The 71,272-nt window shown below is 44.6% G+C and overlaps 2 protein-coding genes across 2 annotated transcripts; both read left to right on the top strand.

Moving 5' to 3' along the window:
• Window positions 1-40,445: 40,445 nt before the first annotated feature.
• Window positions 40,446-55,141, top strand: EDA2R (ectodysplasin A2 receptor). Its single transcript, XM_026678576.2, has 8 exons — window positions 40,446-40,540; window positions 43,842-43,926; window positions 45,893-46,009; window positions 46,675-46,853; window positions 48,497-48,582; window positions 49,990-50,148; window positions 51,545-51,685; window positions 53,608-55,141. Exons 2-8 carry the CDS (start codon window positions 43,879-43,881, stop codon window positions 54,153-54,155), a joined length of 1,278 nt encoding a protein of 425 aa, XP_026534361.2. The 5' UTR covers window positions 40,446-40,540; window positions 43,842-43,878; the 3' UTR covers window positions 54,156-55,141.
• Window positions 55,142-59,391: 4,250 nt separating this feature from the next.
• Window positions 59,392-68,741, top strand: YIPF6 (Yip1 domain family member 6). The gene is made up of 7 exons (XM_026678552.2): window positions 59,392-59,473; window positions 61,909-62,037; window positions 62,674-62,752; window positions 62,924-62,966; window positions 63,641-63,766; window positions 64,397-64,554; window positions 66,872-68,741. The coding sequence occupies exons 1-7, from the start codon at window positions 59,408-59,410 to the stop codon at window positions 66,985-66,987; spliced, it is 717 nt and encodes a 238-aa protein (XP_026534337.1). The 5' UTR covers window positions 59,392-59,407; the 3' UTR covers window positions 66,988-68,741.
• Window positions 68,742-71,272: the final 2,531 nt, after the last annotated feature.

Genomic DNA, 71,272 nt, shown 5'->3' with positions numbered 1-71,272 from the left:
TTTAAGACTTGTGGACTTCAACTCCCAGAATTCCTCAGCCAGCTGGCTGAGGAATTCTGGGAGTTGAAGTCCACAAGTCTTAAAGTTGCCAAGGTTGGACACCCCTGGTTTAAATATTGGAGAAGGGGGACTATTGACCAGAATGGGTGCGCAAACCCATATACGTCACAGGTCCTGCGGTGGCAGGAAGAAGCCTCCATTCCCCGTCAGCGCTGGAGAAGGCCTCTGTAGGCTCGTTGGGTGAGGAAAGCGGCATCTGTCCAGCTGTCTCCTTTTTGTCCCCCCCGCCAGATCCAAGAATTCTTCTTCCTGCAGGTAGAGATGCTCAGAGAAGGCCAGGAGGCACTTTCTGCAGGCATGCAAAGCAACAAAGCCAAAGGAGGAGTGGAGACCCCCAGTTGAGGCCCACCTGGGCTCTGCTGGGTTCAGGAATGGGCCAATGACCGGCTTCATGAGCCGTGCAGGATGAGGCTGTTCCTCAGCATGCCATGCAGTGAGTTGAAGTGGACATCCCGTTTTCTCCTTGCGTCCTTGCCTTGTAACACTGGTCAGCAGCAGTGGTGGGGTTCAAAGCTTTTTACGACCGGTTCTGTGGGCGTGGCTTGGTGGGCATGGCAGGGGAAGGAGACTGTAAAATTTCCTTTGCCCACCCCACGCCAGGGGGAAGGTTACCACCGGTTCTCCGAATTACTCAAAATTTCTGCTACTGGTTCTGCAGAACTAGTCAAAACCTGATGAATAACCACCTCTGGTCAACAGCCCCTGTTGGTCTCCTTCTACGGGGCTTCTTGCCAGCCATAAAAGTACAGAATGTTATTTTACAGCACACAGTTTGGAAAGGCCAGGAGACTTTCTTAAAGAGACAGGCCAAACCACAAGCCTGCCTGTTGGAATGTCTTTATTAGCACCGTCCTCACGTGCTTCTGACTCTGCATTGTCTCGTGTGGTTTGCTAAATCCTGAACTTGGAGGGTGGGCAGAGCTTGGTTTATTGTAATTTTTGGATCTAAAATCTGCCCAGAATGGGGGATATTTGAGAAGGGAGAAAGGAAGGGAGAAGATGTCATTTCCCTAAAGGACTACAAAAATCCAGCTTTTGTAGTGTTGCTGGACATAAATGGTGGAGATAGGGCCAGCACCAAGGGCCAATCCAGCAGCCAAATGCCCCAAACAGGCAGCCCAACCCTTATAAGGCAAGGGAAGGCAAGAGACCAGCCAGTGAGCCGGAAGTGGCCAGCTCAAAAGTGAAACTGAACAAGTGCCCGGAAGGAGACAGGCAGGGACTGGTGAGGTTTTGCTGATATGAACAGAACAGAACAAAATAACAGAGTTGAAAGGGACCTTGCAGATCATCTAGTCCAACACCTCCACCCAAGCAGGAGACCCCACACCATTTCTGACAGGTGGCAGTCCAGTCTCTTCTTGAAAGCCTCCAGGGATGAAGCTCCCACAACCTCCGAAGACAACTTCTGTTCTATTGATTGATTGTTCTCACTGTCAGAAAATTCTTCCTTATTTCCAGGTTGAATCTCTCCTGGATCAGTTTCCATCCATTCTTCCTTGTCTGGCCTTCAGGTGCTTTGGAAAATAGCTTGACCCCTTCCTCCTCTCTGGGGCAGCCCCTCAAATATTGGAAGGCTGCTCTCATGTCTCCCCTGGTCCTTCTCTTCACTAGACCTGCCGTGCCCAGTTCCTGCAACTGTACAGGAGCAGCTGGGGAAGGTCTTTTGGGCCTTTGGGCAGTAAGAACCAAAGCTGCAGAAGGTCCCCAGCCAGGTCACTGTCACCAGTACCACAAGTACCACAGCCTCAAGTATCACAGCTTCTCCCAGGCACAGGGCATCGGCCCCCTTGAGAGCAAGGGCAGTTTGGGCAGTGGTGAGCTTGGCTTCATCTTAATTTAAGCAATCAAAAGTAAATTTATTATGGCAGTGGCTCTCCCCAGATTTAAGAAGCTCTGTTTCCTCAGGGCCATGTCAAGCACCAGAGAAACCAGACAGTTCCAGGATTTATTGCAAGCTTAAGCTCTCTACGAGAATCTGACCTGGCCAAAACAAAGTGGAGGTAAATAAGAGTGAAGGGAATTCAAGGAGGGCTGGATTTAGATCTCTTGTGGGCGCAAAGGGACTCAAGACTGATGTTGCACTTGACCCCTTCCTTGTGGGTCATCTCCCACAAGCCACACTCAAGTGTCAGGGTTTGTGTCTGGAGGGCTGGCCCCCCCAATTTTGGTGCTTCTGGCTGAGGCAGTCCAAAAGTCATGGCCAGCTGTGGACATTGGGGCACCCGAGGCAAATTCCTTTTCTGGGCTCCTCTTCTGATTTTGTTAGGAATTCAGAAAGCGGCCCACTTGTTTCTTCATTCTATTTAGCCCTCAAGCAGGTGAGCTGTCTCACTGTTCTGACCCAAACCTTATTCCAAGGAAACAAACACGAAACAGGGGTAACAGCAAAACCTTTTACTGATTCTTTACGAATTCCGTTCCTTCATGGTTAAAAGGCTGTTCCAAACTAATTGTCTCTGATAAGAACGAGCCTGGCCAAGGTTGTGCAAGGCTGCCAAGAACACTAGATAAAGTTGCCAAGAAAGATTTCAAACACCAAGAGTCTCCAAACACCAACCAAGATATTCCGAACATCCATAAGACTTTTGTGCAAAAACTTCTTTGCTTCCTGCAAAGATCTCTGGTTTCTCAGCTGGCTTTTATCTCTTAAGGGAGGGGCCATTACCTTGCAGCCTTACTCCCAAGTCGCCCGTGCTGCTTCAGCTGCTCTTTCCTTTGAGCAGCCCTGAATGCACGCGCACTGGGCACAGGCTCCTCGGGGGGCCTCTTCCTCACTGCTGCCAGCCTCCACCATCTCCAAAGGCATCATTCCACTCCCTGATGGTCCTGGCCCCATCCCTGCATCACACGCAGGCCCCTCATCTGAGTCCTCACTCTCCGAGACTTCAGCCGTCTGCACCTGCTGCTGGCAAACCACAACACTCACAGAGGGTGTTCTTACTGCTTTTTGCTTTTTTTGTTGCATTATTCCGAAGTCTTCAGTTCTGGCATACCCAAGTCATGGTGCCCCCAGGCTATGCCAACTCAGTTGTAGCCTGAAGCCGGCCTTGATGAAAGCTTCTCTGTAGCCCAGGGGCCGAGGAGGCCAGGGCTGTGATGGTGCGAGGGCTGCAGTGGGGAGGGGGAGGGTGCTCCCCAAAGGGTGCTCCCCCACAGACCCCTAGTATAAACCCAGAAGGAACTGTGTTCGGGCAGGCCCAAAGGTCCTGTTTGCAGCACCCTGACTCTTCTTCCTGCACAAGAATTTCTACACAGCTGTTTGCCATGTGCAAGCTCCATGGGACTGATCAGATGCATCTGAATGTTTGTTAGCACTTTGGCCTCAGTTCCAAGCTCAGAGATTCCCCCGCCCCAAGGGGCACCCCTTTTCTGAAATTCAGCTTGTTTGGAAGCTGAGAACACCAGATCTGGCACACCTCCTGCCTCAGGTCAGGTGCAGAAGGGAGAATAAAGTGCAAATGTGCTTCTTTGCCAGATGCTCCCATTTTTGTAGCTCTACGTTTTCAGATAGTTTAGGTTGCTTTCCAAAAGGCCCGAGGCTCCTTTTTATTCCTATTCTGCACATATATGTATAAATGAATTCATCCAGCTGCAAGATTGAACCAACAGCTCAGAAAGTTACTTGGGCTGTAAGATGCCCACCATAAACCTTGCCTCTTCAAAGCAGCAGCAGCAGCAGCAGCCAAGGGGGTGAGGACAGGCCAGGAGTTACCAGCAGGAGGGATCATCCTGCAAGAGGCACAAAGCAGCTGGGCCCTGATGCTTCAGGGTCTCTGGCCCACCACCACTTTAACTTTTGTGACCCCCCCTCCTCCTCCTCCAAATGTACAGATTCTGAATAGGTGAAACTTGGCTCAATAGCAGTAACTGTGAGAAGATCTTGAAGCAAATGCAATCCTTGCCTGTGTTTACAGGATAAAATCAAGATCGTGCGAAGTATTAGTACCACTTTCAAAGCTTTGGTAAGATGCCACTTGGAATACTGCATCCAGTTTTGATCACCACACTATAAAAAAGATGTTGAGACACTAGAAAGAGGGTAGAGAAGAGCAACCAGGATGATGAGCGGACTGGAGGCTAAAACATATGAACGTTGCAGGAACTGGGCCTGGCTAGTCTAGTAAAGAGAAGGACCAGGGCAGACAGGAGAACAGCCTTCCAATATTTGAGGGGCTGCCACGGGGAGGAGGAAGGGGTCAAGCTATTTTCCAAAGCACCTGTAGGCCAGACAAGGAGTAATGGAGGGAAACTGATCAAGGACAGAAGCAACCTGGAAATAAGGAGGGATTTTCTGACAGGGAGAACAATCAACCTGTGGAACAGAAGTTGCCTTCAGAAATTGTGGGAGCTTTATCACTGGAGGCTTTCAAGAAGAGGCTGGACTGCCATTTGTCTACAATGGTACAAGGCCTCCTGCTTAAGCAGGGGGTTGGACTAGATGACCTTCAAGGTCCCTTTTAACTCTGTTATTCTCTTATCCTGTTCTCCTCCCGCCCCCCTCTCCTTTTTAGTGGACCTTTTCTGTAAAACTTGCAAAACAGTGAACTTCATAAATCTCCGTGTCATGCTGAAGATATTTCCTGCTTGGAGGCTTTCACAGCATCTGCTGGTTTGAAGTTGAGTTTTTGTTTGTCCTGCGGGCCTCATTTCTTTCCAGCCTGAGCAGTTTATCCCTGCCCTGTGGCCTCCGGAGGCTTTATCTCTCAAAAAAGGTACTGGTGAAAGAATAATAATTATGATTGGTACAAATCTAGCTTTCCCATTTCTCAGGCAAGAGATTGCACCGATGAGGGAGAAAGGCAGGGCTGAGCGAGCTGAGTTTGGCTTCATCGGGATCTTCTGGGGCTCCACAGCCTCGTTTGGTAGGTGAAGAAGAAACCCAGAATTTGTAGCAAATCTTTGAAAATGCATGCCTGGGGAAAGTCAGGCAGGATCCATCACGATCCCCCAGGCCTTCTAGAAACAGAAATCTAAGAAGCCAAGGAAAAGGGGTAATTTCAGACAGACTAGCTTTTATTCATACCTTTCAAACCTGGAATTCTATAGGAAGGTCCAGAACTTCCCATTATAATTTCCCTACATTTTCCCAAGGCATCTTCTTCCTTTTTCTCTCCATGAGAAAGTAATAAGAGAGGAAATGTGGTTCTGGGGGTAAATATAGATAGCCCCCTTGTCTGAGACCACTCTCGGCATTAGCTAAGCTAGGAAACTTTTAGCCAAGTCCAGCACTAAATCTGTGGAAACACATTTTACAGCTGCCAATTTTGGGGTGGCATCTCTGTAAACTCTGACTTAGCTCTACCCCATCTTTTCCACAGGCAAGTGGAATCCAGGCTTCTCACAGAGGTTCAAAGGACTGCTGCAGCCCAAAATTTATTAGTATTGTGGTTCACCAGCAGCAGGTGCAGACAGCTGAGGTCTCGGAGAGCGAGGACTCGGACGAGGGGCCTGCGTGTGATGCAGGGATGGGGCCAGGACCATCAGGGAGTGGAGTGCTGTCTTCGGAGATGGTGGAGGCTGGCAGCAGCGATGAAGAGGCCCCCGAGGATCCCTTGCCCAGCACGTGTGCATTCAGGGCTGCTCGAAGGAGAGAGCAGCTGCAGCAGCACAGGCAACTCAGGAGTAAGGCTGCAAGGTGATGGTCCCTCCCTTAAGGGATAAAAGCCAGCCTGAGAAACTGGTATTCCTTGCAGGAAGCAAAGAAGTTCTTGCACTTCAAGCCTTGTGGAAGTTCGGACTACCTTGGTGTGTGTTTGAAGACTTTTTGTTTGGAATATTTCTTGGCAACTTAACCTAGTGCTTTTGGCAGCCTTGCACAACCATGACAGGGCTTGCTCTTATCTGGGACAATTAGATTTAATAGCGCTTTGCTGTGAATGAACAGAATTTACAGAGATGCATTAAAAAGGTTTTGCTTTTATCTATGTTTTGCGTTTGTTTGATTTGAACAAGGCTTGGGTCAAAACAATTAGTCCCATCTAGACAGAAGGACAGGCTGCTTCATCATGGGCTGTGTTGAGTTTGGGTCAACCTCTTCTAGGTTGGCTGCACTCCGTTCTTAATGTAAGAGGTTGGATACCCATCTAGGGATAAGGGGTAGATTATGGCAGCATCAACACATTTCACTCCAGGTGATGGAAACCTGAAGTCCCTGATTTCTTCCAAATGAAATTTGATAGCTTCTTCTTCCCTCATTCTACTTGATACCCAAGTTCAGGTAAATTGCTTCTCTCAGTCCTCCATCCACTGGTATTCCCCAGACGCCTGCATGCGCGTGGAGGCATGTTGCCTATCATCCAGGGTGCTTCTGGGAAGCAGGTACAAGTTGCATAAGACAAATATTGCAGTAGCCTGAATGTCAGGCACAAAGAAGCAGGACCACACCACGTGTTGGTCAAAGTTTACTTCTTTATTGTTGCAGTGCCTATTTGCAAGAGTATTCTCAGTCTGCCTTAATTCCCTTGGGAACAATAAGATACCTGGCTCATATTACCACATGTGGTGGACGTGCGTGGATGCCAAAAAATATTGGACTAAAATCCACACATGGATGGAAAAAATGACAAAAAAGCATATAGACTTGAAACCAGAGATATTTTTATTGGGGATTTTACCTGAAATATATAGTGAAGAATTGAAATATTTGATTGTAAATGTATTAACAGTGGCTAGGATCGTATTTGCTAAAAACTGGAAAAATAAGAAAATACCAACACAGGAGGAAGTTATTAAGAAAATAATGGAATGTGCTGAAATGAGTAGATTGACATTTGAAATCAGAGAACAAGAAGATAAACAATTTTATAAAATTTGGGATCTATTCTATCAGTGGTTAGACAATAAAACATGGTAATGAAATATGTAGATTTTTAGAACATAATGAATATATAAAGATGTATTTTTTTATTATATCTACAAAATGATTATAGGATAGATTTGAGATGGAAATATGAACTGACATAAAATAAATTAAGTAAAATATGGATTATTTTGTAAAACATGAATGAATAATAGTATAGTCAAATGATTGATTAACAATGATATTGATGTAATTTAGGAACATTTGATTGACAATATGAGAACATATACAATGTAATTCTAATTGAAGACTACAAAGTAGAAGCACAAAACAATTTGTAAATCAACCGACACATTGTATTTTCCCACGTCATTGTAGTTGTTCTTTTAAAGTTGTAGCAACGTTTCAGCAGAATCTCATCTGCCATCATCAGGCTTCTGTATTGTGTCCGTCTGTGAGTCAGACTTTTACAGTGGTTTCAGATTTGAATTTGGGGCAGCCTATTGCTGTGCCAGAATGGTTTTTTCTTCATCCTGATTGGTTGGGAGTCTTGGTCTGTGTTTATTGGTCTCGGAGTTTGCTGTGTTCTGCTTGATTGGTGTCTCTAATATCTTCTGTCTGTTTTTGGCTCTTTTTGTATCTTGATTGGCTGGCAGCAAAAACAGACAGAAGATATTAGAGACACCAATCACAGAACACAGCAAACTCCGAGACCAATAACACAGACCAAGACTCCAACCAATCAGGATGAAGAAAAACCATTCTGGCACAGCAATAGGCTGCCCAATTCAAATCTGAAACCACTGTAAAGTCTGACTCGACGACACAATAGAGCGTTTCTGCAAAAAGATTTTAATTAACTTTAAAAGAACTACAATGACGGGAAAATACCAACAAGCAACACATATATATATATATATATATATATATATATATATATATATATATATATATATATATATATATATATATATATATATATATATATATATATATATATATATATATATAAGATGGTTTGATGTTTTATGTTGTGTTTGTTGTTTATGTTTGTCTTAAAAAAACAATAAAACTTTTTTTTTTTAAAAAAGAGAAGGCTTGGGTCATGCCTGCTACTGTTTTCTGCCATACAAAGACTCCAAACTCCACCCCTTCCTCACACCTCCACCCACTCTACCTGGAGACTCCACCACACCGACTTCCATTAAGGGTATGATGTATGACAGACATAGGCATGCCGATCACCTGTTAAAACAAATCACAGTGCTAATCTTATTGCAGCCTCTAATATAACGTCAAAATTAGAGTTGCTTTCTTATCAATATTAAGAAAAGGTCATAAATGCATTGGCAAATCAGGATAGGGAAACCCATGAAACCGGTCAGAAGAAAAACCAGCTCTAGCAAACGTCCAGGGCTATCAATATTCAATTAATGTTATGGGTCATTTTAGCCTAGCCAGAGTCAGTTTGAAGCAATCTCAGCGCAGAGTGAACCACAATAGTGGGGTGAAGCTGGAGGGTTCTAGCCTCTGTTGGTCGCCCAGAGCTTTGCCTGGCATTTAGTTCCCTGAAGATTGAGGGGGAATCTAATTGAGGCACCCAAAATGGATGGCAGGCATTTCGAGGGCCACCAGCCCAAATCCACAATCCCATCAACACCTGTTGGGACAATTGGAAGCTGCCCGTGGCTCCCACTTTCATCTTTGCTCCTTTCCCTTCAAGCTACTCTGGATTTCTCCAGTCTCAGAGTGCTACAAGGGCCCAGGAAAAGGCAGGCATCTCCAGATGTGGCAAGAATTCAGCTCAGGAAGTCTGGGTGAGACGGGCCAATCACATTAAACCGTGGCCCTGCAGTTTCACTGAATGATACAGATAATACAGATCATCAGAGTTGGAAGGGACTCTGTAGGTCATCTAGTCCACCACCACCCCGCCCAAGCGGGAGACCCTACACCATTTCTGACAAATGGCAGTCCAATCTCTTCTTGAAAGTCTCAAGTGATGGCACTCCCACAACTTCTGTTCCATTGGTGGATTGTTCTCGCTGTCAGAAAGTTTCTCCTTGTTTCCAGGTTAAATCTCTCCTTGTTCAGTTTCCATCCATTATTCTTTGTCTGGCCTTCGGGTGCCTTGGAAAATAGCTTGACCCCTTCCTTCTCTCTGTGGCATCCCTCAAATATTGGAAGACAGCTATCCTGTCTCCCCTGGTCCTTCTCTAGCCAAGCCCAGTTCCTGTAACCATTCTTCATATGTTTTAGTCTCCAGTCCCCTAATCATCCTGGTTGCTCTTCTCTGCACTTCTTCTAGAGTCTCAACATCTTTTTTATAATGTGGTGACCAAAACTGGATGCAGTACTCTAGGTATGGTCTTACTAAGGCTTTATAGAATGGTATTAGTGCTTCCCTTGATCTTGATTGTATCCCTCTGTTAATACAACTTAGGATTGCATTAGCTTTTTTGGCTGCTGCTGCACACTGCTGGTTCCTATTTAGCTGGTTGTCCACTAAGACTCCAAGATCCCTGTCACAGTTCCTGCTATTGAGTCTGGTTTCACCCAGTCTATATGTGTACTTTTGGTTTTTCTTGCTTAAGTGTAGGACTTTACTTTTCTCTATATTGAATTTCGTTTTATTAGATATGGTCCAGTGTTCTAGTCTGTCAAGATCCATCTGGATCTTGAGTCTGTCTTCTTGGGTGTTAGCTATTCCTGCCAGCTTAGTATCATCTGCAAATTTGATACGTTCCCCTTCTATTCCCTCATCATTGGAAAAGCTCCTGGAGGCCTAACCCCTTGAAGACCCAGCTCTCTGCTCAGCACCCAGAGGCCTGGTTCACGGTCATAGGGCTGACAACACAGAAGCCCAGGCAGTCTCCCAACGGTCACTTGGATCCTGAGTGAAGAAAGGGAGCTGAGCTAGCCAGGAAGATTAACCCAGGCTTCCATCACTTGACCAAGCACCTTTTCTCCCAGGGTGGCCAGGAGTCCAGGATGATATGACCTTGAGGTTTATTCCCATGTCAGGAATCCAGTTTCATCCTTCTCAACTACAGGACTTCCTGGGGTAAATTTGTGCCGGTTCCTCTCTTCCCGTATCTGAGTTGTGCCCATGGAAAAACTCCAGTGGAGGAAAAGCTCTGTGCCTCAGCAATCCTCAGACCGTCCTCCCCTCCTCCCACTTCTAGGAGGGGGAGCTGCTGCCCTCCCCACCTTCCTTTTCCAGTGTGCAGATGTGAAGAATTAGAAGCCATAAAATCAAGGGCAGAAAGTTAGCCAAGCTTGTCTGCTGGAGGATTGATGCAAACCTCCTGCTAGACACAGGCCGCGTACTCTGTTTCTGAAAAATGCAAATATTACAAAATACCTCTAAGCCTCCAGTGACCTCATTCCAAAGGAAACCAAAACCACCCACACCCCTGAAACTCCACGGGGAGAGATGTAAAACTATGTTCCTACTTCAAAGATAATCTTCCAAACTGTCTTGTCATTGCTGATGATACTTGATGGGTAAAACTTCAGATGCACCACTCTCTGAGTTCATCGAAGCAGGGTTGTGGCAGTTGTTTCTTCATCCTCCCCTTCCATACCCAATATGTACACGAGTCCAGTCCATGTCCAACTGCTGATCTGTTCTGGGTGCATTGAAAAAAATTACCTATTGAGCTGATGCTGGAAAAAGCCCATTGGAGCCATTTCAGAGAGTTCACTCCAACATCCCCAAAAGATGAATGTCCAGTCCCAGTTTAAAAACCTCCAGTGAGTTTTCCACTGACCGACAACTCTGACTGTCCAAAAGTTCTTCCTCATGTCTAACTTGTATTTACAACCTGGAATTCTAGCCTTCCTGAGAAGAAGTCCAAGCCCTCTACAATGTTGACATCCCAATGGATATCTGAAGACGCATCCTTTCTTGACCTTCTGTTCTTCAAGCTGAATATCCCTTCTGGTTTCTTCTGGTTCCCACTCTTTTCGCCATTTTGGTAGCCCTTCTCTGGACTTGCTATAGATTTGCCAAAGGCACAAGACAGGGAGATTAGCAGCTGATGCCAACCGGTAGGGATTGCATTAATGCTTGCCAGAACACTAATAGGGCCATGACTGGCCATAACCTTTTTTATCTGAGGCGAAAGTCAAACAGACAAATACGATTTTGCTTGGAATTCTTTCTGTCTTACTATCAGGCCCTCAACTACGGAAAGGGTGTTTGCATCCCTCGGCCACCCTTCTGCTCCCCTATGTCTTCCCTCGCCCTCAGATCGTCTCTTGCCTGATTTGGGCCAGAGTACAATGTTCCCACCCACCCCCCTCTCCCTCTTAAAAAAATCATTTCTGAGTTTGCTCTGCAAATGAGGCCATTATTCTCTCATGAATCACAAAATATCTCCAAGAAGTGGGAGGGGGGGACCAGGGCAAAGTCTGCGGTTCTGCTCCTCCCTCACTTTCACACATCCCTTCTGCTGAACTGCAAAATACGTTATTTCAAGATTCCCCCGAGGTTCCTTCTTGCCAGGGTCTGCCTGACTTCTGCGAAGGGGTGGGAAAGCCTCTGCTGCCATCTAGCGCCCACATCGGGCACTCCCAGAGACAGCAAGGGCTGTGAGAGTCCACTGGAGAATTGGGAAGGGGGAAGAGGAGCCCCTTCGGGGTGTCAAGTCTGCTTGGTTTGGCCTTGAAAGAACTAATACCAAGGGCCCCTCCTTGGACCGCTCAGTGCCCAGGAAGGGCAGTCTGTTGGCCAACTTCCTCATTAGCTCTGCCATGGGATGCTTTCCCAGGGCCACTGGCTGCTTTATCCATCCTAGAAAGGCTTCCAAAGGCTCCTGGAGTGGGCAATTGCAAAGGAGGAATGGAACACAGAATGCTTCCCTGAGCACTGTGCTGAGAGCGCATTGAAACTCAGAAATTGCCATTCGGATTTGTTTCTCAGCAGCAGCAACATCCCAGCCTGACATGGCCTATTTTTTATTTTTTTTATTTTTTTGGTCCCTTTGAGAACAGCTTGAGGCAAAGAGATCCACAAGTTAAGCTTTTAAACAGCAACAGAAGAAACATCACTTATTAGTGTCTATAGAAGCTCTGCGGGAAGATCCCTGGCAAATGTAGATAAATCTCGTAAAGCTACTGACACAATTGTGAAAACAGGCAAAGCCATCTAGGATCTGGACTGTTCTGCCCTAAACTGACTTGTAATTTTATGATTTGAATGGGGGGGCTTATTTATGTTATTTATGTTACTTATTTAGCCAGGTATGTGCTACTGACTCCAACTGGATTCCCCCAGCTCCAGATACAGGAGAGCAGCTTCTGCTTTGCTGGACCGCGAAGTCTGCTCAATACCGAAATTTTGTAGCTCTTTGTGGACCAAGTTGTAGCCGGGGAAGGAGAACCAGCAGGCATCTCTCCTTCCCACCAGCACAGCAGGTAAGGATTTCCTCACTCACCCCCAAAGCAGGAAGGAGGGCAGTGCTGAGGCCAGGTGCACTGGTAGAGCCAAGGACAGCTCAGGTACACAGGTACACCAGCCACCACAGGTGCTCGTAATACGACGTCTCTAAGAGTTATTTTAAGCCAAAAGCTTTTTAACCCAAAGAGTGATTTGGGGCTGTGTATTCGGGGTTTTCTTTTCTTTCTTGTCCTCCTGAAGGTTCAACAAGCAAGACTGGGAAATCTTAGGCCTCAGCATTACAGTAGCATTGAAGAGACTACTTGGTGAGATGCTCAGGGATCATCAGCCAATGGAAGGGCAAGTAAGATGGTCTTTATCTTAGCTTCAGGAGCTTCAGGAGTCCATTGCCGGCATTGCCAAGGAACTGCCCCTCTCTATCTCCAGCCAAAGCTGCTGTAGGTATCAGGGGCTTCCTCTCCTGAAGGAGGCTGCCACCTACCAAGTCATGGGTGCACCAACTTCAAGGAGGCCTGAACGCAACAAAGGCTTGGACAGGCCAACTAAGCCAGGGGTGTCCAACCTTGGCAACTTTAAGACTTGTGGACTTCAACTCCCAGAATTCCTCAGCCAGTTTTGTCCACAAGTCTTAAAGTTGCCAAGGTTGGACACCCCTGCTCTAAGCAGACAGGTTCTCCTTTCCAGCCATCCACGGAGCTCCTGCCTGAAGAGGAACAGAACCACACAAGGTTCTCCTCTGACCTTTCCTTTCCCACATTCCCACATAATTGAGATTCTTCAAACAGACAGACACGGTCATGTTTCACAGACTTAGTAGTAGATGAGCAGAAACAGAAGGAAAAACACATGGGAACGTCACAAAATTGTTCCTGAGCTGTTCTTATTTGTCTAGTGCTCATTTCAGGTCCACAGTGGCATCTTGTCAGAGCCGGGTTCAACAGTCTGTCATCCCACAAACAAATTGGCATCCCTTTGTGGATGGAGTCAGCCACCATTGAATAAGTTTTCAGAGAAGAGAGGCGAGAATTCTTCAACTGAAAATGGCAAAGGAAGATCATTTTTTATGGCAGGAAGAGCCAGGCTGGCTGGGAATTATAGGGACTGTAGTCCAGGACTTGGAGAGCATTCTGTTTGGGGAAAACCATGTAGAAACTCCCTGTTTGTTGTAAATGGTTAAATTCTGCTTTTCATTATACCTAGAAGGGAAAAGGCTGTAAGAGTTACATTATTTGGAGCTCTTGCTGAAAATTGGATTGCCTCAGGCCCTGGCATGGAAGACCCTCTGACAAGAGACCTATCCCACTACTGCCCCCTCAGGAACAGCTCCCGGTCCTTGGCTGAGCCAGGTGGAGGGTCTCTTCTCCAATCTGGGCCTCAGTCAGTGCCTGAGTAACCTGGTGTCCTTGTGCTTGTCCTCCTCTTGCGATCTTCCTCTGCAAATCTCTTGGCATCCTCAGGATCATGTGATCAAAATTCAGACGCTTGGCCACTAATTCATACTTATGACCGTGGCTGTGTCCCAGGGACACGTGATCTGCTTTTGCAATCTTTTGACAAGCCAAGTCAACCTGGGAAGCCAGCTTCACTTAGCAACTGAGTTACTCGCTTATCAACTGCAGTGATTCACTTAACAACTGTGGCAAGCAAGGTCGTAAAATGGGGCAAAAGTTGCTTAACAAATGTCTCACCGAACAACAGAAATTTGGGGCTCATGTATGGTCATAATTTGAGGACTACCTGTAATGTTATCATGAGGTTGGACACTGTTTCCAATCTCCCTGGAGCACAAGCAGGTTGACCTGCCTGGATTCGTGCATTTCCGTGTTTATTTACTGAGATGCAGCTCATCAAAACGCTTGTACAGCAAATCGATTAAGTGTCTCCAATTCAAAGATTTGCTACACTTATGGAGTGCCCCAATCACAATTAGGACACAACTGATCTTGTTGCAGCCACAGAAAGGAGTCCACTGATATGTTCAAGGCAGGAGGAGTTTGAGGGGCTTAATTTTATTCCTGGAAAGCCAATACCGGTGAAGGAAATGGATCCCATGAGCCATCTCATGCCCTCGGCTTCTTTCAGGCGTTTGAGCCACCCGAGCTGGCCTGGATTTAACTCTGGGCTAGGAGGAGAATAAAAAGAGAATTCTACAGCATGGAGAGAAAGGAAGAGCCAGAAGTTCTGGGAAAATAGAAGATCATGGCTGGATTATCTAGAAACACACACAGGCTCACAAAATCATCTATAATTATGGGTGACAAGTGTATGCGCTGCTGAACAGTATTGAAAGAAGAAGGGAAATGATATAAGGAGGAGGCAAAGCAGGAGAATCATGTCTCTCTCATACACACAGGCATAAAATCATAGCATCCCAGGGCTGGAAGGGACATGGGAAGTCTTATGCCATCCCAACCTTTTCTGCTTCCAGAGGCTTTAAATTCCCCCATAGGTCCTACTCAGGTCCTTTTTCTGCTACTCAAGGGCCATATCATTTTTCTTCTCATTCTGGATGCAACTAAACTGGAAACCAGTGAATGGGGACATGGGACATCTTTCTGATTGGCAGTGGGGCCACCTGCTCTTTTAAGCTCACTCAAGGTGGCAGGCCAAGGCCTCTTGGTGGAGGGGACAAACAGGAGCTGCCAAATGACTGGGTCAGCATGTTGACACCCAAGCAAGCCTAACTTTAGTGCACGTCATTCACATCTGTGCCTATATGCTGTGTTTGAATACACATACATACCCATGGAGTATGAGCCATGTGGCGCGGTGGTTAGAATGCAGTATTGCAGGTTAATTCTGCCCACTGCCAGGGGTTCAATCCTGACCGGCTCAAGGTTGACTCAGCCTTCCATCCTTCCGAAGTTGTAAAATGAGGACCCAGATTGAGGCTGACTCTGTAAACCACTTAGAGAGGTTCATAGGGAAGCACTATGAAACGGTATATAAGTCTAAGTGCTAGTGACTCACTAGACATGTATTAAATCTATCTGAATCACTTCAATAGAATGGGAGCTGGATTCCAACTGGAGAGAATTTGGAACACCACAAGTAAATACAAGTATGGATATGGGTGTAATTTCAGATTTGGCACCCTTTGAAGCTGGATAATATATAATCACTTATTCAGGTCACTGCTTGCAGTACTAAAAACAGATCAATGAAGTTGCAAAAGACAAATGAGGACATTGCAATAGGGAATCCAGACTCAGAGTGAACCAACAGTTTTCTCATCTACAGATTCTCTTCTTACACCAGCAGTAACATCGGGCTGATGAACCCGTGTCCCTACAATGCATGGATTTCTAGTTGGCTTGAAAAGTATTTCTAGTTTAGGGATCCAAGCCTGCATGAAACGTACGTGTCAGCGTACCTGGGAGTAAAACAACTTTTCTTATGCCCATGGATATTGCCCCAAATATAGCAAAATGTGATGGACGCTGAGATCAATATCTATGGCCCATCTGGGCTCTTGCTGCTGCTTCTGAATGCCAGGTCAGTTTATAATACAACTTCCTGATCCTGGACCTGATTGTGCTTGAGGGTGCCAATCTGGCATGTATAATCAAGACCTAGGTGGGCTCAGAGGGGTGTTCCCAAGGCTTTGCACCAGCAGTGATCTCAGGGGACGGGAGGGTAAAATAGCTGGAAACTGCATCACTTGCAGGGACTTCTTGGTGTGTTTGTGTGTCATCACTGCTGTGTGAGTTGCGTGGGGCCTGGAAACTAATATAGCCTTGAAACTAATCAAGGAGAGAAGCAACCTGGAATTAAGGAAAAAATTCTTAACAGTGAGGACAATTAACCAGTGGCACCAGAAATTGTGGGTGCTCCATCCTTGGAGGTTTTTAAGAAGAGGCTGGACAGTCACTTGTCTGAAATAGTAGAAAGTCTCTTGCTAGAGCAAGGGGTTGGACTACAAGACCTCCAAGGTCCCTTCCAATTCAATTCTGATTCTGATTCCGGTATGAATTTTAATATTTAATAACTGAAAAAGGCCCTTCCAAAATTTGGGTGCAAGTTGTGTTCCTCACTCTGAAATGACATAATTAGCTAATTCTGTGTATCTAATTTAGGGGGTGTGATTGCTTAGCAGTTAAAGATGTTGAGCCTGCCAGCTGGAAAGCTGACAGCCTGGGTTCTTTGCCCAGCTCCTGCCCATCTAGCAGTTGGAAAGCATGCAAATGTGAGTAGATAAATAGGTACCACTTTGGCAGGAAGGTAACAATGTTCCCTGTGCCTCTGCATATAGTCATGTCTTCAAACCACACTGGCTCCCTTGGCTAGAAATAGAGATGAGCCCCATCCCCTGGAGTCAGACATGACTGGACAGGGGAAACCTTGATCTATCTAAGCGTGTTCAGTTGGTAACAGGTTATTGTTTTCTAAATGTTCTTTTACTACTATACCAGTCAAAACGGGAAAGTTTTTAAAATTATTTCTGCTCTAGGGCCCACTTTTCCAGCCTAAGGTCCTGTGGTCCAAAGATGTCAGGTGACAATTCCATCATTTCAGTCACCAGAGACTGCTATAAATCATGACACTAATTTGAACAAATTGTCTCAGCAATAAATAAATAAAGCAGCTGATGAAAGCTAGAGCCAGGCCAGAGTCCTGGGAAATTAAGATGCACTAAATCAGTGATAATCATAACTGACTTCTGTGGAAAACCTGCAGGAGATAACTCTAGAATGTAAACCACTGTCAGCAATTCAGGAATTTTCTTTTATTAATCACTGATATGTATGATAGAAGATAATAAGTTTGCTAGTGAAACACTAGTAAAATCATTGTTGCTTTAACAATCCACAGTGCAACCCTGGGAAACCTTTGTTTGCATAGGCAAAGCCTGCCACCTTGTGAATAAGTCAGATCTTGGCAGGATTAAATGAAAAAAGGGCTTCCAAAACGTCTGGCAATTACTTTCTTAGAGTTGGAGCAGTAAAATCACGCATGTTGCCAGCTTTTTCTCAGCCTGCCCACTTTCCATCTTTGAGAGCTAGCTTGTGTTCGGTGAGGAAAACTTTGATTTCCTTTCTTGGAAAAGTTGGCTGCTCTAGGAAGATTCAAGGAAACCTGAACGAAGTGAGTTTGGTTATCTTATATTGTCCAGGGAAAAAGGCGAGAGTGTGGCCACAAAACTGAGGTCTCCAACTGGCCACTGTGCCCACCAAGCTCTGTAGGCTGGGTTTTTTTTTTTCTTTGTCCAGGTAAGATTATTGGATCCTCCCTTGGCAACAATTGACTAGAGGGTGACGGGGGTCTATATCCCAAAAGGCACCTCCTGGGAGCTCTTAGTTCTAGCTGAGTGTTTTCTAAAGTCCATGTGTCAAGTGCCCTAGATTCCTATCAGGATGCTGCCATTTTGATGAAAAGGGGGACCCTGGATGCTCTTTACAATATTTTTCTTGTCTTCCTGTCACTTTGATATACCTGCTTGGGGAAGGGGAGGGATAGGCCTGGGACCGTCTGTTTTGTCTTAGCTCCAAAGGACGGGGGGCAGAGCAGCACCCGAGAACAACTTCTTATCACCTTCTCAGCTCAAGAGAAGGGAAGGGGAGCAGGGTGGGTTTGCCAATTCCCTTAGAGGCCTCTCCTCTCCTCCTTTTAAGAGTATCCACCTGGAGCCAGGTGTGGGTTAAATGGGTGAGGTGTATTGTTTGTTTTCTCCTTGGCACTTAGCAACTATGACCATAAGGCATGAGGTGCTTTGTAGCGAGCATTAAAATACTCTCCGGCTAGAATAAATGATGCAAATTATGCTCAGGTATGTTTTGCCAAGTCAGTTCTGCTTCCAACGTTCAATACAATTGGGAACTATGACAAATGCCTTGCTGGCCAAGAATCGTGGGTGTGTAACCCTCTGGAAGGTTAAGGAAATTACCTTAAATAGAGGTATGCAAAGTGCTCCCCACCCTCGCCTTTGGGTGGTGCATCAAAGACCTCATTCCATAAGTGTTGACCACGTCAGGATACAACTGAAATCAATCTTACCCACATTTAAATTTAATTTGAATTAAGTAGGTTTCAAATAATTACTATTTCAAGCTTCATTTTCATAATTGCCCCTTCATTTATGCCTTATTACTAGATATGTGCCAAACCCTGAGTTAATTCAGACTGGATTCTTACCCTTTCTAGAGCAAAGAAGTTAAACCAATATCCTGTTGGAGGACAACCATCCGTTGAGAGAAGGGTTTGAGCGAGGAATCAGTCTGGACTCGCTATGCAACACCCCTCCCCCAATGCCTTTCAACTTTATCTAGTTTTCCCAGGTAAAACTGCCAATCTGGAAATAATAGCAATGGCACTTAGACTTATATACCACTTCACGGTGCTTTACGGCCCTCTCTAAGCCATTTACAGAGTCAACTTCTTGCCCCCAACAATCTGGATCCTCATTTTACCCACCTTGGAAGGATGGAAGGCTGAGTCAAGGCTTGAGCTGGTGAGAAATGAAATGCCGAAATGCTGGCAGCCGGCAATTAGCAGAAGTAATCCTGTGGAATAGGTGGAGAACTCTAAAGTAGCTAGTTTGAACTTTAGACATATGGGTCTGATTATTTGTGCCTGACCCAGTGGTGGTATTTCTGCCTGGTTCTGGAGAGCCGGTAGTGGCGATGAGCAGTGGAGACCGAACCGGTTCTGTTATATATTTGCATACTTACCTATGATGGCTTGGTCCGTGGCGGTGGGAGATTGGCCATGAGCCACGAGCAGCCGGCTTTAAAAAAGGCTGTCACAGTCTCTCTGTGTTCAGTTCCTAGAAGAAAAGAAAAAGAAAAAAAGTCAACTGGGTCTCGAGTCTCTTCTCCCACAATGCAACACTGGCAACGAAGGTGGGATACTGAGACAAAAGAGCCCAGTTGTGCACGTGGCAATGAGGACCAAGCGAGACAAAATGGCCGGGAACAACTCGCCACCCGCACCATTCAACCCAACAACCGAGGACTGGGAATCCTACATTGACAGATTCCTCATGTTCCTAGAAGGGAGCGATCTCCAAGGAATATCCGAAAATAGAAAGAGAGCCGTTTTCCTCACCCATTGCGGTCCCGCAGTATTCAAAATGGCAAAGGCATTAGCAGCACCCACCGATGTAAAGACAATGGTGTGGACGGACCTAGAGAAATTACTGCAAGCCTACTATGCACCAACCATTTCATGCCTCATCAAAAGACATGAATTTTATCGGCACGATCAAAAGGAAGACGAGAGCATCAGAGATTTTGTTGCAGCACTAAGAGACATTGGCGGAGCATGCGAATTTCTAAACATGGATGAAGCCATGAGGGACCGCGTGGTCCTTGGATTAAAGGACCATACACTACAGGGTCAACTACTAACAAGTCCTAATATAACATTGAAGGAGGCAATAGAAGAAGCCACCACAGTGGAAGCCACACAGAAATCGGCAGCCACCATGCGACAAATGAATAAATTACCAAAGGAAACCCAAAAAGACACTAGTCAAACACACAATTAGACACCAGAGGAAACAAAAAAACCCACCACCACAACACACCACAAAGACATCGAATCCCTATCAGAAGACAAAGAGGAAGAAGAAGAGGTAAATCAACTCCGGTCAGAAAAAGGTAGATGGGAGCGAAATAAAAGAAGGTCAGAATTCCGTTGTGCCGAATGTGGAGGAAACCATTCATGTTCTGAATGCCGTTTCTTCGATGCTATTTGCAGATATTGTGAACGGTGGGGACACATAGCTAGGGCATGCCGAAGAAGAAATAACTATGGCCCTAGACCAGGGGTGGGCAAACTTTTTGGCTCGGGGCCGATTGACTTTTAAAATTTGACAGACGGGCCGGGTCAGCACAAGATTTTTGGGAATTGCCCCCTTTCCCCCTTCTTCTCCTCCTTCCCCTCCCCTCGGAGGCCCCTGAGTCAGGAGTTGCTACCTCCGGCGCGGCTCTGCGGCTCCAGTCCCGCATTGCCTCGGGAAGGAAAGGCAAAAAGGAAGAGCCGCGGCGGTGCTTTGCAACGGCAGCGGCACCGGAGGGTCAGGCTCAGCGGCTCCTGGTTTTGCCTTTCCCTTCCCAAGGCTCGGGTGCTGGGAGCAGGCTTTTAAAGTGCTGCCTGAGCAGGACCGCCGAGCCGAGGAAACAGGGCACCAATGCAGGGCAAGGCTCCACCAGCAGCGGCCTAGCTTTAGGTGGCTCCAAGCAGCCCGCTCCAAGCAGCCCGCCCACCCGCCGGGCAGAACCCTTCCCACTCCTCGGTGGGAAAGACGCTCCAGCCTGCAAACTTTGCCTTTGCAAAGTTTAAGCCTGGAAGCCCGGAAAAAAAGGGGATCGGCGTAGACTCACCTTCGGAGAGGTCGCACTCGAAGGTGATTTCGAACTCCAGCCGACGCCTTTGCAAACTTCTTTCTTTCCTACCCGAGAGCGCTCCGCACTGTTTTGCAGCTTTGGGGGCCACGCGGCACAGGGCAATACGCCACGCCCAGCGATTTTTTTTCAGGGGCGGGCCGGATTGCACAGACCAATGGGCCGGATGTGGCCCGTGGGCGTGGTTTGCCCACCCCCTGCCCTAGACAAAGATGGAACACACACACCCCCGGGAGAGGGAAAAGTGAATATTTGAATTATTACATGAGGGTCACCCGGGTATTGTCAGAATGAAATTCCTGGCTAGGAGTTATGTACGGTGGCCAGGGCTGGATAAAGACATAGGAGACTGGGTAGCAACGTGCAAACGATGCCAGGAATCTAGACCTACACCCCCTTCTGCACCAATACACGAATGGGAAACACCTTGGGGGACCATGGTCTAGAATACACATTGATTTTGCAGGACCAACTAAAGGACACACATTCTTAATAGTTGTAGATGCTTACTCAAATTGGCTAGAGGTAAGCATCATGCACTCAACCACAACAGAAGCTGTTATTAGACAGCTAAGGAAACTTTTTACGACACATGGATTGCCGGATTTAATTGTATCCAACAACGGACCACAATTTACAACAATAACATTTGAGGGATAAGGCATGCACTAACAGCACCAGGACATCTGGCTATGAACGGATGGGCGGAACGCATGGTCTGTCACACAAAGGAAACACTACACAAATTGGGACCTGGAGATATACAAGAAAAAATAGACAAACTACTAAGTATAAAACACATTACACCCAACACCACAACAAATAAAAGCCCAGCAGAATTATTAATGGGAAGGAAACTAAGATCAAACCTAGATAGATTACACCCCACATATAGCCCAGAAAAGCCAGCAGACTCCTCCAGTAAGTGCCGCACATTCAAAACAGGGGACCTAGTATATGCAAAGAACCTCACGGGGGAACCATTGTGGATACCAGCAAAAAATAACTCAAATAACAGGTGCCCGGTCATACAGGGTAGACACAGAGGATGGGAGGAGCTGGAGGAGACACATAGACCAAATCAGATCAAGGACCACACTGAGAAACACAAACAATCAGGAAGAAGAAGGGGGAGACCCTCCGCCAACCTCTAACAAAAACAACCCAACCAGAGAGGAGGTAGAACCTCCACAAATAAAAGAATTGCCGCAAACATTACATAAAAATAACCAAACCAGAGAGGGGGAGACCCCTCAAACACAAACAGAAGGGGAGGGGGAGACCCTCCACAAGTAAAAGAATTAACAAAACAAACCCTAACAACGACAAAACAAGCAATACTAACATTAGCCCTGATCGGAAATTGCAAACACGTACCTGAAACCATAGAAGAAGAAAACAACTTGGGGACACTGGAGCAGGCTTCAAAGAATCATCAGGAAGCCACTCCTGGTGGAAGCGGCCTAACCGACTCAACCAACCAGGAAAGGCCTGGCGGGAGCGACATGGCCGACTCTACCTTCCAGGAGGCTCCACGGAAAAGGACGGGAGAAACAGCAACCTCACCTGAACAGGTCAGAGGCGAACTCACGACTGAGTTGTGCAGGTCCAGTCGGAACCATAAGAGCCCCGCCTACCTACATGACTACGTAATATAGGCGGGGCCCGTATTGGTTAGACTGGACCACATGGGGAGGGGTGTTATATATTTGCATACTTACCTATGATGGGTTGGTCCGTGGTGGTGGGAGATTTGAAGAGCCATCATTGGCCACGAGCCACGAGCCACGAGCAGCCGGCTATAAAAAAGGCTGCCGCAGTTTCTCCGTGTTCAGTTCCTAGAAGAAAAGAAAAAGAAAAAAAAAGTCAACTGGGTCTCAGTCTCTTTTCCCACAATGCAACAGGTTCTCTTCGCTGCTCTGTGTTTGGCCCACCTGCCCGCCCGGGCTCCCATACTCACTTTTATGGCCAGAATTCAAAGCGCAGCTGTTTGCGCGGTGGAGAATAACGCGCGGCAGCTGCTTGCAGTGACCAGCATCGTGCAGGCTTGCAGGAGGCAAGTTAGAATGCCTCTGCACCTGTGCAATGTGTGTGTTTGGCGCACGCGTGCACACAAAGTGTGCATGCACACAAAGTGCGGCCACCAAGCCACGCCCACCGAATTGGTGGCAACTTTATATGAATACCACCACCGGCCTGACCTATCCATTTGGATTTTGGTCCTACTCTATTTCTCCAAAACTTCAGTATGCTATGAATAACGGCATAAACACACACACACACACACACACACACACACAGTGGGAGGGGGAGGGGAGGGGAGGGAGAGAGAGAGAGAGAAGGGTGAAGCCCTTTGTCATTTGCATTTTTATCATACCAGTGTATGATTATGAGACAAGAGAAAGGCTTGGATGTAGTGACTAACATTTGACTACCCTCAAATTACAGAGACCGCCATTTTTAGAGTTTTGGAGAGGACAAAGTGTGGCTACAATTTAGGTTTTTAAATTTCGTCATTCTAGACCTGCCTCCTTTTTGGAAGCAGCCCTACCTTCTTCTGTTTTGTTCTCATGGCTCCCCAACATTGGGTGCTATTTAATTCCAAAACTCTGAAGAGACTATTGCTTATCATCTTGATAAGACCACTTCCAGGAGGGAGGAACAACCAGTGATCACCGTATTTCTACCTTGCCCTGCAACAGATCAGCCCCACTAAATCCAGAAAGAGACATAATCTGAAAACTCCCAGGTGGGGAAAATGCCAGACCAACTTGCCCCCTTAGGACTAGAGTGCTGAGGACCCATGGGAGAACCCCGGCCCCCCAAAACTCTCGGCCTGAAAACTCTCCGTTTTCTAAAGGATCCTGTCATTGCTCCACCTTTGTGTTTAGAAGAGAAAAATCCTAAAAATCTTCTAAGAAGCAGAGCACTCCCACTCCCTGTGCATGTTGGTTCATTCCGTGAACAGGAGTACAGTAAAAATAATTTTAAAAAGTATGTGGACTTTAAAGGAGTCAAAAGCAAAAGCCTGTGAACGATAAACGTTTAAGATGGATTAAGGGTACTGTTGCATTTGGATTATCATTAACTTTAAAGTACTTTGCATGTCAACCCTGAAGCTGACCTGGCCAATGCCATCTTGGAGCTTCAGTGCTGAGGGATAAAGATGGGGGAGTGAAGAGATAGCTGGAGTTGTATAGTCAAAATAAAACACTTTCTCTTGGGAACCAAGGACCTTCTCACACCTGGCCGAGGGAAGGAGGAGTGATGTCACCAGACCAGCGGAACTTGCATTGATTGGGCCATGTGACTGATTGTTTGGGATTGGGGGGGGGGACTTTTAGGTGAAAACCAAGCGGCCCCTCACAGTTGGTTTTCACCAGATATGTGCCGATATGATATTTCCAATAAAGCTATTCTTTGAGGATGTCACCTGCCTCGGAGTTCTTGCTTGCAGTGGATCCATGACTAGGAACCCTGACATTGGAATTAATTACATAAACAATACAGTATGGAAAGTGCTTTTTGAAAGAGTGAAAAAAAATGGAAAGTGCTTTTTTAAAAGAGTGAAAAGTGCAACAAAGAAAAAAAAATGCAGCATATCATTTTAACTGTAAAGTGTTACAGTACTACATATATACTTAACTAATGTAAGTATTATTTGTGTATGTGTATATTAATTTCTAATATATAACAATAATTATTTTTAATCAGCTGAATTCTGTACAAATGAGTTCCATATTTTTTTTCCTTATGCGTGTCCATTCAAAGTCTGGGGCTCGAGGCAATCTGCTCCTAGGAGGCCGGCGGTGCAATCTGCTCTTCGGTCCAATGAGTGAATGGGCCGCCCCTTGATCTTCCCAGGGTTGCAAGTGTCAGAACTGCACCTGCGCCACATGCCAGTGTCTGCCATGAGTAATGGGGAGGGGGTGCATGGGGGGGGTAGATTCAAGGGAATCAGAAGTGCTCATTGTGCCATCTTGTGACAGCCGCCGGCACTTGCAAGGTCACATCATGGAATGCAACAACAATGTGCCCGCCAAATCAGGGACTGTTATCAGAACAATTAGTGTGAATGTAATTGGACAACTATTCTATATATATTCAAGGTGGGAGGGGGAGAAAGGGGAAAAGTTAACCATATGCTTCGGGCCAGGGGTGGGATTCTACCAGTTCGCACCTATTCTCTAGAACCGGTTGTTAACATTCTAAGCAGTTCGGAGAACCGGTTGTTAGAAGAAATTACTGGCCTAATCCTGTAAGGAAGGCAGGAAGGAAACATTCTGGTGTTGCTTACAGAAACTGCCTCTCCTTATTACATTCTTGGCAGGACTAGACTTCCTGTCTCAGGAACTTCTCTGGAGTTTTTTCCCCCTCTTTTGCTGGTATTTTGCTTGTGTGGAGTGACCTTTCAAAGTTACAATGGCACTGAAAAAAGTGACTTATGACCATTTTTCACACTTACGACTGTTGCAGCATCCCCACAGTCATAAGAGACCAGGCGAGGAGATGCGTGTCTCGATGTGAGCAATATTGAGTTGGCCACACCCAGCCAATAACATGACCACCAAGCCATGTTCACCCAGTCACATGACCACCAAGCCCCGCCCACCAACTAAGCCATGCCCACAGAGCCAGTAGTTAAAATTTTGAATCCCCAAGCCACGCCCACCAACTAAGCCACGCCCACAGAGCCAGTAGTTAAAATTTTGAATCCCACCCCTGCACAGGAGCCCAAAAAGGTTAGCCAACACTGGTGTAGGTTCTCCTGCTTGGGCGGAGAGTTGGACTAGATGACCTACAAGGTCCTTTCCAACTCTGTTATTCTGTTTCTGGGCCTCCAAGATCTCCAAGGAAGAACCAGGGACATCCGAACCTCTTCTGGCTGGTTGGGCAACCTATACAGTGGATGCCTCACAGGCTGCCCACAAGGGCACGGTTCTGTCATAGGCTGTCAACAGTATCAATTTCCCCACAAGGGGTCACTTCCATTCATTGCAAAGGATCCCCCGTAGCAGATAGAAAGTGCCCGAGTTCTCCCACATACATGTTCCTGGGCAAGAATGTAGTTTGGTTTCTTCGCCTTTGCAAGACTGGAATTTTGGCAGAAACGGAGAATCATAGAGCTGGAAGGGAACTTGGAGGTCTTCCAGTCCAACCCCCTGCCCAAGGCAGGAGTCCTTATAGCAACCTGGACAAGTGGTTGTCCAATCTCTTCTTGAATAACCTCTGAGAGGGAGACTGGTTAATCCATTGGTTAATCATTCTCATTATCAGGAAGTTTCTTCTTAGTTCTAATTTGGATCTATCTTTAATTATCTTTCACCCATTTCTTCTTGTTCTGCCCTCTGATGCTTTGCAGAATAAATTGACCCCGTCTCTGTGACAGCCCCTCAAATACTGGAAGGCAGTTATCATGTCCCCACCAAGGGGCCCAACAACCCCCCCCCACCCCCCCCCCCCCCCCCCCCCCCCCCCCCCCCCCCCCCACAACAAAAAAAAAAAAAACACCCCCCCCCCCCCCCCCCAAACCCCCCCCCAAACCCCCCAAAAAAAAAAAAAAAAAAAAAAAAACCCCCGACCCTGTCCTTCTCTCTTCTGACAGGCCTAAATATACCTAGTTCCCTCAACAGTTCATCCTATGATTTAGCCTCCAGAGCCTTGATCACCTTTGTTGCCTTTCTCTGCATACTTTCTAGGGTCCTGGGATATTATTTGTATCATGGTGACCAGAACTGGATGCAGTATTCCAAATGTGGCTTCACTTATTCATCATTGTATTCATCTTTCTATTTATTTCACTCATTGTTTATCAGGCCACTAAAAAATGTGCTGAGCAAAAAGGTTTGAAGTATAGAACCTTTTTGATAACATAAGTAGTGGGGGGAGGGCGGTGCATGCATGCGTGTGTGTGTGTGTGTGTGTGTTTAGGAAAAACAACAATTCCGTTTTGGGGGTAGAGAACTACAATTCAGATGCTTAGCAATGAAGGTTTCCTTCCAAGGATGCTTGGTTGTCATGGTAACGGGGCCCGCTGCTCTTCCCGGAGGCACAAAGGCATAAGATGGCGCTGCTCCAGAGGCACTCGTGAGCTGTGTGGAGGGGAAGTATTGTGGCTCGGAAGAACGTATGGTCAGGGATAGAAATGGCTCTCAAGAGGAGGAAAAGAACATACAACGGAGACCCCAGGGCCACGTAAGGATTTGCAAAAAGAAAGTTGCAACATTTATGTGGCGGAGGAGAGAAATAATTAAATACGTGAGTTGGAAGTCATGATCGTGACTAGATTTGATTATAATAGAATCTAAATGGAAGCAAAATCAGATTTAAATTCTGTCCCAACCCATTCCCTGCTTTTTTCAAGCATAACCATGTTGTTCAAATGTCATGCGTGCCCTTGGCCCAGAAAACCCGTGGCCTAATTTATTCCACGTTTATGTGGGGAATAAATGACCTTTAAGATCTCACCGCCACTTTTGTTTCTTAAAAAAAGAAGAAGATAAATATAGAAAAGCCCACCAGCATAAAACTTGCTGTTCTGATGGCCAAGCCCAGCTCTGTCTCCACATCCAGGCTGGTCCTTGCTATTCCCACACAGGAGAAGCAAAGGAAAGGCAAGGATGGCTGGATTCTCCATCTCTGCTTCCATCCCACCAAGTGCCACCCACAAGCTGGCAGGAAAACCGCCACTGCCCCCCGCCCCTCCCTGTGGTGTGGTGGTGGCTTCTTCTTTACAAGAAGGAAAACGTGGTCTCCTGTGGCTGGAGAAGTTGTGTGTCACATCTACTGAGGCACACAAGATGCTCAAATATCCTGCAAAGATGGATAAAGATGCCCTACTTTTTCCCCTCTGGATTTTCCTGCCTTTATCTCCTTTTTCAGCTAAATGTTTTTGTTGCTGGCTGATCTTTAATAAATAAACATCATTTTCCCCAGCTGATCTGAAAGGGATGCATGCTTGTTGTGATCTGGATCTGGGATTGACTGGAATGGGTGCAACCTAAACTGGAAATCACAGAAATTTCCTCTGTATGCTAAAAAAAAATACTGTTAATCCAAGTGTGCAGCTACTCAGGCTGTTAATTTCATGGTTACAAAGCCGCTGAAAGAAAGCTGATTAGGGTAAGATACTCTAATGATCCAGCTGACATCAAGTGGGATTGAGGCACAAATTTAAATCATATATTTGGTAAGAAATGTAGCTTTCTTATTTATTTACTGGTGGTCCTCACTTAATGACAGGAATTGGGACCAATTGTTTTGTTGCTAAGTGTGAGGTTATAAAGCAAGATGTCATGTGACTGCATTGCTTAGCAACGGCAGTTCCGGCAATCCCCAGTTATTATCATTAAGCGACCACAGAGGTCCCATCTTCACTGGCTGGCTCTCCAGCCTCAAAGTGGGTCCTGTTAGAAGCATCTGAACAATGGATCTCTACGTCTTTCCATCCTCTTGCTACGAAGAACATCCAGCTATGCCAGGGAAAGACAAGTACCATGCCATTGTCTTGATATGGGGTGCGGGGGGGCAGTGGCACATGTGGTTAGGGTGCTGAGTCAGAAGGCCACTGAGTGGTCGACAGTTTGGCAGCTTGAACCTTGAGACCATGAGCTGAGTGACCAAATGGGCTCCCATCAATTTGTGCCAGCTTCTGCCAACCTAGCAGTTCTAAAGCATGAAAATGTGAATAGATAAATGGGTACCGTTTCAGCGGGAAAGTATTGGGGATGTTAAAGGAGACCCCTCTGAGGCCCCCTGGGCAGCTAATCCTTTCAACCTGGAAGCACTTTGGTAAAGGTGCTTCCAACACAAAAGGAGTAATATCTGGTTTCCCTGAAAATAAGACCCAACTGGAAAATAAGCCCTAACAGGAGTTTTTCAGGATGCCTGTAATGTAAGCCCTACCCCAAAGTAAGTTCATTAAGATTGTCTGTCTCTCACTTAGTACTGTATTTCCCCTAAAATAAGACCTAACCAGAAAATAAGCCCTAATGCATCTTTTGGAGCAAAAATTAGTATAAGACCCGGTCTTTATTTTTGGGGAAACACAGGTAGTACTCTTGATATGGAATTGGCTGCTAACATTTCTTCTCGTTTTATTGTTGTGTTTTGCTATTGCTGTTTGTGTCACATATTTCCCTCTCAGCGGCACTTCTGTTTCTAGCACAAAGTAATATTTTAAATCATCATATAATTTATAGTTTACCTTCTGATCTTTTTCCAACTGAGATCATCCCCCAAAATGCAGGGCCAGATCCCCTACCACTCAGGGCACACAGGATCTGATTCTATCTTCTGCGATGATTCTCCACCACTTTGGGCAAGATGCCAGTTCTCCTGGAAGAGCAGGGAGAATTCTTGTCTTCCAAGCTTTGTGAACCAACATTTCTATTTGATCCATTCCCCCCTCCCCCCTTTAAGGATGTGGTGCATGTGAATTCTTGGAGGGGTCACAGAGGCTGTGATGGAGGAGGAGGCCTCAGTGGCCACCATTTGCAGTCCATTTGCAGAATCCAAATGCTTCCTTGCTCATGGCCTCTGCGTAAATTCCTCTAGTGAATCTCTGCCCGGCATGAATTCCATGGTCTTCTACTCTTATTGTTAGGATTTTTCCTCCTAATCTTCAACCACAGTGATAATGCTGGACCATTATTCTTTTTAAATTAATTCCATGTCACCATAGCAACGTTTTCTGAAAAGGTAGCTGCCACTGGACACCCCCCCTCCCCAAAGCCCCAACATATTCACTAAATTCAAAATTTGCCCACTGCAGACTCCTGGCAGAGATGGAGGCTGTTGGACAAAAGAAAAGCAAAAGGACAAAAGACGTCTGGCCTATTAGAGAAAGGGCAAGAAAAGGTGATGTCCATCTGCAGTTCAACTACACTGAAATAACCACAGGCGGAATTCATCATTAGGAGTGTTTTCAAAAGGCACATTCTGGAGGAAAAAACAGAGATGAAACAGAGTTTGGTAGCTCCAGGCAGGGCTGGGAAACGGCACTGTGCCACTGAGTAGTATAGGCAGTGCAAAGCCCCCGAGGTATTGCCTTTGTGCTAGGAACAAGGATGAATCCCTTTGGAAGACTCTTCAGAAGTTGCTCGCATCCATTGTGTTTTCTTGAGGGCCCCTGTGCGCTTCCAAAGGCTGACACTGTAGTGCAGTCATGGAAACAAGTGACTGGGCCGAAGGAAGCTCGTTCCTGCCCACTTCTAAGCACTTGCAGCACAAGCTGAGTCCAGCCACAGACTGCAAATGGGGATATGATCACCGTCATAAAATGTCTTAGCCAGGAAGTAAAAACTAAAAGCAATTTCTCCTCATGCAAATGGTCTTGGAGCAATTTATTTTCTTGATTCAAGCACGCCAAAACGTGGATGGAACAAATCAAAGTATGTTAAACGGAGAAGCTGCCCATTTAACAGTTTGCCCTAACATGCAATGTGAAATTTGGAAGCTTTCAGCAAAGGAGGGGGAACAATGGAACTCCCACTATAACATCCTTTGTCGAGATTCAATTTGTCACTGGTTGTTCATCGTGATTAAACAGAATATCTGACTTTGTGGCAAATACAGAATAACAGAGTTGGAAGGGATCTTAGAGGTCTTCTACTCCATCCCCTTGCTTAAACAGGAGGCCCTATACTATTTCAGACAAGTGGCTGTCCAGTCTCTTCTGCAAAACCTCCAATGATAAAGCATCCACAAATTCTGGTGGCAAGACATTCCACTGGTTAATTGTCCTCACGGTTGGGAAACTTCTCCTTCGTTCTAGGTTGCTTCTCTCCTTCTTCAGTTTCCATCCATTGCTTCTTGTCTTACCTCGTGGTGCTTTGGAGAATAGGTTGACCCCCCCTCTTCTTTGTGGTGGCCCCTCAAATATTGGGACACTGCTATCCTGTCAACCCCAACTCCTTCTTTTCACTAAACTAGACATTCCCAGTTCCCACAACTGCTCATCATCCTGTATATGAAATGTATGAATTCTTGCTCTCTTTCTTGATTAGTTTCCATCTCACACCAGTATTCAAACAGGGCAGTTTTGAATCCATTCTTTGCATGTTCTGCACAAACGAATTTCTGAACCAGAAAACAAAGTCCAGGGAGGGATCCATTTTTAGTAGAGGCCAAGAATAAAGCACCCCGTGGGGCAAACTGGGGCAAACCATGTCCTTGAGATCCCACCCTGTGGCAGCCCTCAGGAGAAGCTTCCGGGCTAGTCCATGGAATGGAGGGGAAATGGGAATGGGAAGCCATGAGGCTGACGTCTCTGATTTGATGTCAATCTCTAGAAAGTCTCCTTGAAGTCATGAAGAGAAATCATTTCTTTATCTTCTGGTTGCTCCCCAGCCCCAATCTAGAGCATGCCAGACCCAAAAGAGGATGAATTTTGTGCTCATACTGATGTTTAAAAAATTCCTTCAGCCAGATCAGCCACTCAAATCTTATATCATATCCTTCCAACACTGAAAAACTCATGTTTTTCAAAGTCAGCCAGCCTTTCATCCATACCAAACAGCAAGCAACAAAGTACAGTTTTAGAACAGGTAATGCTAACCCATCTCTTTCTTTAGCATCTTGCAGCAATTTGTATTTCATTCTTGTTTTCTTCCTTTTCCATGCAAATTTAGAAATACCATTTTGCCATAGTTTAAATGATACATCAGATGTTAATGTTGTTTCTGCCTGAATAAAAATAACATCCCAGGTAAAACATTAATGTTTATCACTGAAATTATACCCGTTGTCATTTAGCCCACTTTGAAAAGTCTTTTTTTGATGATGTATAATATCTTAACATAGTTGTTTTGAAACAACATATACTTAATATTAATCAGTGTTTAATCTTCTTTTCAATTTGGGAGCCAGTCTTTTTCTCAAGATTTCTTGATCTTCTATGCTCATATTCTCAACCAACATCTTTGTTGTTGTTTTTTAATTTACTTAAAATCGGCTCACACACCAAAGTCCTTCAGTTCTTCATTCAGTATTCAATGCCATATTCGCTTCTTGTAAGATCAAAACTGGCTCATCAGCAAAGGCCTTCAATTTATAGTTCTTTTTTTAAAAAAAAAAATCAAAGCCATTATTTTTTTCAACTTGTCTAATGTCTTTTCTCAACAAGTATAAAATGAAACTAAAAATCAAATTTAGTTTCTATAGATTGAATCACTTTAGTTGTAAATCTTCAAACACATCTCAGAACATTTCCATTTCATTTGATCCCTGAGGGAATTGTCTTTTCACAGCCATGTTCAATTACACGCTCTTTATTAGGCATAAATGCTCAAGAATCAGCACAAACTAGTCAGTAGCACCCTCTAGTGTTTGCAAAAATGAATTGCAGCGGGCAATTCCACTTCAAAAAAAGGGGAGGGGGGAAGGAACAGGGATCTTCTTCCATTATTTCAGCACAAAGGCCGGTTCCCATCAAGACTCACCCAGAAATTCCAAACTCCCAACTCCACAGCAGCAGATTCGCAAAAAAGTGAGTTTTATTTTTTCCACAAAAAAGTGCTCTCATTTCTTTAAAAAATAGACAATAATCCAGCTTTCAGCATTTTTTGCTAGATGTGCAGTTCACAAAAATCTACGTCCAGTTTATAGCAGATATAACAGATTAACAGAGTTGGAAGGGACCTTGTAGATTATCTAATCCAACTCCCCGCCCAAGCAGGAGACCCTACACCATTTCTGACAAATGGCAGTCCAGTCCCTTCTTGAAAGCCTCCAGTGATGAAGCTCCCACAACTTCTGAAGGCAACTTCTGTTCCACAGGTTGATTGTTCTGTCAGAAAATTCCTCCTAATTTCCAGGTTGAAACTCTCCTTGATCAGTTTCCATCCATTATTCCTTGTCTGGCATTCAGTGCTTTGGAAAATAGCTTGACCCCTTCCTCCTCCTCTCTGTGGCAGCCCCTCAAATATTGGCTATCATGTCTCCCCTGGTCCTTTTCTTCATTAGACTTAGCCATGTAGAATTTCTGTAGCCGTTCTTCATATGTTTTACCAGTCCCCTAATCATCTTCCCTGCACTCTTTCAAGGGTCTCACCATCATTTTAATAGTATGGTGACCAAAACTGGATGCAGTTCTCTAGGTGTGGTCTTACTATTATTACCTCCTATGATCTTGACTGTATCCCTCTGTTAATGCAACTTAGGATTGCATTAGCTTTTTTGGCTGCCACTGCACACTGTTGGCTCATATTTAGCTGGTTGTCCATTGAGACTCCAAGATCCCTCTCACAGTTCCTGCTATTGAGCCTGGTTTCACCCAGTCTATATGTGTCCTTTTGGTTTTTCCTGCCTAAGTGTAAGACTTTACTTTTCTCTACATTGAATTTCTTTTTGTTAGATAGGGCCCAGAGATCAAGTCTGTCAAGATCCATCTGGATCTTCAGCCTATCATCTAGGGTGTTGGCTATTCCTGCCAGCTTAGAATCATCTGCAAATTTTTTATTACATACCCTTAAATTCCAAAATCCACAATTCTTAAAGTTCCAAGATTGGTTACCCCTGGTATAGGGTCTTCTGCTTAAGAGCGGGTTGATCTACAAAACTACCAGATCCCTACCAACTCTGTTATTCTATGTTCTAAGAGAGGGATCACCAGAAATGCAGATTTTGTTTTTGTTTTTTATTTATTTATTTTGTCAAGCAATTATTAGATAACAGGTATAAGTATAAACATGGTTATGAATACATGAAATGGATATGAAGAAGAAAAAAGAAACAATAGGACAGGGACGGTAGGCACAGTTGGTGCACTTATGCACGCCCCCTACAGGCCTCTTAGGAAAGGGGTGAGGTCAATAGTAGACAGTCTAAGGTTAAAGTTTTGGGGGTTTGGGGAAGAAACCACAGAGTCAGGTAGAGTATTCCAGACATCGACCACTCTGTTGCTAAAGTCGTATTTCCTGCAATCAAGTTTGGTGTGGTTAACCTTGAGTTTGTATCTATTGTGTGCTCTTGTTGTGGTTGAAGCTGAAGTATTCATTGACAGGTAGGATATTGCAATGTATGATTTTATATACTATACTTAAATCAGACTGAAGATGGAGTAGTTCTAGGTTTTCTAGGTCTAGAATTTCAAGTCTGGTGGCATAAGGTATTCTACAACAAGTAGAGGAGTGGAGAACTCTTCTTGTGAAATATTTCTGGACTTTCCCAACTGTGTTAATATCAGATATGTAATGTTGGTTCCAGACTGATGAGCTGTATTCAAGGATTGGTCTAGCAAATATGCTGATGGATAGCACATTAATTCATCCCTAAGAAATGCCTGAGGAAAAAGGCTGCATACTGGACATATTTGTGCTTTGTTCTGTCTCGGGTTAACACCAGGAGTGGGCTTCACAGGGGTTCGGGAGAGCCCCTAGCTAAGATTCTGTGCAGTTTGGAGAAGCTCCAAATCCCACTCCTGGGTGGCCCCACCCATCCCACCCTGCCCCGCCCCTCCTAGGAGTCCCCACGCAGCTCATCTTGGATGCAGGTAAGTGCACGGTGTGACGGAGGCTCGGGAAGGGCAAAAAACAGGCCTGCTGGAAGCTGAAGAAGGCTGGAAATGGGCCCGTTTCCGGCTTCCAGAGAGCCTCTGGAGCTTGGGGGGGCTGTTTTTGCTCCCCCGGAGGCTTGAGGAAACCCTCCTGGGCCCGGGGAGGACAAAAAGCCCCCGCCCCACCACCATGGTGCAGGAGGATGACTAGGCCACGCCCACCACTGCCACGCCTACCCAGCCACCTTGCAGAGAACCTGCTGCTAAAATTTTTGAAGCTCACCCCTGGTTAACACTGACACAAATGCATTTAGTTCTCCCCTACATGACACACATCTTTACGCATATTCCTTTCTAAAAAGTATTAGATGTGGGTTTTCTATTGAGCTGCTTTTGAAATTTAAACAAAAACTACAATTTGTAATTGAAAAACAGCTGCTTAAAATAACACTGCCTCATGTTCTTATCTTTTAGAACAGGGTGTCCCTTGCAACCTTCAGATCCCATGAATTTTGTCTAAAGTCTGTAATTTATTGTAGATTCCAAATTCCTTAATATCTTGTTTATATCTACTATGAATTTGAAGGTACACCCACTGATCAATTTTAAATCCTCACTCTTGTAATTCTTGTCGGGTTTTCAGTTTTCCTTGTGGGTCTAATAAATTTTTGTATTTAATCATTTTAGTTATATCCAAATTGTTAGGGTGTACTATCGCTTCCATTGGAGATAGCCAAATCGGTATTTTTAGATAAAGTTTTTACGTACTTTTTTCCAATTGGTTAATAGAGAGTCCCTGATAAGATGCCTATGGAAATATGATTGCCTGGGTTTCCCAGTTTCCTGAAAGGCATGCCATCCTTTCTGCATATCGTTGGCCTTCTAATATTAGTGTTCTTTTGTTGGTTAAATTGAGCTGCTTTTGAAATTTAAACAAAAACTACAATTTGTAATTGAAAAACAGCTGCTTAAAATAACACTGCCTCATGTTCTTATCTTTTATTTAGAAGTCTTGGTGCCTCAGATAATCGTATGCAAATAATGCTAGTGTGGTAGGAATTGAATGAAAAAGGCCACCCCTCTCGGGAGAAAGGAAGACCTGCCTCAATGTGGAAATGCAGATCAAATCAAGCATCCTAGAGATGGTTAACCAGAAAGCAGAGTTCAGACCAGAAATGTTCTTACTGGGAATTATTAATGAGAAATACAGTAAAGGAACAATATATTTAATGATACATATAATAACAGCTGCGAGATTGGTGTATGCCCAAAACTGTAAGAATGAAGATACCCCTACAGAAAGTGAAATAATAAGGGAAATATTAGTCTGTGCAGAGATGGACAGACTAACTTTAGAAATCAAAGATAAGGGTGAGACAGAGTATTATGAAGTCTGGGGTAGAAGGTATCAATGGCTGGAGTCAAGGAAAAAGAAAGAAAGGGTTGACGCTTTATAGGAATGAAAGTTAAAGTTTTGTAAACCAAAGAGAATGGAATATAATGGACAAATATGAGATAATACGAATGCATGAGTATAAAAGATGGTTGTAAATATGTACATGATTGTAGATAAATGTAGATAAATGTAAAATAGAAATAATATGCAGCTACCACTATACTAATAACATAAGGAAAAAAGGAAATTAACTGTTATGTGTATCTCTATACAATAGCTTGTATGGCCAAAATGATGGCCAAGAAAGTCGCACTGTGTTCAATTGTTTTTAATGTTTATTCCATAAAATCTATTTTTTTAAAAAACAAAAACAAATAAAGCACCCCAATTTTCTAGCTGTTGCAAAGTAGTTCCGACTTGTGCGCTTGCAAATGTCGATCAGAAGAAGGTGGACCCTGGGAAGAGCCCATGCCAAGGGAGGGGCACAGAGCAGCGTTCCTTAAAATATGGTCCCAGGATGCCCTGGGGTCTCCAAGACGCTCTTAGGAGTTTGTGAAATTATTTCAAAATCTATATTGAAAAAGAAAATAATATTAAAACACCATCAAATAACTGTGGGAAGTGGTAGCAGTAGTATGTGTCAGCAATGTATCTGTCAGCTGCCCCCTTATGCTCACTTGGACTTCACGGCTATGCAGTGACAGGCTGCCATGAACTGTGGAGAGGACGAAGGGAGGGGGAGAAGGCTTGCGGGGAAACGAAAGTAGTTACTGCCTCAAGGTCACCCAGCTGGAAGAAGGAGGGAGCCTCGTACCAAACTGTCGTTGGATTGAACATTATGAAAACATCTTGCCTAAATCTGATTGGTTACTGGAGAGGGGGGGGCAATGAGAGACAATTAAGGGAGGGAAGAGTAGATCTGGGGATTTTGGTGCACAATTCTCAGTTCTGGCTTTGCACTTATAAGGTTTTATACTTAGGCAAGAAAAACCAAATGTACAGGTACATATTAGATTAAACCTGGCTCAACAGCAATAACTGAGAGAGGGATTTTGGAGTCCAAATGGACAATATGAGCCAATAGTGCGCAGTACCGGCCAAAAAACCCAATACAATCCTAGGTTGCATTAACAGAGGGACAGAATCAAGAACAGGTGAACCAGGGGTGGAATTCAAAATTTTAAACAACCGGTTCTGTGGGCATGGCTTAGTTGGTGGGCGTAGCTTGGTGGTCGTGACTGGGTGGACATGGCTTGGTGGTCATGTTACTGGCTGGGAGTGGCCAACTCAACATCACTCACATCGAGGCATGCATCTCCGCGCCTGGCCTCTCGTGACTGTGGGGATGCTGCAACAGTTGTAACTGTGAAAAATGGTCGTAAGTCACTTTTTTCAATGGTCACTCCACACAAGCAAAGTATCAGCAAAGGAGGGGGAAAAAACCTCCAGAGAAGTCTAGTCCCGCCAAGAATGTAATAAGGGTTAATGGAGAGGCAGTTTCTGTAAGCAACCCCAGAATGTTTCCTTCCTGCCTTCCTGACAGGATTAGGCCAGTAATTTCTTCTAACAACCGGTTCTCTGAACTGCTTAGAACGTTAACAACCGGTTCTAGTGAATAGGTGCATACTGGTAGAATCCCACCCCTGACGTGAACTATTATCTATGGAGATTCTCAGTCATCCAGGTCATGACTGTCCCAAAGGTGTTTTTTCAAGAGGCAACTGGACTTCAAAGAAAAACCAGAAAGTCCAGCTGCCTCTTGAAAAAACACCTTTGGGACGTGAACTATTAGTACTGTTTGATAAAGCATTGAATTTCTATATCACATTGTTTCTTCCCCAAAGTTACCACAACTTCAACCCCCTCTATCACTTATGCTCTGTTGGTAAGAATTAGGTCCAGTACAGCTGGCCCTCTAATTCCCTCTGCTACCCTTTGGATGACAAAGTTGTCAGCTAGGCTTGTCAGGAACCTGTTCAATCTCCCACTTACTGTAGAGTCTATCTCCCAGTTGATGTCAGGGGTAGTTAAAAGTACCCCATTGCTGTTGTGGTGGCTTCCTACATAACTTAGTTAACTAGCAAAAAGTTCATCTATTTCCTCTGCTTGGTTTGTTAACACTAACTTACTGAGTGGCTTTTTGGGGGCTAACTTGTTTCTTGCCCATCTCTTGCATAAATATTAGAATAGAACAAAGCTGGAAAGGATCTTGGAGGTCTTCTAGTCCAGCCCCTTGCTCAAGCGGGAGAGCATATACCATATTAGATAAGCGACTATCTAGTCCAGGGATCACCAACCTTTTGGCCCTCAGGGACCACCAGACTCATAATTTTAAATCCCGATGACCAGAGACCCTGGGAAAATCCCCCAAAAAGTCTGCAGGAAAATTCCCCATCCCATTTTCCTACCGATTGATCATTCTTTACTTGGGATTGCAGGATACCATCTCCAGCTCCATTCTCAGCTGGAGAAAGAGAGAGACTTTTGGCTTCATGCAAGGAAAGCAGCAGAAGCAGCAGAAGTCTTTCTTTCTTTCCCCCAAACTCCACCAGAAATGAGTCTTTGTAAGACTTTTCATGCTGGCACAGCCTCTTGGAGCAGGAGGCTTTGCAGGGTCCCAAAGACTCATTTCTGGCAGAGTTTGGGGAGAGAAAGACAGACTTTGGCTGCTTTCCTTGCATGCAACCAAAAGCAGAAGAAGAAAGAAGTGGAAAGAAGCAGCCCAGTGGCCTGGCCAGGCAAGTGGGGCATGTCCTCCCCCACCTCCCTTTCCCCCCTCCCCTCACTACCTCGTGTTGTTCGCAATGCAAGCGACGCAAGCCTTGTGTTCACACGCAGCCTGGATTAATTGCTTTGGGGGGTGTTTTGGGGATGACATTTCTCTGCAGACCACCAAAATTTTCTCATGGGCCACCAGTGGTCCCCAGCCCACTGGTTGGGGACCACTGGTCTAGACTCTTCTTAAAAACATTCAGTGTTGGAGCACCACATATGACCACAACAGTTTATTCCCTTCTTTACAAAGTGGGGCACAGGGAATAGAAAGTTCCCAATTTGTACTTGTGTAATATGTAGCACTTGGAAATCTGATTGCTGATTTTGGAAGTGGCCTGTCTCTCTCCTTTACATCAGTCTGAGGAGTGGCCACACTTCAAGAGGGATTTGGAAAACCTGCAACAACTGAAGGTTTTCTCCTGATAAGAAGGATGTGCATCAAATGAAAATTTTAAGTTGAGACTTTTGTGTTTTGTGGCTCAAGGTTTTAAAATTTGGTTTCCCGAAATCCTCATGCTTTTCTTGCATTTTAATTATGGTAATTAATTTTGAGAAATCTAGGCCACTACCACAGATGAAAAAGGCCCAAAATTATGATATTAGCAGAGAGAGATATATTCAGCAATACAATAAAAACATCCAAAATACATACATAGCATCTGAGATACTTGTCCAAGTTAGCAGTACAGCTAGGGTGGTTGGTGCTTTTTTAAAAGAGAGACTGTAATGAATGTCTAAGGAGATTCTCCATTGTCCAGGTCATGGTTGCTCCAAAGGTGCTTTTTTCAAGAGGCAGCTGAGCTTTCTGGTTTTTCCCTCAACACTGTCCAACTATTTACAAAGTCTGCACTACTATTACTGTTAATCTTCTCATCACTCCTTATCACCCATCCCCTCCCACTTGTGATTGTAGGACTGTGACTTTGTTGCTTGTATTCTTATGATTTATATTGACTGTTTCCTAGTATGATTTGATTGTTGATTGTACCCTCTGACTATCATTAAGTGTTGTATATTATAATTCTTGACTCTTAACGAATGTATCTTTTCTTTTTATGTACACTGAGAGCATTTGCATCAAGACAAATTCTTTGTGTGTCCAATCACACTTGGCCAATAAAGAATTCTATTCTGTTCTGTTCTCAATAAAAATTCTATTCTATTCTGTTGTGTTCTGTTCTATTCTTATTGTACCCTGTGACTATTATTATTAAGTGTTGTACCTGATGATTCTTGACTCTTGACAAATGTAGCTTTTCCTTTATGTAGACTGAGAGCATTTGCACCAAGACAAATTCCTTGTATATCCAATTACACTTGGCCAAAAAAGAATTCTATTCTATTCTATTCTATTCTATTCTTTGAAGACGTTTCGCTTCTCATCCAAGATGCTTCTTCAGCTCTGACTGGGTAATATAAAGTATAAATCCTTCCATTCTCCACCATCCAGTCAGAGCTGAAGAAGCTTCTTGGATGAGAAGCGAAACGTCTTCAAAGAAAAACCAGAAAGTCCAGCCGCCTCTCGAAAAAAAAAAAAAGCGCCTTTGGGGCGAGTGTAGAGAGTGTTCGGGCAGTTCGGTGCTGAATTAGAAAGCAACGTTGCCTGCAATTTCAGAGCTTTGCTTTGCGTCCTTTTGCTAGGCGGTATCCAAGCAAACGCTTTGCGGAGGATTCGGTGGCGCCCGCTTGGTTCTTCTTTCCTTTCCCCCCCGAGACCTGCGTGGGGAGGCGCCAGTCCGAGGAGTCCCTGAACGGCCCGGTCTCTCCGGGAGCCCCGAGCGAGGAAGGCGAGTCCCGTTCTGGGAGACGCGCCCGGCCCAGGAGCCGCACGGCGGCTTCCACCGGGGACGCCCGGACCCTCTGCCCGGCGAAGTCTGCGGCCGAGCCGGGGCTGGAAGGGCGCTCAGAGCCCGCCTGGGATTCCACGCAGGGATGCCCGCCTTCACTCGGCCACCCACCTGGCCGGCTGGCTCCTGCGCTAGCGGAGCCGGTCCAGCCCGCCGGCCGACCCTCCGCCCCGCGGAGCCCGGACGCGAGTCCCTGGCCTTCCCCGGCGACCCCCGCCTCCCCCGAGGAGCCCGCGGAGGGGGCGTGTAAGCCGGCCCTCCCTCCTCCTTTCCCTCCCGGCTGGGCAGGGCGAGCGGCGGCGGCGGGCAAGTCCCGACACGTCCCGGGCTCCACCTCGGCTGGTGCTGGCGGGGCGAGAAGCGGAGCTGCCGCCGCGCGTTGCCTTCCCGGACCCGGAGGCGGCGGGGATCGGCCGGTGAGTGGATCGCTCTTCCTTCGTTTTTTCCGGGCTTGGTATTTTTTTTTAAATAACTTTATCCAAATATTAAACACAAAGGAAAATGGAAGTGGGAAAATAGGGGAGGAAAAAGGGAAAGGCAGCCTGGACTTCGGACTCCTTTTGCCGCAGTAGAATAAGACAGAACAACCTCAATTTTTTTACTTATACTGTAATACTGTAATTAGCCTTTTCTATAACATAAAGCCTACCTAATCAGCAAAACCCTAAATCAGAATTTCGTTTTTTTTCCACCTCAAGGACAAAGTCCAAAAGTGGTTTCCAAGTAAAAACAAAATTATTTGTGTTCTTTTGCAGCCTTTTGTCTACTGGAAATCAAAGTATCCTTCCGTTTTTGTGCATAGAATATTCTTGCTGCTGTCAGCATATATTATCGAAGTTCTAGCTTTTTTCCAAGTTGTTTATCAATTAAATCCAAAAGAAAACTCTCTGGTTTTTTAGCTTTATATACACTTTAAGAAACTTCTCTATTAAGATGTGAATCCTACTCCAATTATTTGTTTGCTTTATCGGAAGTCCGCCATAAATGGTAAAAAGTTCCTTCTTTATACATTTACATTTCCAACATTCATTTGAAGTATTTTTATACATTCTTGACCATTTGTCCACTGTTACCAACAGGTACATTATCTTATAGAAAGTTTCTTTTAAATTATAGTTAAATGTAAATTTTAAATTTTTCTTCCATGTTTTCCTATTGTTCAAACATTATATTATATCCAAAACTCTTTGCCCACTGAATCATACTAAGTTTACATACTCATTCCCCAAGTTCATTTTCAATAGCAGCAATATGTTCATTACCACACAATAGAATTTCCAATTCATTTTTACAAAATAAAATCCATATTTTTTTAATCTAATTTAAATCTTTCTTTCAATGGTAAATATGTAAACCAATGAAAAATTCAACCTTCTAATTCCAACTCCAACTCAAGATTTGAGGATAAAGTCACCATACATAATTGAAAAAGGACTCACAAGAGCTTTTGTTTATATTTATCAATATTTTCCTTATTAAAATTATAATGGACCCATTTGTAGAACTTTATTGAAATGCAAAAATAACAATATCAAACTATTAGATATTAATATAAAAATTTCATGAAAAAGTTTTTAACTTTTAAAAGGTTAATGAGAAGAGTGGCATTATTTTTGCAAATAATAAAAGACAATTGGATTCTCATCTCTGGTTCTGCATTTAATTTACTGCAAGATGTAGTTTTTGTTGCACTATATGAAGAAAATCCAGCTTCGCCTATATATGGCCTTGGAAAAAGGGATAAGTATGTATGTTGACAGCCTTCTCAGATAATTATAAATAGTCTTTTTTGATACCTCACCAAAACTCAGCAAGTGGTAGTTTCTCACTGTTGCAATGTGGAATCTGACATATGAATGACCCTCCAAATGGATCTTTTGCCAGGCATGCTTTGATTATTTGGAAAATATTAAGTTTCATGGAGTTTCACTGTAGATTTTCAAATGTGGGGCTAATTTGGAGGCCACACTGCCACAAAAACCATCGAAGACCCACAAAATCCTTACCATTTCTGCCCTTCCCTTCCGGCCATCAGGCACTCAGTTCAAAGCACTGTGGCCAAGTCCTGCATCCCACAAAGAGGGTAGCAGAGATGAAGAAGGTGGCTGCTGGACCAGGTCAGCTTTCTTTCCCCCGCCTGCTCCGGCTGCTGCCGCCATCCCCCAAGTCCTCCCATCAGCCACGACAGCCGTGTCTCCCACAAATGGGTGGCTCAGCCAGCAGCCCCCCTGTTTCCAGAGTGGCCAAGTTCCAGCTGGCCATCTGGCTGCATCTCCAGAGACTGGCCAGGCTCTGCCCCCAGCACCAAACCCAGCCCGTCCATGCCATCACCCCAGTCCCCGCTTCTGAGCCCGAAGGCTGCCGTCTGCCACCTGCGGCCGAATCGGCCACTCGGGCTCGCCATTCATTCCTCTGCTGCTTACCTGGTGGGGTTTTAATGGCATGTTATTTTCAACCTAGGCTGGCAAATCATTTCCGTTTCAGGGGCTCCTGAGAGGTCTTGGGTGAAGATCCTTGAATCGCTCTTGGGAGAAATAGACATAAGACATAAGAATTTATTTGTCATTACACTCACAAGCGGGTGCAACGAAATGAGGTGCTCTTCCACAAGTAAAACTAGACAAACACCACTAAAAAAGAAAAAGAAAAAACAACCAACCATACAATAATCTCTATACAATTTAAAAATGTAAATACCCCACTACTCTCAGCCATTTATTAATTATAATTAAATAGCGATCTAGTATTAATTATAATTAAATAGCGATCTAGTATAATAGGCACCATCTCATTCAGATTTAGTAAAGGTCAAGAGGACAGGTTCTGCCTGAATGAGCTTAATGCAGGTAACCCTGAGCTTACAACCCTTCGTTTAGTGACTGTTCAAAGTTACAACGGCACTGGGGGGAAAAAGACTTACAACCCAGTCCTCACACTTACAACCATCACATCATTTCCCCGTCATGTGGTCAAAATTTGGGTGCTTGGCCACTGTCAGGCATTTATTGCAGCTTCCCAGGGTCAAATGATCAAATGATTCCCCTTTGAAACCTTCCTGGTGGCTTCCAACAAGCAGAGTGAAGGGGGGGGAAGCCGGATTCATTCAACAGCTACACGACTCACTGAACAACTGTAGTCGTTTGCTTTAACAACCATGGGGAAAGATGTCATAAAATTGGGCGCGACTCACTTAACAACTGCCTTGCTTAATAATGCAAATTCTGATTTCAGTTGTGGTTGTAAGTCAAGGATTACCCGTGACTCAATTCTGAGGAAGGATAATTAACATATTTGTTTTTAAGTCTGCTATAAATGGTGAGCTAGTTGTCTTTTTATTTCTCATTTCTTTATTAAATTTATTTGCCACCCAACTCGCCGTCCCATGACTCTGGGTGGCTCACTTTGTCCTTGCTGTTCAGGTGTGCTTCAGTCTTGATCAGGAAGGTCCCCTTTGAGCGACAGCTGACTCTGGGCAGGTGTCCTCCCTGGTCTGTGTGGCCCAAGAGCTTTGCTGTGGCTGCTGCCTTCTGCCCAGCTCAGCTCAGCCTGAAGCCTGGGGATTTCCTGCTGCGCCCCCACCCAATTCCTCAGCAGGGCTCAGGGCCGTCTCTCTGACCCCTTATGAGGAAGTCAATCCCTGCCTTGAAACAGAAGAGATTTATTGGAGGGGAAGAAATGGGGCTTTGAGGAGAGGCTCATGTTTTCCTTCCTGCACAGTTTGCTTCCCAAGGAGCTGCGAACGGAGGGGTTTGGCATGGAGAAGGGAGCTGCCCTGCGTCTCACGCTGATCATCGCCACCCAGGTAAGAGTCCGCCCTGCGGATAGGAAAAGTCCCCGACAGAAGCTGTGGAAAGGCGGGATCTATGGGAAGCGATGCTCCCAGCGACGTTACGCTGCCAATGCCGCTGTTGGGACTTGTGTCCCCCCTGTCTGAGGCAGGCAAGGAAACCGCGGCCATTGCGTAATGATGTGTTACACCCGGGTGGCCCTGGGCTTGTCCACAGCTGCCTGGGTGAGGGTTGAGCACTGCACCTTGGCAACACCTCGGCCTACTTTGCCCCATTTTGGCCATCACCGGGCAAGGCAGAAGCACAGCAGCATTGCGAGGGTCCTGAAGCCTCGCTGTTCCATTCAACTTCAGAGAGACTCAGTGCAAATCCTGTCGAAAAGCGCACAGGTGTCGGTCAGCAAGCAGAACTGGGGCTTGAGGCCCACCTGGCTTTTCCTCAGGAGGTCACTGTACTGAAACCAGTGGCTGTTCTAATGAATCCTTTGGGTTCAGGTGCCAGTTTCTGCAGCTGCTCCCTGAACAAGGAACCTCCATTGTCTGTGAGGGTCTCTCGGGGTCTCCTTTGGCTGGTTGAGACTTTGGGCTCTCCTTCCGCCACCAGGAATCACCTGCCTTTTATTTAAAACTGATTTTAGGAGCAACTACTTTCTTCCCCCAGAAGATAGAATTATGTTGTCCCCCATTATTATCTGAAAGGACTTATCGCTTAGCATGTTATTAATTAGTCGGTAGAGATTTTTGCAGGGGATAATATGGCACAGTTTGTACAACAACCCATCCTTCCAAACTGTCGTATCCTGCCCTTAGGTCTACAAACATGGCCATGGTTTTAAGGCCTCATTGGAATCCTGCTTCAATTAGTTAGGCTTATCCCCTGATCTACAGAGGTCCAGTCTTGTTGGAAGGCAGCTTGTTCCACGGATAGATGTTCATCTGTTATGGGACCTATCCTGTTTGTAATGAATTTTTCCAGGAGTTTGAATCAGGAGCTTAAAAGGGCAATTGGGGTAGTAGCTTTCAACTCTGTCTTGTGGTTTGCCAGGTTTTAGAAGTGTGATGACCCAAAGGGGCATGGCACAAAGGCAACACAGTCAGATAATCAATAAGAGTCCCTTTATTATCCCCAACTTTGTCCCCAGTGTCCAGGTTACCTTCTGGTTGGAGAAAAACTCTCCCAGGAACAGCCTTTGACTGCAGAAAATTAAGTCCAAAACAGGGTAAACACAAACTGTAACTTAAAGTCCAAACAAGCCAAACTGAAGTAATTAGTGTAGCAGGGCAGGAGCAACAATTTCAGACTTGAAAGCATGGCAAAACTCACATGGTTGGGAAGATGCCAGGAACACAGATAAGCCACAACAACATAAGATAAAGTCACGTTTGTTCCCAGCGGTCACCGCTCTCAGCTTGCATCTCTCTTCCCAGGTGTGCCTAATGAAGGGAATCAGAGCCCTTTCCTCCCCCGTAAGCCACCCAACCTACATTGCTCTCTTATCCGTTCCTCCCTGCGTGCCCTAGGATGAAGAGGGGGTGGACCTGGGTCTTCCTCTGAATTCCCTCTCCCTTGTTCTACCTCTTCCCTGCTCTGCCCAGCTGGACACCGCTCCCAGGACACCCTTCCCCAGTTTCCTCTACAGCCAGCGAAGCCACTCCCTATCAGCTGTTCGGCTTCCTCCTCAGATTCAGCCTCCGACAGGGCATGACAAGGAGTGATATCTTGTTTTTTGAAGTCTGGTGGCAGGCAGCCATTGGAAAGTACGTCTGAGAGGAATTTACTGATCCAATTCTGTGTGCACCTCCTAGATTTTATCAGGAATCCTGGATGAACACCAGGGAAGCCTTTAAAAAAACCCTTAGAAATTCGGCTTTACTCAGTCTCTTGCGTTGTGGAAGGGTTCTTGGGGAGATGTGGTGCTCCCACTCTCTTCATGCTGGCTCTCTCATGTCATGCTGGCTCTTACGGTGTTTTTTCCACCAGGCTCTTGTGTCCCCCTCCATTGCAAACCCCGAGGAATGCCGAGAGGGCGAATACCTGGATGACCATGGCGAATGCAACCCCTGCAAGGAGTGTGGCCCTGGATTCGAACTCTCCAAGGTAATATGAAGATGTGCTTATTGTGCCTTCTCAGACGTTTGCACCCCAATGGAATCTGCATAGGAAACTCTGAGTCTAGCACAGCAGTTTATGACTGTAGACTTCAACTTTTATTTCAAATCAGGCAGGCATTTTAAAAATTAAACTGTTGCTCTGCTTTGTTCTTTTTTTTGTGCAAATTAGCATGCAAAATTGGCATGCAAACATTTTTTCTCTTACATTTTTAGTCTGTGGAATAAGCCACAATCCGGTCTTTCCATAATCTCTCCCTTCAGAAGTATATATATATTGTATTTCCCTGAAAAAAGACCATTTATCCCCCTCCCCAAATTCCTCAGCTTTAAAGCTGGTGTAGATGTTTTTATTTGCTGAAAATATAGTAAGAGTGGCAGATGGTGTTGGTGGGCTTCTTTTAGCCAAGTGAAAAGACAGCAGTGAAGACTGTGCTAGATGGATTGTCGTAATGAACGTATTTTGTGACAATTTGGATACTAAATTACCCTTCTTGGAATAGGTGGAAGATCGTCACCCCTGCAAAGTAATTCATAGCATTTCCTCTGTAAAACAGAAATCCCACCCACCCCTCTCCCTCTCCCTCTCCCTCTCTTTCTGCCGTGATTTTTCTGCATGCACAGGCAGAATTACGGGATGCGTCTCTCTTGCAGGAGTGTGGCTATGGGGAAGGGAGGGAGGCTGAGTGCACCCCATGCCAGCCCAGGAGGTTCAAGGACAGGTGGGGACCGCATGGCTGCAAGTCCTGCCTCTCCTGCTCACTGATCAACCGGGCCCAGAAGTCCAACTGCAGCACAACCTCCGATGCCACCTGTGGAGGCTGCTTCCCCGGGTAAGGAAGGCTGTCCAGCTCCACAGGGGAGCCCTTGATCAAAACAGGACCTCAAACGGCAAATGCAGAACTGGGCAGCTCTTGAGGGTCCATTTGGGGTTGTGACAGGATGCTTGAGGAAGCTATCCTGTAAAGTTACCTTTTTTAAGAGCATCATCAAGAAAATCACATCCTAGGAGGGAGAGGTGGATTGGGTTAAAGGGCTCCCAGAGTATTATACCCCTTGTGTTTGGTGTGATCATGGTTGCTGTTCACGATGGTGTCGAATTGCTCCCATTTGTATACAATCTGCCTGCAGTTGACCAAGAGAGTCCAAACTTTGGAAATCCCTTGGTGAACTTTTTTAACCTGATGAGCATCCAGCAACCAGATGTCCCAGGGGCTTTAATACAGGGGTCTTCAAACTTGACAGCTGTAAGACTTGTGGACTTCAACTCCCAGAATTCCTACTCCAATCATGTTAACACAGGAATTCTGGGAGTTGAAGTCCACAAGTCTTACAGCTGTCAAGTTTGAAGACCCTTGCTTTAATACAATAATAATAATAATAATAATAATAATAATAATAATAATAATAATAATAATAATAATAATAATAATAATAATAATAATAATAATAGCAGCAGCAGCAGCATGATCATTGCTGCAAAAGCTCCTTAGCTCATTTTCAGTAGCATATTGAGTGCCTCCTGATACAAGGGGCCTGACACAATATTGTCAATCGCTTTATATCATTTGACCATATGGTTTTCTTGGCAAACTTTTCTTGGAGTGGTTTGTCATTGTCTTTCTTCTCCTTTACACTTGAAAATGGATGCTTGGCAGTTGTCACTTTTGCCTCCAGTCTCTTGCCTCTCAGCTGGAATCATCTCCACAACTGGGAGCTCTTGCTAGGAATGGATACTCTTGGCTCTCCTGCTGGTGTTCCTTCCTCATCCCTCACAGGAACCCCCGCTGCCCAGCAGGGATTGAGGGGTTCAGAAGTGTAGCCTTAGGACTCTTCTTTCTTTCTGAGAGACTAGACTGGTTAAGGGGGACTCAAGTTCCAGTTCAGCCTCAGCAACTTCTTGAGCGACATTGAGCCAGTCACTCTCTCTCAGCCAGAACCAAATGTGTATTTGGGGGGGGAGGGGGGACAAGAGGAAAGGACTATTGCATCCTGAAAGAAAGTTGGGGGGGGGGGCGTAGATTTGAAGAATGAATAAACAAAATGGTCAGGTTTGTAGGGCAGCAACGTCAAATCAGGGAATCCATGCCATGTTCAGAAAGTGGTTAGTTCACTAGGTGGGCTGCTCATAACCCTGGTTTTGCACATGCCTCGATATCCTTGCACCAAGGAGTAACATTGGCATGATGAGGACTGGTTGAGCTCGGGAAAAGCAGATGAACGTGGGAGCAGGGATGAAGCCAATTATTCACTTATTTCCTTTGCACTGTGATTACATATTAAGAGCACTGGAAATGATTTTGGTGTATGAATCAGTCCTCAGCGCAGCAGGGGAGCAAGGAAGTAGTTTACTAAGAGTAATGGGTTTTGCAGCCTTTGGGAAGCCTCCGGTGCCCTCTGCCCATGTTCAGGTGGTAAGTAGCCCTCTGCAGCTCCTCCATATTAAACATCGGTCCATTTTTCTTCCTTTTTACAGCTTCTACAGTAAAACTCAGATTGGTGGATTCCAGGACCTTGAATGTGTGCCATGCACAAAGCAGACCCCACCTTCCGAACAACAGTGTATGTACTAACTTGGCTCCTAGGAGCTCCTTGTCCTCATTATGCTTCAGGCCTCATCCTCCTGACAAAGTTCTACACCAAGGGGTCCCCAAACTTGGCCACTTTAAGACTTGTGGACTTCAACTCCCCGAATTCCATGGCTGGCTGAGAAATTATGGGAGTTGAAATCCACAAGTCTTTAAGTTGTCAAGTTTGGAGAACCCTGTTCTACACTGCAGCAAGATTGAGGCTTGCTGAATATTTGGGTTCCCTGCCCACATAGAGGTAAAGGTGAAGGTTGCCCCTGCCCAGTTGTGTCCGATGCTCAGGGGTGGTGCTCATCTCCATTTCTTATGCAAGGGAGCCAGGGTTGTCCAAAGACACTTCTGTGGTCATGTGACCAGCAGGAGTATACCCCAAGGCTCTCAGAATATTGATAAATAGTGGTATCTATTTATCTACTCACATTTGCATGCTTTCGAACTGCTAGGTGGGCAGGAGCTGGAGCAAGGAATAGGAGCTTGCCCCATCACATGGGGCTCGGGTTTCAAACCCAGACTGTCAGCTTTCTAGCTGACAAGCTCAGCATCTTTAAGTCCTGAGCTATCACACCCCTGGCCTCCACATATGAAATTGCATGCCAGGGAAGTTTGATTCTGCAAATGGTCATTGGCATATGAGGTGGAGAGCAAATTGATAACCACTGGCTTTTATTAGTTGTGCCTCTGGATGCACGATGGGTAAATTATATGTTCTGCTTTATATTCAATAATGCCCTGCTCCTGTTAGCCTTGTGAGATATTGTGGAAACCCTGCAGAGCCTATCAGTGCTGACTCCTGATCAATAGGAAGAAAACCCAGCCAAATCTGCCTGACTTCATGGCCTATAAAACTCTTGAGACTGGGTGGCATTTTGAGATGTTGTTCCGGTCAAGAGGACTAGAAACTCTATTCCTTAAGAGGTTTTGCAATGGTGATTTCAGGTTCCAAGCACACATTTTCTGTCTGAACAGAATCTGCATTGCCCAGCTGAAAATGCTTTTATTTATTTATTTTTAATTTCCAATATATTCCAGTTCAACTGCAAGGCATGCTAGGTCTCACTTTATGCTGTCGTCTTAAGTAGGAAGGCTGGAAGGTTTTTAGCAGCTGTGCACTCACAAGAGCAAAGCAGGCCTGCCTGATCAACAAGATAGGAAGAGGGAATTTCCGCAGTTGCTAAGTACTGGGGAATTGGAACGTCCAGTTGGGCTCATAACAAAACCCATTTTGCACTTGGGAGATGGAAATGTTCCATTCTGCATTACGGAGCACACACACGTCCTGTCCAGCCACAGGCAGGTTCCTAAGTGGGATTTGTTGCCTGCCAAACAGATCAGACGGGACCCTGTTCCTTCCTGCTTTGAATGATGTTTCTGATCTTGGCAGGCCTTTCTAGAATTGGCTTAGAAGAAAGTTCCACGGATCCTGCCCAAGACCCAGCTCTGGTGGTGCTCACAAGCAGCGCCCTGGCACTCCTGGCATTGGTCCTCCTGACGGTCGCCATTCTCTACTGCCAGCAATTCTGGAAGAGCCAGTGCCAACAGGGTGAGTGGGTCCTGGATGTGGTTGCCCCTCCTTTCCCCACTCTTGCCAAGTGAAGTGGGTTTCTCTCCCACCAGGGTTTTCTCTGCCTCAGCAATATGCTTTTTAGTCTCAGACAGAGTTGTTCTGACCAAGACTTCCCGAGACCGTCATTAAGCACATGCTTAGTTAAAACAACTCTTGTTTTATTTCAACGCTGGGAAGTCTGTGCACTCCCAGCCTGTAATGAGTCCCAAACAGTCCCTCGAGATAAGCACCCACCTTTCTCTCCTTTGAATAGCTGCCAACAACTAGAGTGCCAAATGAATTATAAAAAAACAACTGAAGTTCAAAGTCCACACAGAGCTTCAAGGATTAATCGAAACAAAGCGAACGACTTTGCTTCCTGCAAAGGTTGCTCTACCTTTGCCTGTCCTTTATACTTTAGGGGAGGGGCAGTCACCTCCAAGCCTTACTCCCGAGTTGCCCCTTTTGTTTCATCTGCTCTTGCCTCCTAGCAGCTCTGCGCACACGTGCACTGGGAACAGGCTCCCCTGGGTCCTCTGTCTCGCTGCTGCCAGACTCCGGAGGCTCTGGAGTCAGCACCCCACTCCCCAATGGTCCTGGCCCCATCTCTGCATTGGACGCAGGACCCTCGTCCGAGTCTTCCCCAGATTCCCAGACTGGTCCCCATTCTTCCCCACTGTCCGATTCCACTGCTGTCTACACAGGCTGCCGGCGAACCACAACGAGAGTAAGGAAGATGACGTGAGGGAAATATGCATGGATGTTACCAAGGCAAAAGGGGCAGAAATGCATTTTTAAATCCTGAGAAATGAGATAATATTCGGAAGCAGTTCAGGCAAATGGTTCACTGGAATATAACAAGAGGGTAGGAGATACCACATCAAACAGACTGGCAGATTCCTGACAAGCAGTCTCTACAAAACTCTGGTCTACTAATTTTGCAAATCTCATACAGGTAGTGCTCAACTTTCACCATTCGCTTAGTGACCGTTCAAAATTACAGTGGCACTGAACCATCCTCAGGCTGGTGCACTGGCACGAAGCTAGGGTACTTACATGTATGGCATTCAGCTTTGTTCGGGTATTTTCCCACGTCATTATAGTTGTGCTTTTAAAGTTGTAGCAATGTTTCGGCAGAATCTCATCTGCCATCATCAGGCTTCTGTACTGATACTGTATTGATTCTGCGAAAACTTAAGAAAACACACACACACACACACACAGTATATGCATTCAGTGGACAGATTAAAACTATGAGCACATTCATAAAACGTGATTCAATTATGAACAATCCCCAAAAGCTCTCCAGCATATGAGCCTTCCCTCATTGTGGAGACTGTCTTGCAAGGTGTGTAAACTCCTGTTTCTTCTTTTTCTATGCATGTTCCTAAAGTGTTTTTGAGAAGTCAGAATGTCTCTGGGCAGAGAGTGACATTTCAGACATCTGCTGGGCCAGCTGGTTTCCACGACCTGCCGCCAGATGCTTGCTCCTTGGACCTCAGGAACTTCAGGTCTCTCTACAGACCCCCAGAAGGTGAATTTCTCCCGTGGGTTTCATCGAGTAACCAAGATGGAGCCTGTGTCCATGTGTCCATTTAGAGCCTCTTTCTTATCTGATTACTGTGCTCTGAGCTGGAGATGTACAAAATAGCCCCAGTGAACCTTGAAGAGAAGTTCTGCGAGGCTCAAGAATGAGTCCTCCAGTGCTTTGCATAGAAGGTTGATGTTCCTTCACTTGTTGGAAGAGAGGCACATGCACATGTTCAGAAGGCACTTCCCGTGCTTGGAATTCAAATGTTAATTACATAATGCAGGGTGGTAGTGGTGGTTTAAATGCTTTGATCAGCAAAAGAGGTTCAAAACAGTCATTTGCCCAGTTGGGATGGAAGACAAGACAAGTATATTCACACTTCGTGTGTAGAATATTTTGTCTTTTATGATTCAGCTTAATTAAGGTGTAAACATAATTCGCTCTTCTTAAAATTATACATAACGGGCAGTCCTCAACTTAAAAACAGTTCATTTACTGACTGTTTGATGCACTGAAAATAGTGATTTATGACCATTTTTCAAATGACCTTTGTGGCATCTCCGTGTATTTATGATGGTTGCAGAGTCCTGGAGTGGGGGGGCATTTTGTGACCTTCTGACAAGAAAAGTCAATGTGGAAGCCAAATTCACTTCACAGCTAGGTGACTAACTTATCCGCTACAGTGATTCACTCAACAACTGTGGCAAGAAAGGTCATAAAATGGAGCGAAACGTAGTTAACAAATGTCTCATTTAATAACAGAAATGTTGGGCTCAATTGTGCTCGTAAGTCGAAGATTACCTGTATTATGTCAGCGTTCCAGGAAACCTCCACTCCAACCAATAACTCCGAGACAGGCATCTTCTCAAAAGTTCTGTTTTATTTGGATAGTAAACTGACATATCTGGGGAATCCCGAATCTGAAAGTTCCGGGCTTCCTTGCAATAAGTAAAGACTACAAATCCACCCCCTGCACCCTTCATTGCATCACATGCCCCAATCACTATCCCTCCCAATTTGAGACGTCCCCTCACCCAGGTGTAGAAATAGCATGACCTTGACTTAGAAGAAGAACGCTATTATGTCTAACCACATACGCTCCAAGAAATCCCCCCCCCCCATTTTCCCAGGCTCAAGAATGTGGCAGTGTGGAAGCATCTGGTCTCAATATGGCTTCCAAAGCTGACATGTTACTTGTTAAGGACGAACAAAGGGTTCAACGCTGGTGGGGAACGATGGGCCTCCTGAGGGTTCTCCAGCCTCCTCAGATCTTTGGAGGTTTCTCCCCCTGTTTCAGATCTGCCTTCGACTCTCGCCTGGCCTCCTGGGAGCCTCTTGGGTGGAACTGGGTCCTTCTGGCCCCGAGAGAGGAAGGGGCCCAGCAGGAGGATGTTCAGGTGGGCTTCTGGCCCAGTGACATTTTGGTCAGAGGAAAAGGGGGGGTTTCCTCCTCCTGTGGGGAGTTTATTTATTTATAATGACATTTATTTGCCGCCCATCTCGTATCCAGCGACACTGAGTGGCTTGCCACAGGGGGCCTTGCCATATCAACGACAAAGGCTGCGAAATAAAAATGAAGAAGTTGTTGATTTCAGGCTGCCTGCCCAATACATTTGTGATTTTATTTTCCATTATATATTTTTTTATCAATTTCAATGTTCAATTGAAATTGTTCTTTTCCAAAACAATTTTTTTGCAGGTTTAGAGCTGTGCAGCATTTGGAAGGTGAAGGCAAAAGAGATGCTGAGGGTGGGGGAGGGGAAAACTGCGCCATCATTCCAGGAAAGATGCGGCTGCCTGTTTGCTTTCAAATCCAGAGGGCTGACTGGCTGTCCTGTGTGGCTGTTGGTCTTCCCTTTCCCTCAGTTGGGCAAGCAGCTGTAGGACTTCCCATGTTCACCTTAACTGGCTTTTCCTGTTTTCAGGCCCTGCCGGAGCTCTTCAGTTTATCCCAGGAGCGGATGTTTCTGGATCCCGCCTCCCGCATCCACAGCCTGATACAGATTGGTCCAAGCTGGTGACTGTCACTTCCAAGACCCCCACAGCCAGGAGCCCCTTGGAGATGCAGCCCCTGATGGGGACTTCTGGGCTCCACAGCTGCTCCTTCCACGGGGGCTTTTCCGAGAGCAGCGAGGACCACAGCAGAGGTCCTGATGGCCTGGCCCAGCCCGCCTCCTGCGCCAGGGAATCTCAGCATTGCTGGCCTCATGCCCCAGTGGAATGCACTGAGATGGATCTGCAGGACTTCTCCGCCTGGGCCGGGAAGGGGGCGGCCAAGACAGGAGCACCAGGCAAGCAGGAGCCGCCACCAGAAGTGCTGCTTCCGTGGTCTGCCTGCCCAGCAGCCCAGGCTGGGCTCTCTCTGGAAGTGGCTTCAGTCTTGTGCTCCTCCTTCCAAAACCAGACCCTTGAAACGGGGGAGCCCCTGCGAAGTTCCTCCAGCAATGTTTCCCTGGAGCAGCCGCCATTTTGAATATTTACAGTTTTACTCTCTCCCCTCTTTTGTACACTTCAGCTATTGCCATTCTTCACCCGGATGTTGTGGCTATTGGCAACATTGGTCGAGCTAAAGAGACCCCCTCCCGCCTTCCAGGGGGGATTCCGTGGCGTTGTCTTTCTTTCATGCCATCCAGCCGCACCGCAAACTGAAGAGGTTGGCCCATCTCCAATGATGGATCCCAAAGGCTGGCACTAAGCCAGACGTCAAGGTTACGAAGGTTTTATTGACTTCCAGGCCAGTTTTGGAAGAAAGTTCTGCAGAAGGTTTAGCATTTTGGTGCGCTTTTTTTTTTTTTGCGTTATGACTAATTTATTGGGATTTCCGCCCATAACGTCCAACTCTAGGATGTTTTCTACTCATCCATGAGAAAACTTGTAGCAGCCGAACAAGCCCATCCAGGTCTGCTGGGAGTCGAGTGACTTCAACTGAGTGAGACACTACCTGGTCTCCTTGTCCCTTAGAGTAAAATCTTCAAGAGAGGGCAAAAGGAGTTTACTTGCAGATTGGGGGAGAAAGGAAGTCCAAGAGAGACCTAGACTATCTATCACATGTCTGCTTGATTTCTCCATGAAATTCGCCTTCTGATCAGCTGTGCTAGAAGGTTGTCTTCTGGTTTCTCCCATTTGTTACCATTTGGCTGCTTGAAGTGTGTTTCTCCACCTCACAATGGAGTTACCGTACAGTACTTGAAAACCCTGGAGCTTAAGTAGGTTTCTTTGTTGATTGTTGAAAATGTGGTTTATTTTCAGGGCATGGCGGGAAGTTACAATACTCCAATGATCCCTGAAAAATTATCTTACATTGCTGTGGGTTCGAGATGTCCTTTTTCCTCGGGACACTTACAATAATTTCAACATGGCTGTTTTCAAAGTATGCCTTGATCAGTCTGAGCTTCTGAGCTCTTCAGCAAATGTAAAATACTGCCTCTTTCATCTTTAATGGACATTTTCAGGAAAGAGCTCTCTGACCATGCTTTTTTATTTCCTCTTTGAGCAGAATTGTAGCAGAAATGAAATTGATTTTTTAAATCACAAAAATGCTAGCAGAGGAAGGCCTTTGCAGATTAGGCCCATTTTTTAAAATCCAAAGGCTCTGAATGTTATGTATTTTTTCATTATGTATTTTTCATTGATTCTAGAGGAGTCAGATCCTGCCTGGCTTATCTCCACTGGTAGCAAGGCCATTCATTCAGTGTTCCTTCCTTGCCTTTGCATGGTAAACAGTCCTTCTGAAATGCCTTGCTTCCTTCCCAGATATGGCTTTGTCATCTCGGGGATGTATCTGACAATCCACCATCATGTTGTCAATTCCAGAATTCAATTCCCTGTATAAACAGAGGTGAAGTGTGTTTCTCCACCTCACGATGGAGTTACCGTACAGTACTTGAAAACCCTGGAGCTTAAGTAGGTTTCTTTGTTGATTGTTGAAAATGTGGTTTATTTTCAGGGCATGGCAGGAAGTTACAATACTCCAATGATCCCTGAAAAATTATCTTACGTTGCTGTGGGTTCGAGGTGTCCTCACATAATAACCCTAATTTGGGCTTACAAATCTGCTAAGCAAAGCAGTTGCTAAATGGAAAACCATGTGACCAGGACTGCTCGCTGGCTGGGAAGGAACAAAATTATTCAGTTTCACACCTTTGATTTTTGTATACTTCCTAAGCACTGCCCCCTGGCACTGCCACCTTTGGAACACTCATAAATTCCTTCTTCCTATCTTGTACACATTAAAAGCAAAGCCATTGTGCTGTGGGGGGAGCGGGGGGCAGGAGAGGGGGCTGGGAGCCATGAGAACTGCCAGTAGTTAGGGAAATAATTGAAGGGAGGAAGGAAGGCCAAGACTGCTTTATTGAGTCAGGCTTAAACAGGCTTCATTGGATCTGTACATTTTTTTTCTGACATTGTTAGTAATTAATCAATTCAGTTAGTAATTAATTAATTAGTTCACCATCCTGGCTTGCCAATGACAACTCTGTCAGGAATATAAGGATACCTGGGGATCTCCTGCCGGTCAGAAATGGAAAGGTGTGTTTCTTGTATAAGGGCTGGAATTCAGTAAGCGTTTGGTGTGGTCATTGTGGGTTTCAGACAGGAGGGATCAGGATGGGTTTTGAATGGCAATTGAGATAATTGTATTTGGAACTGGATGCTAACACATTGGATACTAAGCCAATTGTGTGGCTTTTCTTTCACCTAATACTGCTGTGGCTGTTGCCACGTGGAATCGTTTTGGTGGATGCAACTTTGCATGAACGGCTGGGGAATTCTGGGAGTTGAAGTCCACAAGTCTCAAAGTTGCCAAGTTTGGAGATCGCTGGACTATAGAGTCTCTGGTACAAACTTTTTTGTAACACAGCTTCAATATGGAGCTATCTTTTTTTATCACCTCCTTTAATAGATTGAAATGACTTCGATTAGTTAAATTGCTCTTTCTTACATTGTCAGTGCCAGGTTTGTTTGAAATGTAGACACAGTTGATAAATTGGTTGACTGGGTTCTCGTGGATTATATGAGACTGCAGCTGGTAACTAAAAATGCACGCTTCTCTGAAGCCATTAAGCAGATATGCAGCAGATAGATGTCCAAATTCAGCTGTGGTTGTCATTGCATATGTGTGTGTTCAAATGCCACTGGAATCTTTGGGTAAACACAAATATAAGCCAGGGGTGGGTTTCTACCGGTTCTGTCCACCTCTGTAGAACCGGTAGCTCTGAAGAGCAGCAGACATAGAACCAGTTCTATGTCTGCTGATGTTTTTGGCCACCCACCCACCCGGGCTCTTACCTGATTTTTATTTCCTGATTTTTTCAACTTCAGCTGCCTTGCGAGGCACAGCTGCAGTTAAAAAAACAAGAAATGAGGGCTGTTTCAAAGGCTGCTTCTAGCCAAGCAGCATGCTAATGACAATTAACAGGCTCTGCTTACAGCTGGCAGGGAAGCTGGTAAATCCCGAACCGGTAGTTAACCCTGTCGTGTCCCACCCCTGATATAAGCCCATTGTTTAGGAGTCCTTATAGTGATTTACTTCACTGATCTTCCAAGATATACAGTTATTTTTAATGATCATGTAATAGGAATTTTCCTTGGAAAATTTTGTTGTGGTTATTTTGTGAATGACATTTTGTTGGCTAAAACAAGCTTGGAAAAGTTTTATCCCCTATTTTAATCAGAATACCAAATTATTAATTATCTCTAATTAATTGCTCTTAATATCTCATTGGTCTTAATATCTTAACATCTCTTAATGTATTTGTATTTTGTATCTTGTCCTAATTTTAGGACCCATATCTCATGTTCATTATGTGCTAATCCAGGGGAGAGGTCATTCTTTTTAGGAGTTATAGAGATCTCCTCAAAGAATAATATAGTCACTTGATAAATTGATTTATATAAGATCTAACCAGATGTTGAGGGTGCAGAGTGGCTGGCTCCTTTAGAAGAAGACTATCTCTACCATAACCACAGTGTAGAATAATTCCTCTAAACTAGACTTACTCATTGTAAGTCAGGGAGACTGATGTGAGAAAGTTGCCATCAGATACCATGTGAAGCCTCTTATCTTGTACAAGTGATTCACCTACCTTAAAGACTTTTCTTGAATAAAAAACAAATATCAGAATTGGGTTTCAGGTACTAAGTCTCATAAACTGAAATGGATCACTCAGACCCATGAATCTTATTGCTACATTATTACATATTATTATCCTTTGGCATCGGCTTGCTGCAATGTCCAAAGTTGTGAAGATTTTACCTGTCAACTGCCCTGTCTGAATAATGTGAAAAAGAAGAATTGCATTTCAAAACTTCTTCCTGTTCTTTATTTTATATTGAGTGTAAATGATTAGTGTTTAGAAGACTACTGTAGTGATACAGACTCTCTATGAAATGAATGTTTTTTTAAGCAATGAGAACTTGTTTTGCAACTGTACTGTGGAAGAAACAGTGCTGAATGAAATCTGTTTTTCCTGCTTCACAAAATCTCCTGTAAAGAGGTCATCGTTTGTCTACCTCACTCACAATACTTATTCTCAACAAAGTAAACACAAAGGTAAAATATTGTTGATTTACAAGCTTGGAATCAATAGATTTTTGAAAATTCAGTCACAGCACAGCTTAGAAATTTGGTGTTTGCTTTTCCCAGTCAACAGCACTGGAAAACTGTTGGCTGTCAAAGGATATCAAAGATTTTCATTTTGGGTTTTAAAAGTTTTATTTATTTTCATACTATCAGAAATACTAACAGACTGGAAATAGAAGCATTTCAAAGTAATTGAAATGTATTTGTATTTAGTTTTAGTTTTCATTTGTAATAAATCCCAACTGATGATAGAAACTTTTATTATTTGTAAAAGAAAGTTGTTTCCAAAACAGGAAAAAAGTAGGGACATCTTTGGGAATTCAGAGTTCCTGCTTCTTTGCATTTATTTATTTCGAGGGTGAAATACCTCATGTATTTTTTGTATGTATTAATTTTCCTGTAATTCTAAATACCACTATTATTTTAACAGCAATTTCAGGTTCCTTTATTTTGAAGGGAACAATTATCCATGTGAAACGTTTTGTACTTGTAGTGAAAAGAAATAAAAATTGTGTCTCCCTGTAAATACTCTCCATGCTGTGCCTCAGGATCACATTAACATCCTTACGGGTAGTTCTCGGTTTACAGCCATTGACCACTTGAAGTTTAGGTGTCATCTCCATTTGTAAACCTTCCCAGATGGCTGCCCACAAGCAAAGTCAATGGAAGTAGCCAGATTCGCTTAATGGCAGCGTGATTCATTTAACAACTGGGACAAAAAGGTCGTAAAGTGGGGCGAATCTCACTCCGCATCTGCCTTGCTGAGCAATGAAAATGTTAGCGTCAACCGCGGTCGTAAGTCGAGGACTAGCGAAGAGAGTGGTGGTTGGGGGCTTTCTAGCCTGATCCTGAGCAGCGGGGGTGGTGCAAGGCCGCTGAGCGGCTGCCCGACCCGCAGCTAGGCCTCTGGGCAGCGCTTCTCTCGCCGGGCCGACCGGGGAGCGACGAGACAGAAGCCTTTCAGGGGACGAAGCGCGAGGAGTCCCCGGAATTTCCTCGGCTTTGCGTGATGACGTCACGCCCCGCCCCCCGGGGGCGTCCACTGGCCTGCGTCAGGAGGAACCCCTGCCGAGTGATGTCATCCCGGCGCCGTCGCGCGGCGATGACGCCATCTCCACGTCGCCCGTCCACAGCCACGGATCAAGATGATGGCGGCGGCGGCGGCGGCGGATGGAGAGCCGGCGGCGGGCGACGAAGCCACGAAGCCGCTGGTAGGAGGGGCGGCGGGCTGTTCCGAGGGCGAGCTCGGGACCCCCAGGGCGGCCAGGCAGAGAACCCAGGCAGAGAGCTCCGAGGAGGAGGAGGCGTGGCCCGAGGCTCCGGGTGCCTCGCCGCTGATTAGGCGTTGGGGCTCGAAGGGACTGGTTGTGCCGGTGGGAGGCTGAGCCCCCGATCAGCGCCTTCCTTCCTCTACGACCTTCTAGGTTTGCCTAGGATGGCGTTGAAGAGCAGTCGCCCTTAGCCTTTCTACAGCCCTGGTCTCTGAGCGGTTTACAGATTCAGCCTCTGCCTCCCCCCACCTGCCCCCAACACTCTGGGTCTCCTCGTTTCCCCCACCTCGGAAGGGTGGAAGGCTGAGTCAGCCTTGACCCGGTCAGGATCGAGCTGCTGGCAGTGGGCAGAGTTTGTCTGCAATGCTGCATTCTGCACAGCCCCATCCTTCCTTCCTTCCATTCAGACTTATACACCTTTTACAGCCCTGGTCTCTGAGCGGTTTACAGATTCAGCCTGTTGCCCCCAACAATCTGGACCCCCGTTTTAGGTACATAGTAGTTTCCTTCTATCTTTGGAAAATAGCTGGAGAACAGTCTAGTGCACAGAGCTTTCTAAATAGGATGTTAAGATTTAACGTATCTTTAATTCTGAGACAATTCGGTCCTCTCCCCAAAATCTTGTAATTATTTTAGAATAGAATAAGAATAAGAATAGTTTATTGGCCAAGGGTGGTTGGACACACAAGGAATTTGTCTTTGGTGCATAAGTTCTCAGTGTCCATAAAAGAAAAGATACATTTGTCAAGAGTCGAGAATCATCAGGTACAACACTTAATAATAATAGTCATAGGTTACAACAAGCAATCAAATCATACTAGGAAACAGTCAGTACAAATTGTAAGGATACAAGCGACAGTCATACAGTCACAAGTGGGGGGGGTGATAAGGAGTGACGAGAAGAGTAATAGCAATAGTAGTGCAGACTTTGTAAATAGTTGGACAGTGTAGAGGGAATTAGTTGTTTAGCAGAGAAAAAACTGCCTTTGTGTCTAGTTGTTCTGGTGTGCAGGGCTCTATAGCGTCGTTTTGAGGGAAGGAGTTGAAACAGTCAATGTGAGGGATCTGTAAATATTTTCACAGCCCTCTTTTTGGTTAGTGCAGTATACAGGTCCTCGATGGAAGGGAGGTTGGTAGTAATTGTTTTTTCTGCAGTCCTAATTATCCTCTGAAGTCTGTGTCTCTCCTGTTGGGTTGCAGAGCCAAACCAGACAGTTATAGAGGTGCAGATGACAGACCCAATCATTCCTCTGTAGAACTGGATCAGCAGCTCCTTGGGCAGTTTGAGCTTTCTGAGTTTTGCTGATGATCCTGGTTAAAAAGATATGCCACAAATATAGACATATTGAAAGAGTAAAGGTTGGCTTGTAAAGTTGCACACGTTTTGCTGTTCTCCAACACATTTAGAAAGGAAGAAGTTGTTTCCTGTATGGTTCTCAAAATAGGATTTAAAAATGTACAATAAAATGATTGCTTAGGCCCCTGGTAGTCCTTGACTTACATTCATTTAGTGACCGTTCAAAGTTACAACAGCACTGAAAATAGTGACGTCCGTTTTTCACAGTTACAACTTTTGCAGCATCCCCATGGTCACGTGGTCAAAATTCAGATGCTTGGCAACTAGTTCATATTTATGACAGTTGATGTGTCCCAGGGTCATGGGATCACCTTTTACAATTTCCTGACAAGCAAAGTCAGTGGGGAAACCGGATTCACTTAACAACCAGGTTACGAACTTAATAACTGCAGAGATTCACTCAATAATTGTGGCAAGAAATTCGTAAAATGGGGCAAAACTCACTTAACAAATGTCTCCCAGCAAACAGAAATTTTGGGTTCTATTGTTGTAAGTCAAGGACTGCCTGTATTTAATAATAGAACTAAACTCAGCCCATTGGTACAAGGTACATGTACAAAATCCAGTTATCTCTGATCATTTTGTTGCAGCTGTACATCTAGTCCCATTGCCCTTCCATGAAGGGTGAATATTAATATGGAGTCTCCTTAAGTGGGTTTGGCCTATTCATGTCCCTCTCTGTGATATGTGGGCGAGAGTGAATATCTGAATTTAGATATGAAAAGTAGTGAATGCAAAAACCATCTTGAAATCCAAGCATTCTGATACCAGAATGGCTGTTTCGTCAGCATTCAGACTTGTTTTAGAGCCATTCCAACTGTGAAATGAAGGTCACTTCAGGACAGTTCATGTTTGGGATGCTTAAACATCTGAATATTCTGCATGTTTCTGGTTATATATTACATTATCTGGGATTGATCAGGTACAAAAATATTTTCAAATGCAAATGCTCCTGCTGTGCTATTAATTGCTTGGTAGATATGTTGAGTAAATATGTTTTCAAACCTTGTGTAAACAGTTTGCAGGTCTTGCAAATGTGTCAATATCAGAAGACATTCCTGTAGAAGGAGAAATTACTGTTCCTGTGGGCTCTGATACCCCAGACGAAGACTATTCCACATTAGATGAACCAGTAAAAGAGACCGTTGTAAGTACCTTGGTGAAGGGAAGAGATTTCCGTCAGATTTCTCTTAGTGTTCTTGGCAATAAATTGCAAAAATAAGCCATCCGAGGATATCAACATTGGATGATTTTGATTAATCAGTTTATTGTGGCAATATTAATGAAGCCATTACAAAAGAGCTTCAGTTGCTTTGTGTCGGATTCTGGTTACAATTATTTTTTGTATGTTTTTTCTGCTATCTGCATTAATTGGTCTCTCATAAGCAATATTTATTTAGTAAAAAAACCATTTTCAAATTCAGTACAGTATTCCAAGAAATCGCAAGCCTGTTGAGTCAGCTTTCGGAATTGGGATTTCCTGGAATATTGTATTGAGTTTGAAGGTATATTTGCATATTATTAATTACTGTAATTTAAGAGTTTAAAAGTAATTCATTTGAGGTATGAATCCTTTTAATGAACCACTTAGTTTGCAGGATTGAATAAGAAGCTGGGTAGTGAAATCCCCTTTGATCAACATTGGAATTTGTAGGTTTAAATTTTTACCAGCACTAGAAACAAGAAAAGAGAAAGTAAATCACTTCAATTACCATTGGTATGACTTATGTAAATGTATCTTACCTAAACTTATTTTTGACTGAACTTTCATTGAATTTTTCAGATGCGGGATTTAAAAGCTGTTGGAAAGAAATTTGTCCATGTCATGTATCCCAAAAAAAGCAGCGCCCTCCTCAGAGACTGTAGGTGCCAGAAATGTTGAAAACCTTAAACTGTGCTAAATTCTGTGAAAACATACTTGCCTCAGAATAGAGAGTAACACAAGAGGGAGGGAGAACTTTGAAATAGCCATTTGGGGTTGTCAGTTTTGTGTTCCCTTGTGGAAATCATCTGTATGATTTATTTCTTTGCAGGGGATTTATGGGGTCCATTAATCCTGTGTGTTTTGCTTGCACTGTAAGTACTTATATTATTTCCCCCTCCTCCCCACACTTTAATGCTCTAAAATTGTGTTGTTCACTTGCAAAATATAAATGCAACACAGCAGTTGTACATATTACAAATTCCAACAGAGCATCATTTCAAGGACCAAATGTATGGGCTTGGTTTAATAAACATGCATATGAATCTTGAAATCTGTACATTGCATAAGAGCCTGCACTTCACTGTTTCTGTGCTGAACAATTACAGATCTTACAACCCACCTTTCCTTTATAAATGTACCCCACCAATTTTTAAGTTTCTTCTGTGCTAATGGCCTTAGGCCAAGGGATGGGACAGTCAAGTGGAACAAGGCTTCTTCTGCCACAGTTTTTATTCAGTACTTCTGTCTCACATTTCTTATCTGAGAAGAATACCTAGATCATCACAGAGAGAAATAAAAGAGTGCCACAATAGTAAACAAAAATTATTTCCTTTAAAAGATTATAATGCCATTGTCTGACCGGATTGCTAAAACATTCTCAGGTGTCTAGATACTTACTCCAGGACAGTCCAGCTTAGCTGCAGTGGGTTGTCCCAATTGTAGCCTACAGGCACTAATACATTTTGAAACAGGAAAGAGAAACCCTAATAATTAAATCAGAAAAGAGGTGTCTGTTTCTTTGTCCTAATCCATTTCTCTTCTCTAGAATGCTTCAGGGAGGAGCGGCAGATAGCACACAAGACAGAGGCCCTCAGTTTGCAGAAGTCTTTGTTATCATCTGGTTTGGAGCAGTTGTCATAACGCTAAATTCCAAGCTCCTGGGAGGAACCATGTAAGAGACCGCTAGAGCTGTCTTCTGAGGTGGGGGAAGAATTGGACTTCCTTGGTGAATCGCTTTAATTCAGGGACAGACAGTTTTTGCCTTAGGATGATAGAGGCATACCTGACTGGGGCAATTTCAGGTCTTGGGAAGTAGGCTGTTTTTATTTAGAATGTTTTTATCTTGAAGCTCTTAAGGTACTGTGGGCCTTATTGAAAGCAAGTTACCCTTGTTGTTTAAAAAGCCACAATAGATCCGTAGCATGCTCTGTTGGGGCTCTGGAGGCCCAAGAGATACAAATTGGGACATCCCCCTGACCTAAGGATCCTGCCCTTTTAAACCAAGAGTGCAGAGTGCTTTAGATAGCCTATGTTATGCTAATTTAAACATCTTAATTTTTAAAACAGCCTTTAAACATTTTAATCTTAAAATTTTTACTTTCTTGCTACTGGCTTGCTCATCAAGGAGAAAGCTAAAACAATTGGCTTTGTGAAAGCTTTCTAAAATCTTCTAATGCCAGGCGGGTGGATAGCAGACAGCTTAGGGCCCATTTTGTCTGGCTGTAGTTCTATAGTTCTGTTTTTCTCTCCCATCTCTTCACGTTACCAGCATTTAACCAAGACTTCTCTCTTTTTCACCCAGATCTTTCTTTCAGAGCCTTTGTGTCCTGGGCTACTGCATCCTGCCCCTCACCGTGGCTCTTTTGGTCTGCAGGCTTGTACTGATAGCGAACAGTGGGACTGCTGGCTTCATTGTGCGTCTTTTAGTCGTAATAACAATGTTCGGCTGGTCAACTCTAGGTAAGTTGGGAATGGGAAACAGTCAGAACTATCTCAGTGCATGGGAACGAGGATCATTGGGTCATTCCTGAGTTCCATCCACATGCCATAATCCCAGCACTTATGTTGATCAGAATCTTGCGGGTTGCGTTACAAGTTTTGTTTAAAAAAACAGGAGCAGCAGAAAACGAATTCACCAACACTGTAGCATACGCAGTGTAGGAGAGCTGTGTTAGTTTATAAGTAGCTAGAAATTGGAAAGAGTCCAATAGCCCCTTTCCTGACTAATGTTATTAAAAGGCACAAACTTTTGAGAGCTATAACTCACTTCACCAAATGCATGAAATGGATGACTTAGATTGGGGTCTGGAGGAGGTGCAGAAAGGAGGGGAAGGTGGATGGTTATGCAGATTACAGACAAGCAGTGAAGGAGCAAACAATAATCACAGAACACCAAGAAAGAAACCATATCCCCACAAAAACTGGCCAGGCAAGCTACTTTATATAACCAGGCAGAAAATCCCACATTTGTTCATACTGATGATGTTACTTAGTTGGGAAATAAAATGTCTGCAAGGAGACAGCCAAGCTTGGAGAACACCAAAGACTTCTGGACAAACTTTGGACAAGAGAATGAATGAAAAAAGTTTGACATGAGGACTCAAACTAAAGTAATATCTGAGCATTTCTGCCTCCCAAGATAGTCTTGAAGGTCTCAGAGCATCTTTTTTGGGTGGAAAAAAAAGAGGTGCTGTCAGTCTTCTAATTTTTAATGCTATTGCCCTTGGGACGTCTTGAGGCTTTGTTTCTAAAAAGTCTGCCCTTGTCTTGGGCAGAATTAATCTTTGGGATCAAGTATTATATGGACTTGGCTTATTTATATTTCCTGATATGAGTAAATATGTTAATGTTAATTCAATAATAAAAGGAAATTTATACCTTACTTGCTTTCTATTAGTATCAATTAGGTTATCCGGATTATGATTTTGTATTCATATTTCCATCCTATTTGACTTGCTGAATTTTAGAAGCACAATTCCTTTTGGGGAGTTTTTCAGTCTAAAAGAGGAGGGGCGCTATAGATCAGGGATGAACAGCTTTTTCACTTGAGGTCTACCTGGATGGCCAAGCTGGGCTGGACGGAGGCACAGAGCCATTTTCCTCCGGCGTTTCCATCTTGTCATCTCTTCTCTTTGCTCTTCTATTTTCAAGCAGGATTTGCAAGGAGAAAAACAGCCGAGTTCAGGTTTTTTCCCAACAATCCCTTGCAAATAGCTGCTTCTGACTGCAATTGGAATAAGTGTACCTGTTTTTTGTTTAAATAGATTTTTATTTTAATGGACTGGTACCCTCAGCGGTGTAAGAATAATCCAAATTGTTTTACATACAGTATCTTATTCTAAAAACATTTTTTTCTGTTTTTGCTTTTGGAAGCTTTCCCTAGTTGTTAAATTTATGAAGGAAACCAAGGTATCTACTGTACATAATAATCCTGCCGTTTCTGCAGGATCTCGGCGTGGCTTCTACGGGAACCTCATTTCATTCCTGTAGCCGTTCTGGGAGGCAGGCTGGGCCAAGAGAGTCACCCTCCACTTTTCTAAGGCTGAGGGGCCACTTCAGTACTCAGTACTGACCCACCTTTAATCAGCACATCACACCGGTTTTCAAAATTAATTAAAATTGCAGAAGAATCAGTATTCCATTAGAAAGCTGAACAGTTGGTTTATTTACAGCCTTTTTATTTGGCTTTTGTAATGAGTCAGTCTAGGCATCAGCTAGAAAGCGGGTTTTGAGCTCAGGTCCTGCCTTGGCCATGAAAGCCGGCTGGGTGGCCTTGAGCCAGTCCCTCCCTCTCAGCCCAACTCACCTCACAGGGTTGCTTTTGTGGGGAAAATGGGAGGAGGAAGATGTGCAAATAAATAAAAAAATAAAATAATGATTGTTTCCCAAGTTGGCTCTTGCCATTTCCGTGAGGTGTAGAGTAGCTTAGATTTTGAGAAGTCAGGAATCCTCATGGTGAGGCTGCACTCCAGGTGGGCCCAGGTTTCCTTCCTGGAGTGTGGAGACCAGCCTTTCATCCATGCTGCCGTGGCCAGTGGAGGGGGTGCCTTTCTGCTTGGCCCCCACCCCACCCCCCACCCCCTTGGCCAAGCTGAGCAAGCTGCTCTGGGCCCGATCCAAGCATTAGTTGGTACTGTCCCTTGGGGAGGGAAGAGGTGGGGGCTGGCAAGGAGCCACGTCTCTTTTTGGATGCAGATGTGAGGCTGATATTTTTGGATGGGTTATATTCCTGGTGCCTATTTTTCCAACATTTGATCTTCCTTGTTTCTTTTCCCAGCCTCTACAGCCTTCCTGGCAGACAGCCAACCCCCAAACCGCAAAGCTCTGGTCGTCTACCCCATTTTCCTTTTCTACTTCGTCATCAGTTGGATGATTCTCACCTTTACGCCGTAGTGAAGGCGCTGTCCGCAAAGACGACAAAACCGAATGAAGGTGTTTTTGTTGCTTTCCAATGAAAACCTCTCTCTGTGGTTCACCTGCCTGCCTCTTGCTCTGTTTCTTCCGATATTTATAATGAATGTTGTGAAAAGGCTGGCAGGTTCCTCATCTGAAACCACAAAAGGCCTCAAACTCTCTCACTCCTGTTTCTTTGAAGAGCACTACTGATGTCTCTCCCTACTGAGTTCTGTTTTCTACAGATTCTGTGTGAGCCTTCAGTAAGGAGAAAGGCTGGGCGTAGTCATATCTTGGGCCATCAAGATAGTTGACAAAATAAAATATTGACTATGTACTGTTAATTGGATTTATCAGAAGGCCGCAGTTCTTTAGGAGAATACCGTCTTACAGTTTCAAAACATTTGCTTTCTTGGGATGGGAAATGCTATCCAATTTCACTTACTGTCCAAAAACTAAAAGGAAAGGGTGCAAGAAAGGGGCATTGTCTTTTTCTTTTCTTTTCTTTTTTAGTGTTTTCATCCATTTTTAATTGTTCAAATTAGCGCACTCTCTTCGCTCCCTGTGCATGGGTTCAAAAGGTCTTGAGGAAGAAAGACAAGAATAAAGCCATTTGGCCCACATCAGCCACAAGAGATCTTGGATCTCTCTTTAATGCAGGAGAAAAAAAAAAGTTGCACTAGAGTAATCAGCAGTTAAGTGTAGAGATGCCGAGCGATTCTGGCACGGGAGATCTTGATTCTGGAAACATGAAACGCGAAGTTCAACTTCCGACCCTCTGAGTGGAGCCTGGTCATCAGGAAGGATTTCAGCTGTATCAGACCTGGCACCCGGCTCCGTGTCTTGCAGGGATGGTTGGTCTTATAGAATGACTTGTGAAAGGGGCTACGGGCTTTCTGAGTTCTGGCTTTTTAATTATAAAATGAGGAAACTTATTTAAGTAGCAAGGTGTTGGCGCATTCTGTACTTTCTGGGTTCTGCACATTCACATCCATTGTGAAGCCTCTGGAAGAAGCTGCTCTTGAAACCGAATTCTTTGTTCTTGTCTAGTGAGATGTAGGCAGTAGCTGACAGCTTAGTGATACACAGTTTAATTTACACGGTGTAATACCTTATTTTATATTATTATATTAGTTGTTAAATTAAGTTTATTTTGTTGCATACTTGTTGGGGTTTTGAAGATTGAAAACTGTTCTATATAATATATAAATTGCTTCTTTGTGCTTCTTACTGAATATCTGGAGTTTTTTTTTTCTTTATTATTGGCTTTACATGCCCCTTTTTATTTTCTCCTAAAATTCCAGTTATTGGGCTTTTGTTTCTGTCAATTAAATAAAGTCTGGGATAAATGGCTTTGTTCTCTTGCTCTGTTTGGCATCAAATGTAGAAAAGAGCAAGTTGATATGGAATATTTCTATTCAAATGTGTCTATGGGGAGACCTCTTTTAAGGTTATGCTTAAGGTCTGCTTATAACAACCTGAACTTAAATAATCTCTGTGTAAGGAAAGTTCTGTTTAAAATACTTGCTGTTTTCCAGAGGAATTTAAGAAAAGGAGTGATACTGATCCTTTAAAATTAATCTTCCTTGTGAAATTTTATTTCACATATCATTCTAACTGGACACAAATGTCAACTTTCTCTTGACCAATAATTATTCCAGGTTTGGCCTGGAAATAAAACTTTACATGGTAATTTAGAGGTGAGATGGGCAGGATAAACATTTAACAAATAAACAGTTTTCTTTTGAATCAGACTTAATTCACTCATTTTGTGTGTGTCAACTACAAGGTAATTGAATAAGTTTGCTGAAAAGGAAATATCTTGGTCAAAACCAGAGGTAAGGATCCTGCTTTTATTTATTTATTTATTTTGACAGCAGCATCTTAAGCCGGTGTCAACCCTAAAGCTGGCCTGACTGAGGTCATCTTGGAAGCTTCAGTGTTGCCACAATGGTGCTAAGAGATAGGGAGGGGGGAATAGAGATAGCAATAGCAATAGTACTTAGACTTATATACCGCTTTATAGTGCTTTACAGCCCTCTCTAAGCGGTTTACAGAGTCGGCCTCTTGTCCCCAATAATCTTGGTCCTCATTTTACCCACCTTGGAAGGAGGGAAGGCTGAGTCAACCTTGAGCTTGGTGGGATTTGAACAGCCAACAGTAAGTAGAGGTGGCCTGCAGTATAGCACTCTAACCACTGCGCCACAGAGGCTCATAGCTGCGGTTTTGTAGCCAAAACAAAATAGTTTCCCCTGAGAACCAAGGACATTCCCACAGGTGGCTAAAGAGAGGAGTGAAGTTTCTAAGCAACCGGACAGCACCGTGATTGGACCATGTGACTGTTTGGGAAAGGGGGAATAACTTTTAATTAGGTGAAAACCATGGGAACCTTTAGAGTCAGTTTTCACAAGTCTGTGCCAATATGATCCGCCCAATAAACCTGTTCTTGGAGGAACCTGCTTGCCTCGGAGTTCTGCTTACTATGGGCGATTACTTGGAAACCTGACGGCCGGTTTGGTTGCTTGAAAATATCTCCAGTCCCCAACATTAGGACAACCGGTTGTAGAAAGGGAAGCCGGTGTCACTCTTCTGACTTGAACCCTAGCTTTTAAACGGAGTTGCCTGGCCGAAGAATATTGTCCTGTAGGCTCTGGGTGAGAGAGATGTTTATAGGTGATCATTTATAGGTGAGACAATATGCTATCTCTCAAAGTAGCCAATTAACCTGAAACAAAATAAGTTATTGGATGTAATTAGTCCCACCCCTTTTGATAACATACGTCATGTAATGAGGTGTGGTGTTTTACATGCTTATTACACTGGTTCAGTGGTGGGATTCCAATTTTTTCCCCTACCGATTCTGTGGGCATGAGTTGGTCGGCGTGGCAGGGGAAGGAGACTGTAAAATCTCCAGTCAGAGGTGGTGTTGGCCGGTTCTCTGAACTACTCAAAATTTCCTCTACCGGTTCTCCAGAACTGGTCAGAATCTGCCACCTCTGCAACCAGTTGTACCTTTTTTTTCTTCTAACATTTTGCTAAGAAATGTGAGGTATGATGTTAACTAGTTCGTATTTGCAATATGTTTCAGTTACTCTGATGAGACTTACAGAGTTTTGTTTTTTTTTAATTTACCTTTTCCTGGCTAGATAGCAGTCTGTCTTTTCTCCAATAACGCAGATGCTTCTTTACACATAGTAAATTCTCTGCTCTGGTGACTGATTTTTGTAATAATTCCCCTCACCCCCCAATATTGAGGCTCAAAAAAGCAGCAGTAAACGTTATGCTTGTGATGGAGAACCTATGACACGTGTGCTGGAAGTGGCACGTAGAGCCATTTCTGCCACCACGTGAGACATCGCCCAGACAGTTTCACTGCGCATGCGCACACGCCTCCCTCCAGCAAGCTGATTGTCATGTATCTGCTGTGCATGGGCAGGGCGCATGTGGGAGAGGCACACACATGCACAGGGGCACGGGGGAGCACATGCATGCATTGCATTATGGGTATAGGGACTTGTCACGCAACGACGAAAAGGTTAGCTATCACTGATGTGGTCGATTGGTTTGGAAGAAGGGCAACATTTGGGGGTTTCATACTTTTTAGGGGTGTTCTTAACAATCTGTCATGTCTACAAATTGCTCACCATCTTGTGCTGCACACAAAAGAGGCCGATTGATACAGTTAATATTGGAGTTGTAGACAATATAATTGCCGATGTTTGCATTGGGGCAGGGCATAATACATGTTAATTGTTTCATTGTTTTATAAATTAACATGCTGACAGGAATATGTGGTGTACATCTATATTATGTAGCTCACAAAAACTTCCAACTCTCATTTCCAATTCTTTAAAGTACCAAATTTTAAAATGTTATATAAATATCTAAATCTGTGATATGAATAGGGCCTTTGATTGGCTCACAGCTTTGGAATTGAAAAGTTTTGCTGATATTTCCAGACTGCTTTTTAATAAAATACAGATAGTCCTCCACTTACGGCCACAATTGAGCCCAAAATGTTTGTTGTTAAGTGAATCACTGCAGGTGTTAAATTAGGAATACGTGAATCTGGCTTCCCCATCGACTTTGCTTGTCAGAAGGTTGCAAAAGGGGCATCACTGCAACCGCCATAAATATGGATTTTGATCACGTGACCCATGGGAACGCTGCATCTGTCATAAGTGTGAAAAATGGTCACAAGTCACTTTTTTCATTGTTGTAACTTTGTACGGTCTCTAAATGAACTGTTGTAAGTCAAGGACTACCTGTAAACTACAGGTAGGAA

This window comes from Notechis scutatus, chromosome 10 (genome assembly GCF_049901735.1).
Source record: "Notechis scutatus isolate UNSWTSFEM ecotype Mainland chromosome 10, rNotScu1.2, whole genome shotgun sequence".
Lineage (NCBI taxonomy): Eukaryota > Metazoa > Chordata > Lepidosauria > Squamata > Elapidae > Notechis > Notechis scutatus.
This window is presented reverse-complemented; position numbering and strand designations above follow the sequence as displayed.

Bases quoted from the DNA above. Each gene is read 5' to 3' on its own strand.
- EDA2R (XM_026678576.2), top strand. From the start codon at position 43,879: ATGGAGAAGGGAGCTGCCCTGCGTCTCACGCTGATCATCGCCACCCAG. The intron at 43,927-45,892 runs GTAAGAGTCCGC...TTTTTCCACCAG, and splicing joins CGCTGATCATCGCCACCCAG to GCTCTTGTGTCCCCCTCCAT. The intron at 46,854-48,496 runs GTAAGGAAGGCT...TCCTTTTTACAG, and splicing joins TGTGGAGGCTGCTTCCCCGG to CTTCTACAGTAAAACTCAGA.
- YIPF6 (XM_026678552.2), top strand. From the start codon at position 59,408: ATGATGGCGGCGGCGGCGGCGGCGGATGGAGAGCCGGCGGCGGGCGAC. The intron at 62,753-62,923 runs GTAGGTGCCAGA...ATTTCTTTGCAG, and splicing joins CAGCGCCCTCCTCAGAGACT to GGGATTTATGGGGTCCATTA. The intron at 63,767-64,396 runs GTAAGAGACCGC...TTTTTCACCCAG, and splicing joins AAGCTCCTGGGAGGAACCAT to ATCTTTCTTTCAGAGCCTTT.